Below are 72,089 nucleotides of genomic sequence, written 5' to 3'. Positions count from 1 at the left end.
CTACAAAATTGATGGTAAAATATAACAACAAATCATGCTGTTCTGGGAGCCAATACTGCCAAGAGACTAATTTTACTCTCTGATACTTTAAAAGCACTTTTTAAAGCTCTTCCTAGTGATGTACTCATAAAAGCAAAACAAATATGAGAAAAACAGTTTCAAAGAGCTAGCAGGGAAAGACCTGCCAACAAACTGGGTCCAAAACTAGTCCTGAGTACTTCAGTTTAGAGTCAATCTGTGTCCCCCTCATAACTCAGTATGATAACTCTGATAACTGTGTGTGAGACTGGTTTTATGTAAGCATGCACATCTAGGCAGCACTTTTAAATCTGGTGAGACTGCTGGAATACTGGATCTATGGTCAAAGTATTTGGAACACTTCCATTGCTCTCCAGAATCGTTAGAAATTCTGTGTGATGTTGCCTTTCATCTTGGGCAATTGTTTGCACATCTGCAGGAATTGTGGGTACATAAAGTGTAGCAAAATTATTTGTCAGACAGAATAATGTTTGTGCAAAATAACATGGTAGCTTTTCCTATTTTTGCTAAATCTAGCATTTTCTGATTAATAATTTTAATTTTTATTTAAAAATTATTATCAGTTATACAGAATTTACCCACACATGGGCATAAGTTTTTGTGAGGAAAGATTTTCAGTTTCATTTGAGACTTTGTGGCTCTAAAGGTCCAATATTCTTGAAACATATGCTACAGGTTTTTCATGTTACAATAGTAGTTTCAGATCACAGGTTTTGTTCCATTTTTTATACTTTTTAGATTGTCATTTCTTTAGCAAACCTTCTGAAGTTTGTGGAAATTAAAGATGCAAAAAGTACTGTCAGGATAAGTTACTATTCCAGATAATAGAAAGCAGAATGAGGCAGCCCTACCAAGGCACTGTTCTGATATGGAATATCCACACACAGCAAACTTGAGCAGCTGTTTCATTCTCTACACCAGAATGTTCTTCCTCTTTTTCTATTCTGTTGCATTTTAAACTCTTCAATGACCATCTTAACAAAATCTGCAATGCTGTTTTAACTTGGAAAAACAGCACTTCTACTTAACACTGTCTAAATATACTCAAATAGGTGTATTTAGACCACTTGAATTTTTCAAACTTTTATTTTTAAACATTTTACCAACAGCCTCCTCTCCCCATCAAACAACAAAGTAAACCATGTGTTGGTAGGGCTGCGTTACAAAGGCAAAAATTTCCTTTTCTGAAACAATTGCATATTTCTGCACATCCTAAAAATGTAGCCAGTGTTAGTTAAGTGAGAAGATGGACTAAAGGTGTTTCACAGGAAGGTTATTATTGATTTGGAGAATGGCTGAATGACAACTGCTACATTGCTGCTCACATTCTCCAGCCATTCCCCTTGTTCTACTTGTGCTGTCACCCAACATCCCTGTAAAAAGTCCCTCTCCAGCTCTCTTGTACCCCTTTAGGCACTGGAACATGCTTTAAGCCCTCCCAGAGCCAGCTTTTCTCCAGGCTGAACAACCCCAGCTCGAGTTGTCCTCATAAGATAAGTGCAAGATGACAAACACTACTAATTCTGAGGTGGATTAAAGCAAAAAGGTAGATTTCAGACAATGGTCATTTTACAGGGCTGGACAAAAGTGTGAGGAAGAGGAAGTCTCTTTTATCTTTTTCCTTTTCCTCTTCTTCTCTGCCTCTTTTTTTCTTTTCCAAAAGTTGACATTCTGCAGGGTTGTTGCTCTAGGATGTGTTGTAGGTTTACTTTCAAGTTTGTATGATTTATCAAGGACTAATTCAGAACCCTGAGCATTATTTGAAGTCTAGCATGTCAAGAAAGAAAGAAATGTCCAGCAGCACTGCAACCTGGAGGAAATCCCATTTCCTAATAAGTATTAGTCATCATTTTTAAACTCACCAGGAAGATGAAAGTCTTGTTAGAGAAAAAATGAAAACAAAGGTTAAATAGCACTTGTTCACATTATTCAGCTCAGCAGGCAACAATTTGCAGTGCACTGCAACAAAATATGATCTTTTGAAATGTAGAAAAGGTAAAGTAAAATTATCATGACTTAAAAGATGTATTCAAATTATTTATTTTTCATATCACATAGCATTCTTAGATAAAATACCTGAAATATAACATTATTGTATATAGCAGTCAGTTTTAGAAAAGTCTATGTTAGAAAGCATGGAAGAAGCACACTACAGCAGGAGTGTGGTTATTGTGCTCAAGTCTTTTTGAAAATAAAACAAAACCACTTCTGATGATTCTGAGAAAGGTCTAGATGCTGTACTAATAGATTAGGATTTTGCTAAATCTAGTGGAAATGTAAAATCTTAATGTTTACCTAAAAATTAGCTGGAATTTTGAGGTATGAACCACGGTGTCATCATCATGTGCCAGCACTTATCATTGCACTGGCCTGCAAATTTGAAAAATAAATATTATAGAATTAATAATTTTCCATCTTGACTAATACAATTCCCATTTTTATGATCTTGCTAAATGTTTTTTCTCTCATTTTTAGGGTTTAATAATGCTTCTACCAGACATATAATGTCTGCTCATTTTATTAATTTAAAACTTGTTGCCAATTTTTAAAATCTAATTTAATACTGCCCTCTTTATTTTTCTGTGGCATGACTTCATAACTATGTTTTTGATAACAGCTTGACCTCCTGCTTCTTCCCCTTGACTTTATAGGAAAACCTTTCCCACTGGAGTTTTGGTACATTTGTGGAAACTTTGACATTAAAGCATTCTCTCTTGGTTGTGTGTCTTCAAACATCTTCCCTTCTTTTGCTTGTTATGGTTCCTCTTTTTAAAGAGTTTCCTGTGCCTGCATTGAATGAAGGGTATAAAAATATGCACACATTTGCATAATTGCTGCTGGATGTTTTTCAGGAAGTCCTTACTTTCTTTAAAGCAGCCTGAGGAATATTTTAGGTGGTTGTCACCTCTCCACTATTATAAAGAAACAAAATGCATAGAACTAGAAATAGGATTTACCTTTTCTGCTGGCATATGTAACCAGCTGCAAATGCTTTAGGCTCAGAGGCAAAAGAAAACAGGTGAAAGAGAGAAATGCAAGGAAGTTATTTAATTACTGCCCAGAGGTCATGTTTTGTAGTGGCAATAATATGAATGGAAAAATGGGACTATGATGCAAATATATGAGCTCTGCCCACAGGTAGTTCTGAGGTGAAAGAGCACATGGCACTGCTACCAGCCATAAGAGACCTGCTGTATTATGACTCAATTTTCTAATTCTTATTGAGCTCTTAATTGGGTACTACATTCTTTTAGCCATATCAGAATTTGCCTAGCTCATTGGCTTGATGAGACCTAGGAGGCCAAACCTGCCCCTTCTGTGGCTACTTTGACTTTCTCAGCAGGGAGAAATTGCTTTTATTAATATAACATTAGTGCTGCACACTGAGGGATGCATGTGTGTTGACATAGCATTCAATTTTAAAAAAGATCAGATTTATATATAGAAAATTAGGGTGTATCTTGAGATTATTCCCTCATGGAAATGATTTTTTTTTTAACTCAAGGTTTGTTTTTTGAACCAGAAGTGCTATTTTAGCAGGGTGGGTTTGTACTGCAAATAGGAGCAGTCAGGCTGAGCAGACTCTGTAAACACCCTGCTAATGGAAGAGCACTCTAATCAAGCCAGGATCATTGCTAGTGTAAACAGTTTAAATAGTTAATGAAATTTACTGAGTAAAATGCAAGCTAGTGGATTTACATGAGGACTCCATACAGACAGAGGACTCTGCCCACTACCTGGCTTTTAAACCAGCCAGGTAAGGAGCTGAACTCTGCTGTGCAGCTGAACAAACCCATCTGGCCTCCTGGTACCTAAATATTGGGATAGACTTTCCCTGTTTAGCTATCCAAGATTTAACTCTGCCTAAACTTCCACAAGTGTGCTCTGGCTTCTCATGTAGACTTATCATCAAACAGAGCTGGCTGAAATAAGGAGTTGCAGAACAAGGGAGAAAGTAGTAATTACATTACTTTGCAAAAGAGACATTTAAAAAGCCTGAATAGCTTGATCAGACTTTTGAGTAATCATTCCTAAACTACTTATTTTTGTTCCCTGAGAACAAACCTAATTCAAACTTTATTTTCTCTGCATCCTCTATTACAGAGAAAAATAGTAAAAAAAACCCAATTCAAATAATGGAGAAAATAAATTAAGAGGTCAAAGTGTGTTTAAATTTGTCTTTTGAAAAATATCTTTATACTCACTATAAAATATTCTGTATTTGACTGAAGAATTGATTTTTCATATGGCAATTTCCTGTGCTCTGGAAATGTCTCCAGTCTTGGTTCAAGGTGAATGTCCCAAGGTTGGGTTGGAATGTCAAGGGAATGCCAACAAGGCAAGCAATGCAAGGCCATGAAATGACATCTTCTTTTCAGGTCCAAGGGTGACTGAAAGCTGTTCTACTATTAGATCCTAGAGGAAAGTGCATTTTTAAAAGTAGGAATGAGTCCCTTGGAAAAGAGAGAAAAGGGATAAGTTGATTTAAAAGCCTCTTTTGATATCATTAACATTTTCCCTACTTCAGCAAAACCCTCTTCTCTTTGTCCCAGCGTGATTTTTAACTAGAAGGAAGCAGAAAGGATTTCAGAAAATGAGTAAACAATTTTCAGAGCAAAAGTTGTGATAAGTGCATACTTACATACAAAAATTCACAAAATATAATAATTTGCTAATTTTTTCCAAAACAGCTGAAAGAAATTTGCTTGGAATTTTCAGGATGATTCACATTTTTACATCTATTAATTTTTAACCAAAAAAAGTAGATTAATAGTTTGTATAAAGCTAAATAAAGTTATTTCTAGTTAAATAATTCAATCAATAAAGGGCTGAGATAACACTTGTTTGTATACAAGGCCTTTATAAATTAGTTATGTGCATAATTTGTCTTCCCTGCAGCTGTCTACTGGTGCATTTTCAGTGACAAGCTATTTACATTCCTTCTAATTGTATGAGCAAGATCTCAGATAAACATCACTTATATGGCAACTGAATAATTGTTTGACAGCATTTTGCATCTTTGATGAAACATGAAGAAAAAATCCCATAACAGTGCCACTGCTGCCAGGACCAGTTATCACTCTGCAAAATCCAAACTTCAATGCTATGAAACTGTGATTGGAAAAAACACATATTTTTGTGGATGTATCTATTCTTACTATTGCACTTGATAATTCAGTTCATGGATTGTGGGGAAAGCAGAACAAGATTTAAGCAAGCAATCTTAAATGGGCAGATTAACAGGTAGAAGGAAAGGGATTAGGCTTTTATTTAACATCAACATTGTGTGAGAGAGTATCCACTCTGCTGGGAATAATTAGTTTGTTTAAACCTCCTTAGATTTAAAAGTGTCATTTGTATTAATTAAGTGTTTAGAATTCTGTTCTTACCTTCTCAATCCTGTTTTTCATGGCTCTATACAGCAATAGACATTAAAAATTGATTAAAGGCATGATTCTCAATTTTTTTCCAATGCTTTTATTTCTCATCTCTCAAAGTATAATAAATATATTTGTACATAGCAGAATTCTCAGTTTAAATGGTTATTTGTGCTTCATCAAGCAAGCATTCTAAAACTCAAATGGTACTTGTCTCTTTTAACCACCTTTAGGTGGTTAAAACTGATGACAAATCTGCACATGAGCCCATGACTGCCATAGGAATTTCCATTCTAGTGTTAGTTAAATAGCTTCATTTGGGACACAGTCCATGCAGTAGAGCCAATGAGGCAGCCACACTGGCCAAACCAGCCTTTGATGTACTGAGAAGCTGTAAAAAAAATCAAAGCTTATCCAAAATGCTTAGAAATGTCAACAGCCAACTCAACTTTCTGTATTAAAAGTGTTGCACATGATCCAGTCAATAATAACATGTGCAATAGAAAGCAAACTCTCCCATGACTAATTTTGTATTCTGCTTTTTTTTTAATTATTCTTTCTTCTGCTAGTTTTCAGTAACCTGTTCATACATATGTATAAATAGTCATGCACATACAAACATCTATTTCATAACAACACAGAAAATGTTGGGCTGGAAAGGACCTTAAAGAACATTTATTTCCCACTCACCTGCCATGGGCAGGGATGACACCCACCAGACCAGGCTGCTCAGGGTCCCAACCTGGTCTTCAAATTTATATTTATCTATATTTATGTGTATTTTTACCCATAAGAAATTTATTTTAAATTTCTTTTCCCCATATGCATTTCAGTTATTCTTTCTCTACAAAATTTTGCTAATGTCTGTTTGATATTTTTGGGGGGTTTCAAAAAGTGACATTTTTGCTAAATCCTCTTCTCCACTGATTTTACCACAACCCACATGTCCTTAGAGTTATCACAGGGGTAAAGTTACCCTTTCAGAGGGGTATTTGTATCACCACCCACTAGTCAGTGCTGGATTTAACATCGTGTAACCACAGCAATTACTTTTGTCTTTTTTTTTTTTTTTCTGTGTTTTGGAACTTCTAGGTCAAGATTAGCCTAAGTACCTTCAAAGACTAGCCATGTAGTACAAAATAATTTCATTTTATTCAGTTTCCTCCCATGCTTTCAGATTGATTATTGAAGCCAGAATAGCTGCTCTATGTTCTCCTTCAATTTGAGCATTCAAGAAAAAAAAAAACAAAACACTTATTTCCATATTCATTTTCAGAGAAGAGCTAAAAACAACAATAATAAGCAGATTTCTTTGTGAAAGTTCATTTGTTTAAGAATATCCTTAGAAGCCTGTTTAATGAATGAAGCCTTCAGTGTTCCTCTAGTTGTCTGTATGAAGATCTGAAGTTTATTTGTGACTTATTACAGGATTGATCTTTCCTAAAAAGGAAACCAGAGAACTTTCGAGCCTGAAATAAAAATTAGATTTGCATTGTTTAAAGATGTGGAGCTAATGGCTTCCTATAGGGGAAACACCTGTTACTAGTAGAGCATTAAAACAATATTCCAGATCCCAGGAAAGTGAATAAAGAGCTCAAAGAACCATTCAGACAGAAAGCCTTCAACAAAATTCAGCAAAGACTATCAATCACACTAGAAAGCCTTGATGAAATGTTTTCATTACTCCTAAACAACAAAAGGTGTCTTCCTGGGGAAAAAAAAGAAATCCTTGGGAATATTTCAGCTGATTAATTATACAAATAAATTGCCTCTTTTGTAACAAAGTGGTTGCATTGCAATGTGCCTCTCAAACTTCAGAAAGTAGGCATTTCAATACTGGTAGGAAAATTTAGATTTCAAAGCATGTTCTTTTTCATTTTTAGTAAATGCCTGTATGTTTAGGAGGAAGAAGATAATTGAAGGCAAATCTGAGGGAAAGCTATCACAGAGGCTTTTATTCTCCCATTCCAGCTCCTGTTGGTTGGTATCTTATCTTGAAATTCATCCCATTGACCAAGGGTGATGGTTTACACAGGAAGAGGGCTCAGGGTGAGCACTGCAGCACATTTCAGACCAGAATTCCCTGAAATCAACAGAAATCTGTATGTGCTCCCAATGACTACTGCAAAGGAGGATTCCTCCTAAAGCAGACACAGTGAAATGAAAAATTCCTACACTAAGAACTGGCATAATAGAAATAGCCAGGGTCAATGAGAGTGAGTTCCTTTTTCTTTGTTAAAGTTTCAGTGGTATTGTGATTTTTTCTTTAAACTTTTAAGACCAAGGGCAACCCATATGGTAATTTTCATGGTTCATGGCACAGCTGATAACATGTAATTTTATTAGCTGATTTCAAATCAAGTCCACAACTCCTGGCTGAGCTAGAGGATATTGTTTAATAAGATAGCTAATATTATTTTAAATACTTTATGTAACAGAGAATTGACTGCTTCAACAGTGAAGTTGCTTCAATATCATTATTATTAAATATTATCACCTGATTTCTTGTCTGAATGTATCCACTGTCAGCAGCAAGACACTGCAGTGTCACATTGTACCAGTGTCTGCATCAAAATTCCTTTATTAAAATTCTATTTTCTTGCATATATTCAGAATCCTTTTTTTAATAAATGAACTCATTATTTTTTCTTCAAGTTTCTCACTATAAAACAGATCTCCTAGAGTAAAAAGCATGTCTGTTAGTTTTTCAGCCCTTTAAAAAGTATACTTGCTTTGAAATATGAAAACTATTCATATTTATATTAGATATTAGATGATATTAGATATTAGATGATATTAGATATTAGATATTAGAATGATTATATGATTAACATATAATGTTTATTTGACATATATTGTTAACATCATCAACATATAAAACATAGAAAAGAGCTTTGCCTATGCTCTTATTCAATATTCTCCAACTCCTAATCAAAGAATTGTTTTTGAATTAATGAATTTGGATATTCTGGAGTAATTATTTAAAAGATTGCTTCATAGGACTTATCTACAATATAATGTTTAGTAAAAAATGTAGAAAAATAGAGCAGCAAATTGCTGTAACCCAGTAAAATAAACTTCAATTATGTATGTAAATCTGATGAGTTTTGATATTATTTCTCATAAGCTGCAGTTCAGAATCATTAGTTGTGTATATCTCACTGTAATTTTTTTAGTGTACCTCTTTATTTGAATTTTGTGGGTTTTGGGACACTCCATTTGTGGATATCCACAAGATATCTGCACATTTATTACCATTAACCTCCAGCTGAATGATTTCAGCCTTGATGCCTCTTAAAATAGGTTCTGTGTGTGCTCCAGTAATTTTTCTATATCAGTGAAGAGCAGTCTCACCTACTTTGCCAGCAGTTATTTCTCTGTTAGAGCAGAGGATCCCCAGTTCAATCAAACTCTCCTAAAGGGATTGTTTTTATTCCACCTCCACCATGGAGTGTGATGTGATTTCCCTGATGGATGTGGCTAACTCCAGTGCATCTGAGGAATCAGCCACATCTGTGCTCTGCCTGCATTGCTATAATAATCACAGGAATGCAGAAATCACAAGGATCTCTTCCATATTCTGGCCTGTGTTGAAAAAATAAAGAAACAAAAATATTTGATGCTCTGAACTCTCTTTTAATGCAAATGGTGCATATAAAATATTTTAGTAAGTGTGAGGATAGCTTTTTTCTGTTAATTTTCAGTGATCAAAAATATTTGAAAAGAAGTTGAAATATATCAAAATCTGTAATTTCAAAGCTGCAGAAGATACTGTTTAGTTGGCCTGTGAAAATTACGATACTACAAATTGGAGAACAACAAAAGCTTTTTTTATTTTTTCTAGCTAAGTACCTATTGTACCTGTTCACTTTATTTGATTCTGTTTTTTGGGTTATTTTTCTGAATTATAGAGTCATTCAGATATAATGGATAAGTATCCATTCAGCTAGTCAAATCATGATAAATAGGACCAAAAACTATTATGTCTCCATTTCAGAGGAGATATCCTCTTGAAAAATGTTGGGAAGTTACACTGACATCAGTAATGACAGCATGAATAGCACAGCTGAAGAATATTGAAAATTAATATAGGTGTCTACTGAATATCTGTGAATATTGTACAGCAATAATATATAGAGAACATCTGTGTCTTGCTGGATGAGACCTAATAGTTGTGTGAACTCAGTGTTCATAATCTGTGAAAACTCCAAATTTTTCACTGGAAAAATCATTTTGCTTGTCACAGATTTTCTAATCACAGACCCCAGATTCTACAAATTAAGGACAAATTCCTTAAGGTGCAACAATGAAACAATTTAAGATATTCGGATACCATTAAGGTTTTGAATGTTGGTACTCCATAGAATGAAAACCAAAAGAAAATCCTCACTGCATTAATATTCCTTTGACAAATGAGTTCAAAGCACCCATTTTTGAAACGGGCAGCCCAAGAGATGTAGGTGTGTTATAGAGTAGGTGTTATACAGTGCACTCTATCATTTGTTTTATAAATCTTCCTTGATATTTTATAGCCCTTTTATACTACAATATTGTAATTACAACCTGTGAATTATAGATGTAATTATGCTGCAATTACTGTAATGAGGACAGCTATGGCAGTACAGAACCAGTTTAAGACAACTTGATAAATGCAAGTGAAAAACAAAAGAAACAGAAAAAGAATATCATTTCATGCCAACAGTCTAACCATAGTAATATATTGTCTTTTCAAGCTGAAAGAAAAAAAAAATTCAGCATTTAGAAGTCTATAGAGATAAGCAAATCTAAAAAAAACTGGGACTGGAAATCATCCTGAAAACTCATAGGTGATTTTTAAATATCAGAGTGTTGTGTGAGGCTGAAGACTGGGATTCAGGGAATCAATACATTTTCAGGTTTTTTCACCAATTCTTTTTTGTGCCTCTATCATTTATTTTTTCTTTTGATCACTGAAGAGTTTATTATATGTTCTGATCTGCTGGTAATGTTTGCTGCTGCCATGCCCAAATTAACTTTGAATTCTTTTATGTTATTATACTATTGATGACAAATGGCTAATTTTTGGGGAGCTGCACTCCTTGCAGCTGTGTCCTGGTTGCCAAGGCAAGGTTTATGGAGACCTATTCACCACAATCCCGTGCATGAAGGCTGCAGACAAGCTGTGGCAGGTCAGTAATGAGTTTATTGTGAGTTGTGTGCCTGTGCCCTTCTCTGAATCCCCACCTTGTGTCATGTTGGTGATTGCAGTGCTGGGGATGCCTTCAGGTTTGAAGTGGTTTCATGCACCACTTTAGCAGTCACTGTCCAAATCTGCAGGACAGTGACTGTCTCACAGAGAACAAGCAGAACAGCCCCAAATTCTTGCCTTGTTTCAGCTGATTTAATCCTTCCAGCTCTGAGGAAGCTTTCTCATACCATATGCCTTTATTTGTTGACCAGGGATTTAAAGCCCTCAGCTCATCTGAGCTGTTGTGAGGCTGCAGCCAGGCTGGGAGGGGCTCTCTCCTGGAATGAAACACGATTAGATGGGATGTATGAACTCTCATGGTTCCCTGATCCACTGTCTCAGTGTCACTGTCAAGCTGTGAAGTTCATCTCTGGGGTGATGTGCCTGGGAGTTGTGATTCCCACACCTTGTCAAGCTGCAACAGCTGGACTTGCCTGGGAGTGGAGAATCTGTCCTCAGCTTTCTCCCTCACAACACAGTTCAGGGACCTAATTGCACTTAATGAGGAATGCCAGGGAAACTTCAGTTAATTAGGGCTCCTCTGTCCACTTACTTTAGAGTTTGAAGCACAGTTTTGTCATAACACTGTCCTCACCAAGGTGCTTCCTACTTTCATTTCTCAGGAATAACTCACAGATTTTGATATATTAATCTTCATGTGTTCAGCAGTAACCACTCTGTTGATTTATAACATCAAGGCAGACTACTGGCCTGCTTTATTTTTTTTTTCTTTCCCCTGCTATGACAGCCTGGAATGCCATCTGCTGCTGGGATTCTTATCCCTTAAACTAAGTGTGTAATTCAAGTACACAATACAGTATTGTACTTCTGGTTTTTTTTAAACTGCACAGCTGTTGGGTACAAAAGATAAACTCCAACAGTGTTGTTTTAAGTCTGTTATCTATTAAATATCAATGAAGCCACGCATTGTTTAGCACCATTATCAAAAATGAGGTTTTTCTCTAAATAATCAAATAAGCAATCTGCAGCACCAAACCAAGGTGGGGAATTTCATTAGGCTGTTGGGTATATCTAATGTTCTCATTTATCAAACCTTACAGAACAAAGATGTTCATTCACTTGAAATGGCACAGTTCTGTACTTAAAATAGAAATGCTAAGGAAAAATATAGTGATTCATACTAAAGAGGGAAGTAGGAAATACTGCAATATAAAGTATTGAATAAATTAAATAAGCAACAAGTAAAGAATATATTCCATCTTAAGTTGTTGTAATTAACTCTTGAGAGAGATTCTTAGTTGGCTGGAGGATTTGAGGAAATCTAATGCTCATAATTTGTACTTAAAGGAAACGTTTTAAATGAGAATTACTTCTGAAACTACAGATGTTTTGGTATTGGCTAAAAAAATATATCAAAATATCAAGTCAAACAACAACAAAAAAAGCTCTTTCTTTTTGCTTGACATGTGCTAGTCACTTTTAACCTGGACAGGATTTGAAGATTTTCAGTACAAGAGGAACCTAGTGGAAACATGTCACCATAGACTGTGCCATAAGTGACACGTGGGCATATCTCCTGCCTTGTCAGCACATCAGGAGCTGGGCTACAGAGAGAATATCTGAATAATTCTGTAACAGAGTGTTAACCATAGAGAGCTGCATATTAATCTTCCCTACAAACAAATCTGACTCACTGGAAGCAGCTGTACCCATGGCAGGGAGAAGAATGGGAGGTATCTGGGAGAGGCAGCTCTGTTTAGCAGCACCAATGGTGAGCTCACAAATTATTTCACCAGAAAATAAAGCTGGGAGCTGCTCCTTTGCAACACCCAAAAACTTGAAGGGCTACTTAAATACTGGATATACAAAATAATGTATACTGGATATACAAAATAATGTATACTGGATATACACAATACTGTTGTAATGCAGAATAATTAAGTATCTTTTCTCTGGAGGCAAGATTAGAAGCAGAAGTATGTTGTCTAATCATTTATTCTCTGATTCTCTAATCAATGCAATCAAGAATTTTGCTTTGCCTCTGGGGCAAATTACCAGATTTTTTTTAAAAATTAAAATTTGTGAACTAAAGGCTTTTCCTTCCCCATGTCTCCCTTACATAGGGGAGCTGTAGGATCCTCCTGAGATGCAGATTTGATCTCTTTCAGGCTGAATCTGAATTTCATCAACTCTCTTTGGCATGCTGGCACCTGAGCTACCATTTTAAAACTAGGGCATTTCTACAGCTTCCTCCTTCAGATGTATTCTTGTATGTAAATAACCCATGACTGCTTTTTCTGATGTAATTCACTCCTGACTGTTAAGTAACTCTGAGAGGGCAGGAACATTTCTCCTTTTAGAAAATAACCACAAATATTTTCCTTCTTTAACTGCATGGAGACAATTCTGAATGCAGATGGGAACAAACATTTGCTGCTCAAGAACAAATTCTTAAATGAAAGCAGACAGGCATCAATAGACACCAACTTAAATGGGTTTTGCAGGGTTTTGGGAATTGGATTGCTGGAGTTAATTTTCCCAATTCTACCTCCTTGTTAGGGACCTTAATTCCTATGGGAATTTGCAAGTTTAGAGTCCAGTTCTTCCAAAGCATTTACTCACCTGTTTCAATGAAGGTTAGGCACTGAGGAACCCTTAAAGATATGAGCCTAAATGTCTCTTTGGTACAGTACAGAAACCATCTGTAGGGCAGGAAATCGAGTTCCCTGGGGCTGCTGCTGTAACTGCACCATCTTCCCTCTCATTCTCCCTGGGCAGCTCTGAGATTAAAAAAAACAAAACAAAAAACAAACCAATCAAAATATGGCACTTCTGGATGCTATTCATTGTTCCTTGAATTGAAAAAACACAGGAGAAAAACTGGTGTGTGACTCTGAGTTTATGTCACAATTTTTAAGTCCTCTTATTGGGTTAGGCACTTATCTTTGAATTTCAATGAGATTTTTACACCTAGCATGAACCTTTAAGTATATTGAAAATCCTCTTTTCAAAATCTTAAATTGTAGCATCTGAGAGTAAAACCTGATGCAGGTCTGGGAGGTGGTACTGGGATGTTTTTGTACTATAGCTGAGACTAATCTATTACAAATATTTAGAAAATCACGATTATGAATTTCATTTTAAAATGCTTGTGAACCCTTGAACGTGCAGCTGTGGCTGACCTGTTGTTTGCAGTGCTATGGTGTCCCAGTCCCATGCCATGACAGGTAGTGGGAACTTTTTTGATTTAGATGACAGAAGACTGAAAAATCCCCTTGTGAAGATGAATATATCTGTCTTATGAGAGTCAGGAGCAGTGGCATTAACTCTTTGATGCTCTCTTTATTTCGATTTTAGCACATCCAAATGAGAACAGCATTGCTCCAGTGGTAGGAACCCAAAAGAAGAATGGTTTTGCATATGCTTCAGAGTAAATGTTACTCTAGAAAAACCCTTTTTTTGTTCTGTTTTGGTTAGGGTTTTTTTTATCTTGTTGTTGTTGATTTTATGTTTTGTTTTTGGATTTTTGTTTTGGGGGAGGGGTTTATTTTGTGGGGTTTTTGTTGGTTTTTTTTAATTAGTTTTGTTTGTTGGTGGTTTTTTTTCTTTTTTTGTATTTGGGTGTATTTTTGGTTGGTTGCTTGCTTGGTCAGTTAAATAACCTCTCCCTGCTCCTGGCAGGCAGCTCCCCAGTAAAGCCAGACACCAGAGCCATTTATAAAGCACAGGGTCCATTCCTGACCCCAAGCCCTGCTCGCTGTTTGCTTCCTGGAGTGAATTTTGTGTTGATGACAGGTGAAGGTTGTTAATGGAAGTTCCATTTGTCCTCTCATTCCTGCTCTTTGGCTGCAGCTCTCCATCAGGGTGGGCAGCCCTGGCTCTGCACCCGGGATGTGCTGTTTGCTTTCCTGTTCCACAGGTGCTCCTGTGCTCCAGAGGTGCTGATGGAAGCAGGGTGGGAGCGAATTTTGGGGTCTGGAGCCTGGTTTTGGGAGGGAGATGAGTCCCTGCTGAAGCTGTGAGGCTGCTCCAGGCAGGGAGGTGGGTGGAGATAACCCGGGGGTTTCTGACTTTAACAGCAGGTCAGGAATTAGGTGATTTACTGGAGAATGTCATTAGAGAGCACCCGGGCAGTCTGGGTATAATAAACAACAAAGCCTTAAGTCCAGAGGACCCCATTAACACTCAAAGTGTCTTTGAAAGTATTAAAGCCTGACAACACCACAGACTACTTTGTGTTTGAGCTGTAAGGTGCTCAGGAGCATTAGGTGTAAAGCCTGCATGAGAATCTGCCATGTGCTAAAGTTTATCTGATAACACTCAACCACTCCTTCCTGGCCTGTTTGCCCTCAGATCTATCTCCCATATTGCAGGGGCTAACCTTAGAGCAAATAAAATAATCATGGCTGGGAAGGCATGACAAGCTCTTGGAGTTCAGTTTCTTTATCAAAGGAAGGAAAAAATTAACAATATATAGTCTGCATGAGACAAAATAATACATAACTATTGACTGAAACATCTTAATTCTCTAAGTTTAATAGCTTTTTCTGGAAAACTTACCTAATGCTTTAAAAGTTGAAAATATCAATTCTGAAAGAAAATTAAAATGGAAAGCATTTGGTTCCCAGAATGATGAAATGAGATATTTTGACATTTATAGAAATTGCTTACACTTATAAAATGAAGTTCCTGTAAAGCTTACTTGATTTGTGTAATGCTAACTTTCCAGAGACATGAGTAGTCTGTCAGCATGTTCCATTGAAATGTCAGGCATTCATATTAAAAGCAGTAAATAACATATTTACAAATACAAGCATCTGAAACAAAGCACAAATAATATAATAATAGATGGCACCTAATGGTAGATTTTTAGACATTATGCAAACTTACAGTCAGGCATTGTTTACTGCTCTGTGAATTTTTGCCATTAGGTAAAAAAATCAGTTCCATGAGCATCACAATAAACTTTTGTAAGGAAGTTAAACTTTTTAATAACTGGTTGTAACTGCCACAAGGAGCTCATTTGTCACAATCTAAACTGTACTGTTCATCTTCACAGTCATTACAGTTTGGCTAGTCACAGGGTAGTCATTTAAATATAATGAGTCCTATTTAGGAAAGAAGCCGAGAAGAAAATAATTTTGTATTATGGACTGGAAGAATACAATAAAAACAGTAAAAATCAGCTTTTCTTGCTAAATGAAGTTTCCAGATTTGCAGTGTGACTACTGTAGATTTTAAAACTCGGCAGCACAAAGCCTAGGGGTAGTTTGGGTAGTCTTTGGTGTCAAGGCAGGTGGACACCCCTTGTCTTGGGGCACTCCAATGCTGCTGACCTCATTTCTCAGCTCTGTTCTGATGTGTGCCGTGCTGGTGAGTGATGTCAGGGGTGTGAGATGGTGACAGGTCACCCCAGGGGGTGTGAGATGGTGACAGGTCACCCCATTGGGGTCTGGGGTGTGTAAATGCAGCACAAGCCAGGCAAGCTGCCAGCAGGGTGCTCAGTAAGCACAGAGCCCCCCTGATCCCCCAGCAGCAGGAATCCTGCACCCTCTCCAGGTAACATTTTCACACAAGGACCCCAGAAACGTGGGCACTCTCTCCTGTGTGGTAGAAAAGACACTCAGAGCTTTTCTGCCTTTGCAAAGCCCTGGCAGTGACTTGTGCCTTCTGTGGAATGCTGTTTGCAGCTCCTTGTGGCAGCTCACTTGATAATAATTTGAAGAAATAGTCAAAATAATTTGAAATGATGGTACAAGGCAGTTTTCCAGAGCAGAGAGGGTTGTAAGCAATCAAAAACATGTTTAGTGAGAAGTTACCACTTCACTGAGCCTGTTTTGTTTAATTCCAAACAGCTTTATGTACTTTCCTTCATCTGCAGCAGCATTCCTGGAGAGCTTTCCTGGAGTTTCTGAGGAATATTCTGGGTATTTCTGTGCCTGTATCTTACAGAAGTTTTCTGCAGAAAAATGAAAAAAAATAATAATCTGTGAGACAGAGCTGTGTTGTTTGCACAGCCTTTGGATGGCTATGGTCCATAAACAAGCCAGAAAGAGGGAAGACAAGGCAGGAGCATTTATACATGGCTCTCTTCTATTCCAGATGTATGCTTGTAAGAGATAAAGCACCACAGAGCACTGGCCTTTTTCCATCTGCCCGTGTTCAGCCACATCCCAGCTAGGAGAGAGCAGGTCAGGGAGGTGGTTTGGCTGGAAGCATCCCATCTCAGCTGCCCTGCACCTCGTGCCTCTGGCACTCAGAACAGCTCTGGGGCCAGGCTGTGGGTGCCTCCATCTCTGGGGAGCACAGCAGGTGCCAAGGTAACAGCATCACTTCTGTCTGCCCCCTCCTTCCTATTCTTTGTGCTGGGAACAGGCACGAGGCACTCAGGAATAGGAATATTTAGTACACATTCATACAGAGCTGTGTTTCTGGCTAATGCTCCTGCAAGTGACAAAGAACTGTAGGAATTTTTTCTTTTTTAATAGTGGCTGCTAATGTTTTGGCAACCATCTGAAAGGGATTAAGGGAGCTGCATTGTACCACCCCCTAAAATACACCAGTTCAGCATTTATTATTTTATCATCATCATCATCATCATCATCATCATCATCATCATCATCATCATCATCATCATCATCATTATTATTATCATTATTATCATTATTATCATTATTATCATTATTATTATTTTAAAAATAAAATAACAAAAAGCTTTCCTAATCCATTCCTGGTTGCAGCATTACCCATTCAGAGGCTGCTGGGATTATCCATCTTTCAACTTAACTGTGTCAGAATTCAAGGCCTCCATTTGGGGCGTCCTATTTAATTAAAAGCATGGCTGTGGTGATCCCTGGCACTGTGAATTAGTCCTCCTGCCTGGGATAAAGGGAAGCACGCTAATTGTAAGCTGATTTAGTGGTTGTTTTGGGGCAACTGGATGGCACTGCTATTTACACTAAATGCAGTCAAGTATGTCTTAATGCAGACATGGATTACACACATTAAGCACAAGACAACATAATCTGAAAGCACACTGAAATGTAACAGAAATCCTGACAAAATCTAAACCAGCTGTTGTGCAGCTACAAATTACTCCTGCAGCCCCTCCTAAGAGTTTTAGCGAAATAAATGGAGTGATAAAGAGCAAGGAAAAAAGAGAAAAACACCCAACAATACAAATGCTTAGAATAATGACAGAGGAAAATTATCATATTTTAAACTGTGACAGAAAGGATTTTCTGTATGAGTATTTCTTGCTAAATAAAAAGTATTTTTACAAAGCTTAATATGAGCATAAATGCACACACACATTGTTTGCTGTGACCCAAAACCTTAAAAGTTTTTTTCTGCTTGGATCCTCAAACTTTTTCATGAAACCAAATCATGCAAATTTCATGCACAGGGTGAAAATATTTTCATAGAGATATTTTTTTAAATTTTCTCTTACTGCCTGTGAGACATTGATGGGTGTAATCACTCATGCTCGTTCTGATTTTCCATCTCTGTTGCTGATTGTAAGAAAGTCTGACATCAATGTGGAGACTAATTTAATTACCTCTGGCAGGTAGAGGAACTTTAGGATTCAGGAAAGCTGGTCTTAATTCTGGTGTGTTTTCACTTGAGTTTTATTCATATTCTGAAAAAAAAAAAAAAAAAAAAAAAAAAAAAAGCAAGTGTCATATATTGAACAGTTTGAGGATTTAGAAAGTATATATCAAAAAAACTTTGCTAAAGATGGTCATGCTTAAAATGATGAATATTTACGATCTGATTTTGATCTCATTCTGATTTAAATATTGTTAATGGGTGTGAGGCATTTTGGGGGTTTTTACATAAAACATGCTATTTTTGTTATTTGGTGTTTGTTTTTGTCTCTCCTGTAGATTTGGTGGTGTCAGCTAGTTCAAAATACCTCCATGTGATGAACTGTGGGAGGGTTGTGCAATAAAAACCTTCTGTGACCAGACCCTCAGCCAAGAAAGAAAGGTTCTATCCTACACTTGGCAGTGTTTTAATGAACTTAGTAATGACTCTGTCTAGGTACAAAGATTTACATCTTCAGAAATCAAGCTGTGGGTGCATCATGCATAATGAAGTTATTGGGAGCAAGGAGGAGCCAGGAAACTGGATCACCAGGGACTTTATTTTTTTTTTGCAGTCAAGTAAGACATGGGGCTTAAAATTTAAAATAACTTAAAATTAAACAACCCAAAATGTAAAAATGTGCACCCATGTTTTTTCTAAGAGGCAAAAATGGAAATAAAAAATCTCACACATAAGTTAGCTCTAAGTTGTCTGTTTTTACTGAAATAAAAAAAAAGATGGGAAATGAAGGTACCCTTCTATTATTAATTTCCAATATTCCTAACTAATTGGTGTTACTAATTACATTTATCATTTTTTGCTTGTTTTTCTCTGGTTTTTATAAGTGGGTTTTTTGTTTTTCCTTATGAAAACAGTATAAAAGTATTTTTCCCCTTGCAGAAATGGAAAAATGTATTTTGAGGTAACAGGACCTTATTACTGACAACAAATTTAAATGAAGGGATAGGTGCACTTCAGATAAAGGAGAAAAGATGAAAACAAATGTTCTTGTTTTATATGAGACCTAAAAATAATGTTTCAAAGACATTGTGGTGAGCCTATTGCCCTGTATCCCTCAGTCACTCCTGGGCTGACAGAGCAACTGTGACTTTTTTACTGATATGATCTGAAAAAACACCTTAAATCATATTTGTGTGAGACAACTTGATTTATCTTCTGAAGACTTTATTGTAATTAGTAGATTTTGTCTTATTCTTAACTGCTTTCTCTTTCCACTCTAAACAGAAAAGTGCTGAGTGAAGGATACATGCAATATTATACTTGGTTTAGAGAGAGCTGCCACAGTCCTTCAATTCATTTAGTTCTACTAAAAGAATGGATTCTGGCCAGCAGGATAAAAAACAAAAAAAAAAGAAACACAAAAATAAAAAATCAAACCAAACCAAACCAAACCAACAACAACAACAACAACAAAAAAAAAAAAAAAAAAAAAAAAAAAAAAAAAAAAAAAAACCAAACCAAGAAATGTGTTTGCCTTTTTTCCCCCAGAAATGCTGTTTTTGACTTCATCAAGCCCTGAAATCACAGCATCATTAAGGTTGGAAAAGATCTCTAAGATCATCAAGTCCCATCATAAAACTCCTACATATTGTCTCAGAAGAGTTGTTTAGGTGGTGATTACTACCTCTATTAAAAAGTAACTTATTAAGGCCTTGAGAATCACATTAAAAGTAAAATAAAATAAAACAAAATAAAAAAAAAAAAGTGTCACATTAAGAGGATTGTAAAATAAAATAAAACAAAATAAAATAAAACAAAATAAAATAAAACAAAATAAAAAATGTGTCACATGAAGAGGATTGTAAATGTGTCGAGTTTAAAAAGGTCACCTGGATTTCAGATATTTTTGCACTACCTGAGAGGCATCAATGTCTTTGTCCTTTTTTGTTTTTTTTCTTAAAACAGAGCTTTCCCCTCTTCTCCCTCTGGCTTCAGGTGGGCAGCACCTGTTCCATTTTTATGCCATTGATCTATTTGTCCATGCTTCAGATGTTTTAAGCAGTTAAAAAAAAAAATAAAAAAAAATTAACAAATCAATCCAAAAACCAATAATCATGGCATGGACTGTAGGAATTAGAGAATTTCACAGTTCTAACCTTATAATGGAAAATATTTCATTTTTTTGTACTTTTGTCCAGGAATTCTGGCAATTATTTTATTTAGCCTATTAAATATAAGAAAAAATGTCTCTTCAATATAGAGCATTCTTTTCTATGACTCAGCTATTATTAATCCTACTGATTAAATACTTTAATCTCTTTACACAAAACTGAACTTTACTAAGGAAAACTGTTCATTGCATCACCATGCAGCACAGCATTTATGCAAAAGCTACTTGACATTTGATATTCTAGATTAAAAAAAAAAAGTCCATTTCCTTTCTATTACATTGTTTTCAAAAGTATTTGCAAACAAAGTGTCAGGATATTGTGAATGAAATTAATGAAATTCAAGTTGATGGAATGTTTGCCATTTTTGAGGAGTTAATGTGCTCTTACCTGTACATAACTCAGGTGTAGCTTCAGGACATGTCACCAGCACAAAAAGGAACTGGTGAACCATGAGAGGGGGTTCTCACTAGGGAGTGGATGATGTAGCACCTAGTGAAGGAGAAATTAGCATGGTTTTATTTAAGAATAAATGAGAAAAAACAAATCCTGCCTTGTAATAAGTGGTAAGTGTATGGAAAAACACACCATGGCAGAGCTCCCGTGGAGATTAGGGATATGTGATTTTTTGTATGGGCCAGCTGTAGCATTAGATACCTCAGAAGGATGTGCTGTGTACAGAATTTCTGTACAGGTGTTCCCTATCAAGCACTCTGTAGGTATTTTCCTGTCCCTGGCTTTCTGAGATGCAGAAGATGAAATCTTATTATCCTGCACTCAAAGCCTCAGGGAGAGATTCCATTTGGAAAGAACCAACTCCTTCTAGTAACTCAATTTCCAACAAGATCCGTACAAAAGATAAATTGTCAGATAATCAGAGATGCTCCTTTTGTGGAATTCCACAAGAATGGTGGGCAAATAACCCACTGGAAGATAAAACACCTATTACCAGCACAAAGTGTAAGTCCCCCTAAGCAAGGTTTTGCCTGTGTGAATGACTGATACCATCTGGAAGCAGAAGATTGACAGGCTGGAAGGCAGTTAAAGATAATAACAGGGCACCTGAGAATCACTGGGGGAATTTATCACTGTCACAGTGTGTGCTGAGCAGCACACAGCAAGGGCTTGCTGCTTTCTTCCCTCACACAATTTAAGCCTCTGAACTGGTTTCACATGCAGCTGAAACAAGGGAGCACAATGGGTATTTTCCTCATAATGCTGTCCCACTGATTTCAAATACATCTCATTAGGGCAGTTTCATTTTAAATAGCTCCACAAATACTGCTCACAAAAATTGCTGTAATTACTATTGTCTGAGCCACATAAAGTAGAGATTACCATTTAAAATTTACAGGCTCTTTGCAGTCAAACTTAATTCTGATGCATTCCTGCTCTCTTCCAATGCAGGCAGCATATTTTATTTCTAGTTGCTATTCATTTTCTCTAAAGTAACTGCATTATTCCTATTTTCTGTGTGCTAACATGCATTAAAATTTACATAGAGGAGGCAACAGAATGAAGAAGCATGGTCATCCTCTCTTTATGTGAAAAATATACAAAATATGAAGTTCTGCAGGTGAAATCCACCCATATACAAAAAACCCACAAAAAAAACCCTACAAACCTGATTCATGATCTGTGTGTTCATTTAATCCCACCTCAGCTCTCAAAATAGAGTGTGGTGGGAGTTGTGATACATGAAGTGGCAGATTGAAGCTATGGCTGTGAACAAATTCTGAACTCTGTGCTGCCTGGAGAATCCTGTTTTGTTTCAGGTTGTTTCTTCTGTATTCTCGTCTCAAGTTTAAGTATTGCCTTTATAACAGACTATTAATATATTTTGTTGATTAAATTGTATCCTATTTAGTAAAAGGACTTGATACTTAGTGAAAAATGTGTCTGAGAATGCAAGATAAAGTACTGAAGAGTCATAAATGTTAAGGCATTCCCCCTGTGGGCTACTTCTTTTGTATGATTAGGTTCATTGATGGGAAGAGTTTCTCGTGTTCTGAAACATAGCTAGACAAAAAAATCAATAAATATGCATTTCAGCCAAATATGGAAACCAGCTGTCTTGAAACCTAATTTTCAAGGAAGGATATGCTTCCAATTTGTCTTTTTAAAATTTTTTTTTCCTCCCCCAAAGACAGTGACTGTTTACCCTGATCACTGCAAACCTTACAGCTGGGGCAATAAAAAGACTCTTGAGAAAAGATTGTGCTATCAAAATCCTTCCCTGGTTCCTCTTCTGAAGGTATGTGCTTCTAGTAGTGCATTTTAACTAAGAAGGTTTTTTTGGATTAGTGACTCTTTGCTTGGAAAATTTGGGGCTGCCATGAGCATTCCTGATATCCATGAGGTTTGCATGGTGCTTAAACTGCAAGGGATGCACATCTCCCATCCTTCACCATCATCTCCAACGTGTTTCCATTCTTCCCTCTGCCCTAATCTCCCATCCTGTGTCTCTTCCCTCTATTTGTTCATAGCCCTTTTTTCCTGGAGGTCTCTTTGTGTGCTCACCACAGGCAGATATTTAATATAATTTAGCTGTTATACTTCACTATGTTATAGCTGAGCAGATTTTAAAACAGAAGCTTTATGATTTGCCCTTCTTTGAAGCAGCAGAAGGCATTCCTCACTCTGAAAACCCCTCAGCCTGGGTGTGTCATCCAAATTGCCTTTGCAGCCTTAAATCTGTGACACACCTAATTGAAATTTGAAATTAACCTGCTTGTTACTACTTGGGGCGTGCTGATTTCAGCCTCATGCTCAGAACGAGCTGCCTGCATTGCTTTAATTTAACCTGTTTCTCCTCACCCCTCACCTTGAAAACCCTCAATTGCTAGAAAGTTTCAGTCTGAAGGTTTGTCCAACTAGTTAAAATAAATGCAAGAGGATCTAAAAGACAGCCAGAAGTAGTGCCTACGTGCTGGATTTTCACAGTATGGTAGCATTGCCTGTATTTTGGGATTCATTTCCTTGCCCTAAATAAATTAATTCCAGCCATAGTCTCTTGAAGTGCCTTACCAAGCAAGATCCCATACTGTTAAAGTCCTTTGGTCAGTTCTGTGTTATATATACAGCCTGATAGTTCTTGTTATTTGAAGATTTATGGGATAATTAGATCAGTTTTCTTCTTGACCTTGCCTGCCTTGTGGAGCTGCTTTTCAAGTTTGGAAGCAAAGGCCTCAACTAGACAAGAGAAAAGTGGGTATTACTACTTTCCTGTGAGCTCCATATGGTTTTCAATTAAGGGGAATATATAGGCAATGGCTGCCAATTGTATCAATTTGTGCAGAATTCCTGAGAAATGACAGCAGAACACAAGGCATCCCCTACAATGAAATGTAAGAGAGAGAATGGGAGAGATGAAAATGAAGGGAGACAGAAAGTCCAGAAAATACTGAAAGCACCACCCTGGCCACAAAGAAATAGAGTTCAGAAACCCAAACTGCTCTGAGTGGGGAGCACAGGCACTGGGACAGAAATGTATTAGGAACAAGGGCATTCCTAAAATCTTCCTCTAACTAAAAATCAAGTTATCCTGATCTATGGCTTTGATTATTTTAATTTGCTCCAAGGAAGAAAAAGAACCATTCCAAAAGCTATTTTAAATCATCTTTCACCTCTGCATCCAGATCTCTTAGCCATCCAATATATTTTCTTAGAGAAATTTATTAACTTTTTAATAAATTTTTTAAATTATTATGAAATTAAGAAAAAATCAGCTTTATATCCTCTGGCCCAGGAAGAAGAATCACTACATCTGATCAGAGGGAATTTAGCAGCATTCTCTTGAAATGTGAGTGTGATATGAATTTTCTTTGTCAAGCCCATCATAAGAGGATGCAGAGAGAAGTGGCACAACATTTATAACCAGCAAGTGCCTGCAATCCACGAGCAGCTCCCAAAGCATCCGTGACACATCGGGCGGCAGATCCAGCTCCGTAGGAGTCTGCACCTCTCTGCCTGTCTCATCCTGGAGTTAAGCCTGAAATTCTGAGATGGCTGGTTGTTTGTGGCACCACCAGGGTGAGCATGGTGGCAGGAGAAAGCTGATGGTCTGTCTGGGAGCTGTCTGGGGAATGAGAGATCCCTGGAGAGAACGGGATGAAAACGGGGAATCCCTTGCTGGAGGTGACCAGGAAACAGGACTGTTTCCTTGAGACAGGTTCCTGGAGGAAAAACCCACAAAAGGCTGTTTGAAAGAGTTGCTTGGACCCAACCCCCAGCTGAGGAGCTCCAAGAGAGGGACACAGGAGTGGGAAATTGGCACCAAGCAGGGATGCCTTGGGCAGCTGAGAGAGGAGCAGCAGTGTGCTCTGTGCTCTGTCCATGAGCCACACCTGACCATGGGGAGCCTGGGCTCCCTCCCCACATGGAGGCTTCTGGCCATGCAGCTTGCTCACAAGGTGGAAATGAAAAAATAATAAAAAAGTTGTTTCTTCCTTTTTGTCTCCCTATTGATCCTGTGCCTGCCGCACGCAAAGTGGATTTACGTCCTTTAGTGTATGGTTTAAAATATTCTTCTTACTTGCTCAAATTGCAGGTTTTTACCCATTTCTGTGCTTTGGTGTCAGCCCTGCTTGGCTTGAAGAATGCAAATGAGCAAAAAGTGGCTGTCAAGGTTATCAGTGTCTTCTTCAGGCAAAGCAAGATCTTGGTGGTTTAAAAACACTTTATTCGCTCCCAAACTTTATTTGTCCCAAGGAGAGATGTGCTAGATGTATCCCTTACACTTATCTTGTTTTATTTCTCTCAGTCATATTGATGGTTGTCACATATTACAAAAAAAGAGTCTATTTATATGTTTATATAAAAGCCATCCTGAATCTATTTATATGTTTATATAAAAGCCATCCTTTTGTTTGTGTGCACAGTAATTACTTTGTTAAGGGTAGTTTGAGTTCACTAGGAAACAGTTAAGGAAGTATGTGCTGCTACTCTTCAATGGAAAAAACATGTATGTGAGTAATAACTGTGCAGTACGAAGAGACTTACACAGCCTTGAAGCCCATAAATTAATGAAAAGTGTGAGTAAAACTCACTGCAAACATTATTAGAAAAAGTTATCCAGCCAGCTCTATAAGCTACCAAGTAAAAAATGAAAGTATAAAGGCAGGGTGATTATGGTAATTTATCACTTTAGCTATCATTTAAATATGAAACTAGTATAACTCCTAAGATTTACAGATCAAAGGTTTCCCCCTGCATTTTTAAGGAAGGGCTGCCTCCAATTTTTTGGTGAAAGATTTCCACTTATTTCACTAATCAATAATCACTAAATATTGTGAATGTAGATGCAATCTATTGGTAGCCTGGTACTCTCACATTTTAGAATATTGGATACACTGTAGTCTAAAAAGCCAAATACTACTTGAGTTCAAGAAATGTGCATAATTCACTGTATCAGGCTATGGTTTGAAGTGCAGACAAAGGGTATACCTTTCAAATATTATCCCCTAGAAATGCAATGTGATGGCTTTTTATGCTAGGCTACTAATTTTGAATGACTTAGTAATGATTCAGAAAATGAACAGCTACCTGAAACTCACACAAGAATAATCTATATGACTTCTTGTCATGATAAATTTTCTCTCTGCTGTTAAATCATTTGTCCCCTGCTATAATTCATTTCAATCCACAATCTGCTTTTGTTTATTAGTCAGAAGTCAAATAAACTTGTAGTACCAAAATGTATATCTCCCTAGATGGATATAAATCTTGGTTTTTCTTCTTAGCTACAAAGGGCCAAGTTGAGAGTAATTCCAGTTGTGACACACGTAAAACTGACGTAATTGTGAGAGGAATTAAATCTGTAATGCATTTCTGAGACACCAAGTGCTGGAGAGCTATGGATGCAGGCATAATAATGATACATTCATGACATATTGTGATTATTGATTAAACTATGAAGAGCTGAAACTGCTTTACTCTGTGCTTGGCTCTTTCACCATGTCACTCTGTGAACTTGGACAAGATGTTTGTCTCTCTCTGTCTAGCCAGATGTGAAATCTTCCAGCCACTGCAGGGGAGCTTCTGGGAGGTTTGGATGTAATATTGAGAGGGGTCTGACAGGTGAGGCCATCACCCTCTGTCCCTGCCATGGGGGCAGCCACACAACCACATCCCACACAGGGTGTGGGGGTATGCCTGTCCCTCAGACAGAAATTGTCCTGGTTTAAGGACAGATGTCTGCCAATAAAGGCAGGAGCTTCTCTTTGAAATGGAGAATGTAAACCCCTTCCCTCCAAATTATTATAATTTTGAAATTAACGGGCTGTCAGGCAAAGATATGGGAATTAAGAATAAAAGTTCTTTACTAGGAAAATTAAAATATAAACACAATATTACAAGGAACAATCCCAAAACACTGACAGAGTCAGAATCCAAGCTGACACCCGTCAGTCAGTCAGGGTGTTGGCACAGTCCCATTCAATGGTGGCTGCATCCTCCTGCAGTGGCAGATGTGGTTCAGCTGGAGCAGTGCTCCTGGAGAAGGTGCAGTTTCCTCTGAAGGTCCAGGGTTGATTTGGTTGATTTTTCCGGTGTTCCTCTGGAATCCAGTGGGAAGACGGACAACTTGCTCTTCAAAATCTCAGTTTTTTATCTAAGTAGGAGAGGCTTGACTGGAGCATCTCCCAGTGGGATGATGTAATTTTATCAGTCACACAGTGGGACTTAACGGGCCAGCAGCAGATGATATCTTCCTGGAGGGAGGATGGGCTGTGGAAAAGATAAAGATGATTGCTTCACCTTGTCTTAAAGATGGCCCATTGGCAGATAGTATGTGCCAGGAGATAAGGAAATCACTGCCCCACCCGGCTCCAACAGTTGGTGACAGAATACACATTTCTGGCCACATCCTGCATTGCAACCAAGGCAAACCTCTAAACCCTTCACAGATTTCCAACACGCTGTTCTCATTTTCCATGGGGATAGCAGTGGAGAAACGCTGCCAAACAAATACATAACACCACAGAGCAGCCCAGCACTCAGCCCAGGGTGATCCATAACACGTGGCACGTCTTCAGAGGGCCCAAGGAAATGGTGCAGTCTGTTTTCTAGTTTTCATTTTATGTAATGAATTCCATTTGCAGCTCTGGCTTCCCCAAGATTCATTAGCTGGAGTGGAGCTGCTTTGTTAGGCAAGTATTTACAAGCCTGCAGCTGCAGTGTGGCTGGCCCTGTTTGCATTCTTGAGAACAGTGTCATGAAGCCAAGGAAGCCCACGTAAATTATTAAGCTAATGCATTCTTGTAGATAAAAAATAAATTGAATTGTTCCTTCCACTGAATTAAAAAATCTTTCATACAAAGAATGCTATGAAGAAATGCCTGCTGCTAAGAAAACATAAAACTCAGCCATAAGAAGGTGGTAAATGCAATCTTAATCACTCTGCTTATTGCAGTTCAGATTAGAAAAGAGACTTTGTAGAGGAGACCAAGAGAAATATTGCTCTTTCTGGCCTTGCTGCTAGTAAAATCATAGAAACAAAGAATTTATAAGGTTGGAAAATACCTTTAAGATCATTAAATCTATCAACCTTGCACTGCTAATATGTTCACCATTAAACTACATCTTTAAGTGCCATATCCATAAGTTTTTTGAACACTTCCAGGGATAGTGACTCTAGACATCCCTAGGCAGCATTTTTGCATATTTTAAAACTCTTTCTGTGTAAAAAAAAAAAAAAATAAAAAAAAATTAAAAAATCTTAAACTTCCCCTGGTGCAACTTGATGCTATTTTCTCTTGCACTGTCATTTGTTAACTGGAAGGACTCTTCACAGGCAAGGCTGGAAATATGAGTGTTGATGGCAGATGCCACCACTTGGCTTCTAAGTGGAGTGGTGGAGTCCCCATCCCTGGAAGAGTTCAAAAAATGGGTGGATGTGGCACTTTGTGAGGTGGCTTGGTGGGCATGGTGGTGCTTGGCTGAGGGTTGGCCTTGATGTTCTTTTCCAGCACCACTAATGATCTCATGGCTCTAAAATGAGGCCATGAAATCACGAATCCTGGGACTGAGGAGACTACAAGTACAGCAAAAATCCCCCTTCCAGCAGAGCTCTTCACCCCAGAGTCTGATGAGTCAGGGTTTGGTATGGTTTTCTAAGAAACACATCCTGCTGGTGATGGTTTGCAGAGACAAGGGCTGCCAGCACTCCTCAAAAGCACCAGAGAAAAAGGAGAGTGAATACACTCCTGCACACAAGGAAGATTTGCTTTTAAGGAAAACCCAGCATTAAAATAAAACAAAATAAATTAAGAACTGGGCATTGTAGGAGAAAACACTAAATTGCCCAGGAATGCAGAATGAAAGGTAAATAGTCAGTCTCAGCATACAGAGAGAGATTTTTGCTGTGGGAATCTGACCTACCATGATCAGCAAAATTTTCTTTCTCAGAAGAAATAATGGAGCAATGAAAAGGAAAGAGAAAGAGAAGACTTTAAAAGATAACAGTATGGTAATGCATGGAAAGAACTTATTGTTTTAATAAATACTAATGATGTTTAAAAAAACAAAATGATATCACATTTAAAATATAAACATAAAAAATTCTATAGATATCAATCCTAGAGAGATAATAAAAAAGAAATAATCAGAAATAAGTTGTCTGATAAAGTTAAAATTAGGCTAGGGTTGTTCTGAGAAAATCAACACAAGTAACAAAAATTAAGCAGAAGCATAATTAAATAATTTGTGGGTTAACACTCTAAATGCCATCTGGATATAAAGTGAAGTTGCCCACCCAGGCATTAGCCTCTCGTGTTCAGTTACATTAAAGATTAATTTTTATTATTTCACATTCCATCTCTTGCCTGAAGCCATTTGATTTTATTTATATTAAGCAGAATCATGGGAACTACAAGCCAAGGTTAGTTCATAGGTCACATTTGACATAGAGATGTTGATATGCACAAATACTTGAAAATTTTGTCTTTTCACCCCAAGGCTAGAATACTTTCCCTCCACACTAATTTTTGTCTCCATTTATAGTCCATTTAAATAAAAGGGACATGTCAAAAATTTGAGACCCAAAATTCTGGATCACAACATTAGTCCATATGCAAAATCTACAACACAAAAAGGTTTCAGACCTTTGAGATATATTCCACACAAATTTGACCTCAACATTATGAATTTATGGTTTATGTTTTTGTTTCTTTCCCAGTTTAAAACTAGGTCCTATTGCATTCTATGTCAGATATGCTGTAAAAGAAATAAAGAAGACATATTAACAAGCATGTTCATTCTGAATAATTAAAACAATCTGAAAATAATAGTTTTCAGCCTCAACATTCAGTAGCAGTATGAAATCTGATGGCTCAGTTTATGCATTTTGCCAATAGGTGGTGCTACTATTTTTGTATTTAATGCCATCTGCAGAACACAGGCTGTCTGCTCTGACCATCACAGAACAGAACAGTTTGCCTTTTCCAGTAGTGTTTCTCAGAGTGAAATGATGAGTGGGTTTGTGATTACTTCAGTGGCAGCAAATAAGAGCAGACATAACAGCTTAGAAAACATTATCTTTTTCATTGTTAGCTAGAAAGTTTTGAGAAGTAGTTATGTAGAAAAATAAAGAAAAAAAAATACCTTTGCATAATTTTGCTTGCATATATCCCACCTGTGTTTTAACTGTGAATTTTTGTCCTTTAGACAACTTTGTGTCAGTGAAGGCCTGATTCAACACAGATGAAAGGCAGTGGGAGAAAGGAGAGCAAGTATAATTTGAGATGAATTTATTTCATTTTTGCTCTGTTACCCAGCAGAGTATGGCACAAAGCTGCTAATTTTACATATTTGAAAAGCAGATACGTGGCTGAGCACTTTGTAACGTGAGAACAGACAGATGTTCAGCTCAGTGGCTTAATAAATAAAACTTTCTTATTGAGGCTTCTATTACTGAGCTATTCACTGGGTATTTCTTCAAAATGCAGAATATAATGTTTACATGTGGTGGCACATGTGACTCAGGGCACTAAAAATCAGAAGGAGGTTTCAGATTTTGCACTCAAACCTGCTGCTCCCCTGCACTGGTTTTCTGCTGCATGGCCCTCTAAATTTTTGGAAGTCTGGTGAAATGTTCTCTAATGAAGTTTGGTGGAGAGAGATGTGTCTTAGGCACAGACATGCATTCTGTGAAGTCTGCTTTTCAAGCATAGTGGGGCTCTGAGATTGTGCTCATAACATCACAAAAGATGGATTGACAGCTCTTGACACCACAGACCTTTATTTATCTTCAAAATAGACATAGCACAAGGGCCAGGCAGAATTATTTATTATCTCTTCTCAGAAATCTATTGTGTATTTATTTCCTCCCTGTTGGAAGATCATTTCTTAACAGCCATCTGGAGAACTGCTGCTGGGATGGGAAGGGAATTTATTCTGAGTGTTCAATGAAGCCATCAGGGGAACTTCAGCTGTGGTGCAGACACCTCTCAGTCTGAGCTGTGCTTTTGGATTGAGATCTCAAACTCTGTTACTCACTGTGAGAGAAATCAAGCAGCAGCTCTCACATGGCAACTGTTTTCTACCCAGACTGGGATTTAAACAACTGCATGACAGTGAAAAGTACCCTAATAATTCTGAGAATGAAAAGAAAAGAGGGAAAAAATAAGGAGAGAAAAAAAGAGAAAAATAAAAGAGGGGAAAAAAAAACAAAGAAAAGAAAAAGAAACATTCCTTAGTTTTTAGCATGCTGTTTCTTGCCTGTTTTACTTATGGTAGGCAATTTATCAAGACAATAGCTCATCTCTCTAGACTAAGGAAAAATGTAGAAACACCAAAAAGAAAGCAAAGGAAGGGTGAAGTAGATACCCATGAGCACATATTTGCTTTCTCTCTCCTCTGTAATTACATATATGCAAATATATGCAACAAAAATATACAACATCAACTAAACAGTTCTTGCAAATATTGCTCACAAGTATATCCACAAAATAGAATAAATTTTTTTTAATAAGTAGATCTTTTTTTTTTTTTCATCTTCATATTGATTGAAAAGTATGCAACAGCCCAAGTCATGTAACTAATACAGAGATTTCTTATGTTCATCTGAATTTAGGATGATCCAGGTGCTGAGGACAAGGGATAGAAAAGGAAATGAGGACTGTTTTCATTCTCTCTTTCTTAGAACAAGATAAAAATGAGATTCAATAAAGGCAGGTAATTGGTGAGGTAAAGAAGTGATAGCAAAGCATGTCCAGTTGACAATAGAAGTCAAGAGTGTAAAATTAATATTCTGTCTTGGCCTATTTTTACTCTCTGGCACTACTTTTAGATTATTTAAAACAATTTTTATCTTTAAATAATAGCTCCATGCAGAATTGCAAAAGCCTTGTCCTGCACACTGATATTCCTGATAGAAGCACAATTAAACAAATTATTTTTAAACTTTATGTCTGTGTCCTTATCATACTTGAGTGAAAAAGGGATCAATGAAAAAGTATTTCTGCAAGTCCAAATGATATTTCCTGAAGAGCTAATAGCATGAGATGATTTCAGGTGACTTCAGCATGCAGCAGGAACATCTTTACTACAAAAACTTGAGCACTGTTCAAAAGTCTTGCAAAATTTTGGTATGACTTGCTGCTTTGTATGGGCTGCAAAACTTTATTTTTCACTATACAAGAAGCTGAGTTCTGAAATTATATTTGTTTTCTTGGAAGACTGGTAATTTAATGTGCCAATTAATTATAGGTGAAACCAGTGTGGAAGTTTGGAGATAATGTTTTGAGAATCTATTTTTTGTCACCTGGCTTGAGTGGATATATTTTTGCCTTCAAGAAGCACTTGGATTAGACACCATGTCAGAAAGCAAAGAGTCTAATTGGCTCCCAAACTCCCAGGGGCAGAGAACTGGTAAACAAACTTCATTTGCTGCAGGAAAACCTGAAATACTGGTGAGGAAAAGTGTGGAGCAGTGGGTTTGCTGCATGTGCTGCTACAGAAAGTGTGAGTGAAGCCAAGGGATAACCCAGGGCTCCAAATGGGAGAAGAGGTTCCTGCTTTCTCTTCCTTGACTTCCCTAGTGGTGCAACACCAAAATGTGACACTGTGAAATGCAGAACAAACTGTGCTGAAGAGGAGGATGTTCAGAGAGCAGGCTTGCTGTAATTTTGCTTATGCCCACAATGATGGCTGGTCAAAAAGAACAATTTGTGGTGTGTCTCCTGCCCTCTGGAGCACTGAGCAAAAGGCTGAAAGTTATTCCTGACTGTCCTTCCCCACAAGACCCCTTGAAGGACATAATGTAAATGTCACTGGCTCCTTTTAAATCAACTCAGCTTCTTGTCTGCACTCAAGTCAAGCTGATTTACACCAGCTGATAATTTGGCTGATTCTCAGCAGCAGGAGCTGTGAGATCTGATGCTGGGTGGACTCAGCCCAGTGCTGTCAGAAATTAGCATTGACTTTATTGGGCAGCAGCCTGGTGAGTTATTACCCAGTGTTTGTCTTGCTGTGTGCTGGACAGCAATCAATAATGCTCCAGACACAGACAGAAATCTTGCTGTTACCATAAGGATTTACCATTTTCTTCTGTCTTACAGAGCTTCAGCTGGGTGGTGCCTTTTTACACCTGTAAATCACCTGCCTGCTTGGAAGCAAGACAAGATCACTCATCTCTGTGCTGGTGATTGCTTCAAAAATACTGTAGGCCCACACTTAAAATATGTAATATATTTTATTTTAAAGGATATTATTGTATATGCACACTTATATAGATATATGCTAGGTAAACATTCCTTTTATCTACTTGAGAGGATATAATTATTACCAGATGAGAATTATACCATACTTTTTTTCATTATTTACATTTCAAATAGTGTAGCACCAATTTAATGTTCTAAGATATCTTTCTGTTCTTTGACTCTTCCCAGGCTGACAGTACAAAGTAAAATCACTTCTTAAACCTTAAAGCCTTGTGAATCTTAATTTTAACTGTCTTCCACTGTTCTGAGAGGGAATGAGGATTTCATTTTACTGAGGTGTTATTGTTGGCTCTTAAAACACAAGATAAAAGCTTGCTACAGTTTTACCCAGATGTACTTAGCTTTGACTTGTGAATTCAAACCCAGGACATTTTATAATAAAATATAAATATAAATATAAATATAAATATAAATATAAATATAAATATAAATATAAATATAAATCAATATTAATATAAATAATATAAATAATATAAATAAAGTGCATCTTTCATTTTGGTTTGTTTTTCCTTTCATGTTTTTATTACTTTGTTCATTATATGTTTTAAGACATGAATTCTGGATCTCTACACAAACGAGGGTAATGTTGGGAGAGATTCCTTAAAAATAGGTAGAAAAGTCTTCTGGTTTGTTTTGTTTCTAAATTTTTTTAAGAGAACACAAAAAGCATTGACTGTATGAAGTTATTAGTTCCTCTAAAGACTACTGTTCTGAAAAAGCTGAAGAGCCAGAATCATTATTTTATTCATGAGAAATAATCACTGTGTCATAGAGATAAGTTGGATTTTTAGAAAAATCTCCGTGACCATAATGAAACTTTTCAAACTGAAAAAAAAAAAAAAGAAGTATAGAAGTACAGTTCTAGTAGCTTCTTCAGCTCTATTTGCAGCTCATGTGCCTAGGAACTCAAAGAAAGTTATTAAGAAAGTTAAAATACATGCATACATAGAGCTATGCATAAGCAATTTCCAAAGACTCTACAGCATTCAATTTTCTCCTTGGTGCCTTCCTTTAATTTCCCTTTCTGCTCTCTGCAAGAATCTTCCTTTTCTCTCACCTGCCTTGATGATACCCTTCACTAAATTCTCAAGGTTTGGATACCCTTTATGACCAGTGCCTAGGAAAAAAATACTTCCCTCCTGTCCTCACCTTCCCCCAAAAAGTTTCTGCAAACACATTTAGTTTCCTTCAGCAGTGTAACTCTTGTCCTCCCAAAAGAGCTGGATTTATTGATTTTTTTTTTTTTATTTTTTAAATCTCAGCTGTAAGCAAAACACATCTGGAGAGGAGTTTCTGTACATAAACATGAATACAAAATAACTAGTTTGCTTTACACATTTAGCTATAGACATCTAAAACATAGCTATAGGGAAAAGACAAGAGAGAACCACACCATTTATTTCCTTGTCCTTTCTCTGGTAATGCTGGAGAGGTAAATATACCATTAATCTGGTTATTCTCCCTCTATCACTTACAGCACTCATCCAAGCATGATGATCCTTATTCTTAGAAATACAGATGCCAACAAAGGGCCATTCCAGGGGAAAAATGCAAACTCAACTAACTTTAAACCCACCTAATTAATTAATGATTTGATAATGAATCTAATCTGTCTCCCCCTGTGGGCTCAGCTCAGTGGAGACACAGTCACACATCTTTCCAGAAGATGGTTTATGTGATTTCAGCACAGTTCCACTTGGATGGTTTGCCATCCCAGAGCCTGATGAAAGATCAACAACTCCCTGAAGTTAGAAATGGGAACTGAAGGAAAAATATAAGGCTGTAGGAAAGTGCATTCAGTATTATTTAGTATTATTTAGTATTATTTAGTATTATTTAGTATTATTTAGTATTATTTAGTATTATTTAGTGATGTGCTGTTCCACTGCTGCCGATTTCCCTGGAATGCATGTGAAATCCATGATGCTAATTGCATGTCAGCATGTGCACACACACACACAAATTGCTGATAATAATTAAATTATTATCATGATATTATTATGATGATAATTAACTGATAGAATCATGGGATTGTTTGGGTTGAAGGGGACCATTCCAAGTCCCTGCTGTGGGCAGGGACCTTTCATAAACCAGGTTGCTCAGAGCCCCATCCAGCCTGGCCTTGAACACTTCCAAGGATGGAGCATTCTCAGCTTCACTGCACAACATGTTCCAGCCTCATAGAAAATAATTTCTTCCTATTATCTAATCTGAACCTTCCCTCTTTCAGTTTAAAGCTGTTCCCCCTTGCCCTGTCTAAGACAAGAAAACCTGGAGCACATATGCTTGGTCTTACTGCTGCTGGCTGTTAATGTTCCCTGAGCCCACACCTTATGTAAGAAAACACTGATATTTTAGTTATTCAGTGTAATCTTTTGATCCTCCATTTTTCTGATATTTTAAATGTTTCTTCTGAATTTCATGTCCATAAGAGATGGTAAAATTTAAATGATTAGTGGGAATCTTCAGTTAAGGATCTGAGTTCTTTAGGAAAACATCAGCTCTCCCTCCTTGTGTACTGCTGGAAGAGTTCAGTAGCTCCCAGGGGAATTTTTGATGCTTGATTGACACTGTTTTGATTTTTGATCCTTACCAATTTAGTTCTTGCTGTCTTTATTGATATTGCCACGCTTTTCCAGTGTTGCTCACATTTATCAAATCACCCCAGTGATACCACAACATTCAGAGTGGATTTCTGGTCAGTCAGCAGAGACCAGTGGCATGTGATGGGATTGACCCCAGCCAGACCCAAACAGCTGAGACCAAAGTGAGATTATCAGAATCCTGTTGCTGAATCCCCCAGCTCTCCCCTCTTGTATTTGATGCATTTAAAAAGAAATAAATGCAATCCCTGGTAAGCGTTTTTGAGGTTGGGAAATGTCTGAGCTATTTACCAACTGCCTTTCTTGGCTGGCCTGGGGATCCTGATCTTCAGTCTGGACAGAGATTAGCTTTGTGTGTGCTGCTGGGGTTTTGGCTTTGTTTCTTTAGGGGGGTTATTTGGATTTTTTTTTTGTTGTTTTTTTTTTATTTTGTTTGTTTTTTCTTGTTTTTTTGGGGGGCGTGTTGTGAGTTTGTGGGTTTTTCTGTTAGTGGTCTTGGTGGGTTTTTTTTGTTTCTGTGTTTGTTTTTTTTTTTTAATATAATTTTTTTGTGTTTTTTTTTTTTGTTGTTGTTGTTGTTTTTGTTTTTTGTTTCTTTGCCTTGCTAAGTGTGGATTTCTCTAATTCCAGCTGGGGGCTGCTGCCTCAGCCTGCAGTGCCCTCTGGTGGGAAATGAGCCGGGTGCTGTGACCCGGGGGATGCTCCTCATCCCTCCTCATCCCTGCAGGTCCCTGTGCCTGCTCTGGGCAATGCACAGAGAGGACAGGCTCAGCTCACTCAGCTCAAAGAGAAGTTGATCAAACAACTGGGAAATAGAATGGAATTTCCCTCTGAGCCCTAAATACCAAAAGGCATGATCAAAGTGACAGGCTCTGCAGCAAAAGTCCACAGAAGACACATTAAGAAATTTTTGTTGACACAGTCTTTTCATTCTCTCCTAGTGTATTTTAATTACTGTCGTGATTAACTAATGACCTCCATAAATGACATTCCAAAGTGACAATTTTCAGTCTCAGCAGATGCATGCCAGTGCACCTTAGCCTCCAGGACCTCCTCACACACTGAAAAGTGAAGCATTATATTCCCCAGTGCATGGTTTACAAGCCATGAGTTGCTCAGAATAATCTCAGAGATTGTTGCTCTCAAAGAGGAGCCCTGTGTCCTCAGTAGCAATAACACCTGCAAGCCACAACTGCTTGTCAGTCATCCCTGCTCTCAGCCCTGCACAACTTCTTGTTTGTATTCTGCTTTGTGATTTTAAGCTTTAGCAATTGCTTTTTGTTTTCCCACATCTGTATCACATTAATCCATACTGCAGGAGGAAATTCCCTCAAGGACATTTTTTTTTTCTGAAAGTTCTCTAATACAGAGCACAAGGAGATTCCAAGTACTCTAATGTTTATGTGTCTCTTTTTGTTGTTTGGGTTTTCTCAAGGCTTCTTGTGCAGGAATATTTATTCTTGCTTGAAACAGTAAGCATTTCCCTCCCCCAAATATTTAATTAAAACCTCTGTTAATTGATTTTTTAACGGAGAAGCACAAATACTACAAAAATGAGTACTGATTGTTTTATTTATTTCAGCTACATGAGCTTCAGAACAGTTCAGAACCTTTCTGATTTATAAAACATAGGTGGAAATACTTCTCTGTCAATACTGAACATTTTATAAATAGTATGAATAAGGATTTCACTGGGGGAGACTTTCTTGCTGCTGAAGAGAAAAGTCTTTGAGTTCTTTTTGTTTGTATTACTGTTGCATTTATTATATACAACCTTTTTGGAGTGGCTGTTGTTCACACAGAATGAAAGGGAGCAGGCACTGAAGCTGGAATCACCACTAATGATTTTGGAGGCAGAAAGGTGTTTCTTCCACTAGGGTTTTTTTTCTGTGAAAAAATACAAAGGCAAAAGCTTCATCCACATACAGGAAAGGAGTATTTTGTATTGTTATATTGTTTGGCAACCTCAACTTTTTCCCTGCATTAATGCTGGGAAGGGGAGGATTGTTTATCTTTTGGCAGTCAGTAGCCTATCAAAAGCATGAAATTGCTATTTTGAAATTGCATTTAAAAAAAAGCTTTTCATCTTGATACATCCTTTAAAACATTCTTCTTTTAAAGTCTCCTTTTTAGACATGGATTATCTGTCTGTGCTTTAGCACCGAGACTTCTCCATCCTGGACTTTGGGAGACAAAATGAAACATGTTTGAATAAAAGCAGCAGCAGTTTCCCCTGGAAAAGTTTTATCACTGCAAGCCACTGGCAGACATTAAGGTGTCAGGCATTCCAGAATAAATCTGAGGAAGATGTTAGCAGGCAGAGGAAGAGGCCACAGGTAGATGATAAAGCAAAGGTGGCAGGCTGAGCAGTGGAAAACATCCCTGACCAGCTGCTTGGGCATTGCCTCCTCCTCTGTGCTCCACCCAAGTGGGAGTGGTGTGTGTGTGTCTCTAGAAAATAATTTACTTTATAAATAAAATGATTGATTTAATGATACAGCTACAAATTCAAAGCTATTCTAATTGTTATTAAAACAACTTTTGTATTTTCCGTGATATTAGGAGATTATCACCTAGAATATCATTAGAAATAATGGAACATATTTTTCTTCTCATTCTTTACTTGTCACTTATATTAAAGTTAATTTTCACAAAATTTGGCGGGTCTTTGAGCAGGTCTTCCCTTGTCTTTGTGTGGCAAGGTTTTGGGATCAGAGTGGGGGCTGCAAGGGGAGTTTCTGTGAGATACTGCCAGAAGCTTCCCTCATCTCCAAATGAGTTAAGAGGAGTAAGTAGAAAATTTGGGAGTAAAGCAAAGCCCAGGAAGAAGGGAGGGGTGGGAGAAAACTGGTTTAAGGTTCAATTTTCTCACTATCCTACTCTGATTTGATTGGTAATAAATTAAATTATTTTCCCCCTAGTTTTGAGTTTGTTTTTCCCATGATGGGAATTGGTGATGGAGCTCTGCCTATCCTTATCTGAACCCATGAGCCTGTTAAGTTTTCTTTCTGCTGTGCAGCTGAGGAGAGGAGTGAGAGAGTGGATTTGGTGATACTCAGCATCCTGACAGGGTCACCCCTGTACACATCTCTACTGCTGCATTATCATCCCCACAGATATTGCATTTATTTACTCTTAATAGGAAATGCTTTGTTATTAATTTAAATCTGGAAGACTGTTCAGGTCAGCTCACAAAATGTGCCAGGATCACTAAAAAAAACCTCATCATCCTTAATCATATTGACTCTCTTTTTAAAAAAAATTTCTTTTTCTTTCTTCTGTGAAAAAATGCTTTTGGACACTAATGTTAGAGCTGCCACTGGACCAAATGAGAAGTCTGATCATTTGCTTTCTCTCCAAAGCTTTTGAGAGCTCTCTGTGACACCAAAAAAAAAAAAAAAAAAAAAAAGGGGAGAAATCATCTCATCTCCACTTCCAAGAGCTGCTAATTACATACAGCATATTAAATCAAGTCCACTTGGGAAAGACTTCCCTAATTAATTAATTTAATTAGCAATAAGGCAGCAGAGGGAGATATGATTATCAAGAGATATGATTATCATACCTTTGGGACACAGGATTGCAAAGCTTTGCTTCATCCTTTTCATGGCTGTGGTTCACCACTTGCATGTGGTTTTGGTAAACAACCTGTAGATTCTACTGAGCAGCATTACACTTGGTGGTGAGCTTACCCTGAAAACTTCCCTTAGAACACAGCAACTGTAATCAGAAATTAAACAAATGATTTGTAGACTGCTTGAGTGGAATAACTGGGGGAAATCATGTAATGGAATGTGGCCTCTTATGAGTTGTACTGCAGAACAGACACAGATGGATACCAGGAAAAAAAATTGAGAAAATACCCTTCTGTTTTTGGCATTTTTCCTGACACATTACTTTTACTGGCAACATGCAAAACAAATGACTTCAAATTAATTATTTAAGTAAATAGTTTCTGACAGCTTTTCTATTAGATGACCACATTTCTTACAAGTTTGAAACACAAAGGAAATCTTTGCTCAGCAGTGCTCTGTTCCTGTGGGGTTTGAAATTTTTTTGTGCTGTATCTTTTCCAGAATCTGCGTGGGCTGAGGAAAAGCCAGGATGCTGATATGCCTCTGCACAAATCCCAGGTTTGCATCAGGTTATTCTGCAGTGTGATATATCCATCTACTGAAGAGACACAGCAATAAAAAAAAAGAGTCCCTTCAAAACTTCAGCATGATTCTTCCATAGGAGGGTTGCATTTTTTAGATTAGGTGCCCAAGAATTATCAAATCTAGGGAAATCTTGGCATGGAAAAGCACATCTCTTAAGGAAGCCTTGAGGTAACTGAGCATCAGATATCCCTACCCATGACAGGGTGTTTGGAATGAGATGATATTCAGGGTCTCTTCCATCCCAAACCATTCTTTGATTTAACATGCACAAAGGAAGCAATATAGCTGGCTGTGCTTAAAATCAGTCAGTTTTGACTTACTTTTGGTTTTTTTTTTTTGCTTTTCTGAAAGTCATTTCCTTTATAGGTTGAATAATCTACGAGCTAAAGTAAATTCTTTTGTTCGGCATTTAAATATTTTATATTCACCAAAATCAGGTCGAATTTCTCAAGAATTATTACAGAGCAGGGGGAGCTTTCTCACCCACCTCATTCAGCACTCCCCCTGAACCAAACCTGTTTCCCTGCTCTCTTTCTATGCTGTCTGATGTGACAGAAGTCTCACCCTGCACTGAAGCAATTGTGCCACCTGCACCCAGGGTGGCACAGACGGTGGAACTCTCCTCTCTCTGCTGCCACAACCCAAACCCACAGTGTCACTTGCTTCCTCCCTGTCTGGCCCACCTGCTTTCCTCTCCCCCTGCTTTTTGCACTGGCAAAGCCCCTTCTTTCTTCCATGCCAGTGACCCCATTGTCATAACAACCAGAGAGATTATGTCTGCTGGAGAGGAGACCCGACCCCCTCTGCCCCAGCAGTTTGTGTGTGAGCCAGCTCCAGCACAGCAAGAGCTGTGCAAGAAGGGTGGGACACCTAAACTAATGCATTCTGCCTCTTATCCTTCCTGCTCCTCTCCCTGCTTCAGTTTTCTTTGTGTTTGTAAGTCTTGCAGGCTCTGTGATTTTCAAGACCCTATGCTAACACTTGATCTCTTTGTTATGCTTCTGGAGAAATGCAACTTCTTCAAGTCCCAGCTGCTTTCTGAGAGGTTGAAAAATACAGATCTCACCTCAGTCTCACCTCCATCCTTCTCTACTTGCCAAGTGAAGGTGTAAAGGAGTGCTGCAAGCCTTTAACAAACCATTTATTCAGGGATAGTCATGTTGGTGTCAATTCCTGACCTCTTTAGCACAAGGAGCATGAGGAAAAGGAAGTGAAAAACAGTCATAAAGCAGGGAAAAAGCAAACAAATGAACTATAACTCATTGCCTGTATTTACAGAGGTCAACTAAATCAACAAGATGTCAGCAGAGTAATTCTCCTTGTGTGCTTTAATTAAATCAAATGATCCTCAAAAGTGACATCACCACAACAAAAAGTGAGATTTACTGCTGATCATTTAATACTTCAGCTCTCAAATTGTCAGTTAAAGGATTTAGGAGTCATCCACATCCTGCCTTTGGATCTTATGAGCTGGGTCTGCTCTGTCCTATTTGCCCTGCTGTCTTAAACAGAGAGGAGGCAACATGAGGCAAATCAGCTTCTAACTTTGAGATCTACTTTTTTTCCTAGACTATAATATTCTCTCATTATTGAGTCTCAAGTGAGATTCAGTAATGTACAGCTCACAGGAAGAGATCAGAATCCTGAAGGTTTCTGACTTCAGCAGGAACAATGCTAAAATATTACAGTAATTTTGAAAACTGTCATGACTTCTTGCTCCAAATAAAACTTTCACGTGTCTCTCCTTTACTCCTACTTTTATTTCAAGTGCCCCAGCTGATAGCTGAAAGTGTGCCTGCAGTACTGCAGGGGCAGAAGGTTCTGAAAGTGACATCCAGGCACCATGAAATTACTGTCTTCAGAGCCTATCAGCAAGAAGATAATTACATATAATTTCTCACTCTAGTTACAGTTTTGGTGATGCCAAAGAGATGTCAGACTTGGCACATTACATTTTGTGATTTATGCTATTTTGCTGTAGTTCTTTGACCTTTTTAATATGCTGCATTTTGGTAGGATGGACATTGCAGCCTTCCTGCTAAGAGTAAATTATCAAGGAACTCAAGTGGCAAAGAAGGAGTTGCACAGCAAAGTCACCAAATGGGTATTTTTATGTGTGAATATGGGGTTGGGAAGAGAGAGAAAGGTGAAAACTCAGCAGAACTTGGTTCAACTCTACTTGTTCCCTCACACTGCTGGCTATCTCCTCATAAATGGTGTAATCAGCTACAGGCTCTTGCTGGTTTATGGGCAGGGGCTGCCCTTCCCTGGCACAGCACAGACAATGCTCCACACCCACCCCTGGAGCCCCAGCCCAGCTCCTGAGGGGCCAAATGACCCAAAATCCCACCTGGGGGAAGGGGCCAGGAAGGTCAAGGGGTGTTAAAGCAGAACATGGGCAGGCACATGTTTTCACCCCACCTCCTCTTGGAATTCTATCAGCTGAACACTGCTGGAAAGCAGGAGCTGGTAGCTGTATGTCTGCTTTTCTGTATCTTTTCTGTCTCTCTTTCTCTTCTAATTCCCTCTTCTTGGCATTTTAGACTTACTGAAAATCGAACAGGCTCAGAGTTAGCAGAGTTAAATAGGTTGAATTAATGCTTTGGGAAGTTTCATGTTGGTTGAATGGTGCTCTAAAGCTGACCTGAACTAGCCAAAGGGATACTCCACACCATGCCCAGTACACGAAACAGGCAGGTTGTCAGAAATCCAGGGCTGGGCTGAGCATCCATCAGAGGGTGGTGAGCAATTGTATTGTGCATCACTTGTCTGTCCTGGGTTTTATTCCTCTCTTTTATCCTCCCCCTTCAAAAAAAAAAAAAAAAAAAAAAAAAAAAAAAAAAAAAAAAAAAAAAAAAGAAATTAACAATAATATTAGTAATAGTGATAATAATAATGACAATATTAGATAATAGTAATGACAATACTATTAATAAAGACAATGAAACAATGCTGTTTTATTTTATTTCTCAAGCTGTTCTTATCTCATTCAATGAGTTTTACCTTTTTCTTATTCTCCTCTCCACTCCATGGGGGGACTGAGTGAACAGCTGGGTGGTGCTTAGCTGCTGGCTGGCTTTAAACCACAACAGAAAGATTTGATGGCTGCAGAAGGGGGATGTTTCAAGGCAGCACTCATTAGGGACAGACACATTTCATCCAGCCTATTTGCCAGATTTTCACTGCCCATCAAAGACACCTGTTCAGATCCCCAGCTCATCTGCTGAAGCCCCATCCAGCTGAGTTTGGATGGACATGTGCCTGCTGAGAATAGAGCTCTGTAGCTGTGCTCCACCAGGAATGCAGCTGGAGTGCTGTGCACACACTCTGGTCTGGGGAGAGCAGCAGGCAGGATGTGCACAGCAGCTCACATGTGCTGATTGCACCACAGCTATTAGTGGGTAACTGCTGGCAAGCTCTTACAACCTGCTGTGGGGCTGTGCCTGCCTGAAAATAGCATTTTCATGCACCTAGATCAGGTACAGTCCATGCTGGTCCAACAGGTTGTGGGAGCTCCTCTAAGGACACACACATTGCTGTGCAGGTCTCATGCCTGTGAAATGGAAATACCAACATCAGTCTGAAACCTGTATAGCACAGTACATTCTGTTCAACAGAGCAGGTAAAGCAAGTTTGCTGGTTATTTTTACAGTTGTGGCTTAAGGCAGCTTTAATTTCTTTAAAGGGAATGGAAATTTGTCACAGGCGCATCACAATTTTTTAAATTAGCTATTGAATTTTTCTTAGTCTGTTTTTCCCAGTTTTGGTTCTAGTTCTGGTTTTTCAGTTTTCTTGTAAATAACTCCTTAGAAAATATTCCAAAATAAAAAGTACTAAAAACTTCACTGGTGAACTCTTTCTTGGTGAGAGGTGGATGGTAGGGGAAGTTTGGATTTTCACTGTTGCATATTTATGCTGTTCATGTTTCTTAACTATCTACTTGAATATGAATTCATGTTCCAGAATTAACACATTAAAGGTCTGCATCAATCATACTAAAAAAAAGCTAGCAAAAATGAAATGCAACATCTTAAACTGGGTTTTCATGGCCAAGCTTTGATAGTGGGGTGTACAGGGGTGGCTTCTGTGAGGAGCTGCTGGAAACATCCTGCATGTCTGTCGTTCATTTCTCTCATCAGAGCCTGCTTTGCCCATGACAGTGTTTGTTGAGTGATCTTTCCCAGTCTTTAACTCATGAATCCTTTGTTATATTTTCTCTCTCCTGCCCAGGTGCAGAGGGGAGTGAGACAATGGCTTTGGTGGGTGCCTGGAATCCAGCCACTGTCACCATATACACGTGCACTTTATCCCAGTTTATAAAGAATAATCTTCCAAGAAGAAACAGATTACATTTTTTACAAACAAAAGTCCAGGCTTAAGTAATTTACAAAGGTATTTGAGACACTGTCAGAAAATTTCAGACACTTAATGAATGCCTTGTAGCACAATCTCTCAAATGCCTTTCATTGCAGCTATCTGAACATATTTCATAGTTTTTTCAACTCACTTGTAGGAAATTTATTATCCACCTGTGATTTAATACTAGCTTGAAAAAGAAGCAATGCAGCAAGAAAAAGTTTAAGACATTAATTTCCCTTATCACCTTTAATTTTCTCTGGAAATTATTATGAGCTCTTTTATCTGAAGTGAAATCTTCAGCCAAGATTTTTGAACCTGTTACAAAAAGCAATTTAGGTCAGCTCCTTTTGGTTCATTAAATGATATTCCTATCATTTTATCAACCAGAGACTATTTAAGTTTGTGTTTTCTGGGCAGAAAACAAGTTACTGGATGGAGACCACAAATCTGTGTAGAATGATGATTTTGAATCATGTGATATTTTCATGTGGATATAGAGCACAAGGCAGGAGAAGTTGCAGATTTGTGTGTGTGTGTTTTGAATAGGTCTTTGAGTTTAATTTTTGCCCATGCACTCAGTGCACCTTCTGGCATATGAAATACCTGACAGGATGGTATTAATTTGGAATTATGCAGGTGCTTGGAGATCCTGGGAGTCATATCTTAAATATGGTATCATTATTTGAAGTTTCATAAAGCTGGAATGGAAATAAATTTATTAACCTTTCAGGTCTCTATGAATGTTTTAGATTTGCTGTTATGGAATTTTGTACAAAGGGGTTTATTTCAGGTTAGTTCCATCCTTGGCATGCCTCACAGATATAAAACTCAAGCCCCAGAGGATGATGCTGCCAGTTTCCTTCCAGCCTCTGAATCAGCCACTGGATTGTTTTAAGCTTCAGTTTAAAAGAGAGGAGATTGAAATCCAGAGTTTCCATCTTGAATCCAGGGCTGGTAAGTAGGTGATACAGCAGTGCAGGGCCCAGCCTTGACAGAATTTTTACATTCTAGTTCTTAGGTTTACATTTCTCATGTTGTGTTTTCTGAAGAATGCTCTGAAGTTTTTGTTCAGGGCTTTGGACAGAGACCAAGTATTTCATTCAGGTCTCTGCATTCTGCTTTGGGAGGACAGATTCATCTTTGACTGGTTTCATAAAACTCTTTCTCACACTGTCCAAGAATCTTTGTCACATTAACTCTTTGGTTACTTGCACCCAAAATGTAGATGGTGTTCAGAGTATTTATTTACTCATTTCAACTGTGGCACAAAAACTTAAAAGGCTCTGAATCTCTATATTTTTTCAAGAGCTTGATGAGATAAACACACTGCAAAGCTCCAATATTTAACTCTCCAATTTTCTGTACCTTTCAATTATCTCTAAGAGTGGATGGACACTAGAAACTGGGTTTAGTATGTTTTTTTGTGGGGAGCATGATCTTGCATAACAACCTCCAAGTGTTGCTTAAGAGCATAAAGAGAAATTCCATGTCTTGGAATGCATGTAAACATTCTGCTCTGCAGAAGATTTCTTCTGAATGATGCAAATCACACAGTTGGTGTTCGATTTCTCCCAAGAAAGTTCTGCAACAGCAAAGAGCTGCCAGCCTGGTTGACTTGTGCTGGCTTGTTTGTCATTCCTTTTTAGTGGCTTTCTAAAAGTCAAGTGAGTCAAAAGACTGCTTGCTGGAAGAGACTGGAGTGACTGGAAAAGAATTCCAAGTTGCATAGAGAATATGGAAAACTTTCTAGCTTTAAGAATTTCAAATGCTCCACATTCAGCAGCTTTAATTCACTCAACAACTGCAGTAATTGAGCAAGGCAACCATGTTTACTCCATGCTAAAAACAAAATTTCCTTTATTGTGAGAAAATCTGTGAACTTTGAATGGCTACTCTGATTGCACCTTTCTTGAGTCTCACCGCTTTCCAAAACTTTTATTGCCGTCTAGAAGCCACTACATTTAAGGGGAATTGCTTCAGAGAATTTTTTGAATGCAAGCTGACAATTGCATATTTTGAACACCTGAATTTAAAAAGTAAATTTTTTTCTTGTGGTTTCTTCAGGAATCTTTAATAAGGTACTTCAGTTTACTGAGTTCTTGCAGAAGTCTCCACCTTTCAGGAAAGGCTTTCTTGTTCTCATTAGTAAATATTTTGAGCAAAGCCAGCATGCCTGCCATAGATGTCTGTGTGTGTGATTTATGTGTCTGTTTTCAGGAAGATGTAAGCAACTCAAAACTGAGTTAAAATGAAAACATGTAATTTTTCATATAAATTAAATTTCTGATTCAGTGTAAAATATAGCCCTGATTCTGCCTCCACATGTTGATGTCAGCAGAATTAGAACATAAACCTCATAAATGGGTCTAAAAGGAAGGCAAAATGACTAGTTATCTACTTGAAATTCTTTTAGATTTTAAACTTTGGAGCTGTCTTAGTGGTTGTTTTCCCACTGTGGAAATACATCTATGGACCCATATGAAAGATAAGGGTAAGTGTGATTTGCTGTTCTTTTCAGTATTTTGCACCACCTGTTTCTTCCTATTAAAAAAAAAAAAAAAAAAAAAAAAAAAAAAAAAGAGAAAAAAAAGGTAGGTTTATCTGTAATTTGCTTTATTTTATGCTAATAAGAGAGGCTGTCACTAATTACCATTTTAATCACTATAGATATTTCTGGTAATGGCATGTTTTCTTTGCTGTCATATACTCTCAGAGGAAAAATACTAATTCATAAATACTCAGTCTTCTGAATTCATTTCCATCATAAAAGCATCAGTGCTTTAGTTATTTACAGTGCTGGTAATGGAATCACAGATCCTACTCCTAAAAAATAATATTCAGAAATATTTATTTTTAGCAGAGTGCTTGTGCCGTCATAGTCATACTTTGGATCTGTGAAGAAACACTCGAGATGAGAAAGCTGTGAACTAAAACCAGAAGAAATTATGCAGGAAATGGAGGAGGTCGAAATAGTAGGCTTCAGTTTCCACTAGAAATAGACATAAATTGGGCAAAACATCCTAAATCTCTGGAAATGCCATCCCTGTGAGGATTCAATCTGTTGAACTGCGCCCTCGTGCTCCAAGGATGATTGTGAAAGTCGTTCCCACTCTGCATGCTAAAACCTGCCTCAAGGGGCTCTCAGCATAATCTAACCTCTTCTCTTTCATTTTTGCAGAAAGATCAAGTGTGTCACAGATATACTAGATGCTTCCTACCAATTCAACAAACGACCCAAGGCTGCCTGAGAATCTCAAAAAGGTCTTTCTGTCCAACAAATTACACCGGAGCCCTTCGATGCACAGCCTCTGAAATTCAATATTCAAGCAGTTATGCAATTTTTACTCTAAGAAAAATCACATACCTGACCTTGGATGAGGTTAAATCCTAGCAGCATGAGAAGGAAGTTCTGGAGGTCAGGAGTGGCTGGAGTGAAATGGGGACACAGCTCCCTGTGGCAGATTTGTTGTCTAGTACCACTGAAAGCACTCCACTGCCTGGTTCAGTGCAGTGCTTCAGAGACAGTAGTTACATATAAAATACATGAGCTCTTGCCCATAAGAAATGATCACCTGTGTAGAAAGATGCCTTGCCAAGAAGCAGAGGGGCATTGCCTCAGGTATTCCTGCCTGGAGAAGATGCATCCATCCCTATCCCACACCCCTGTTGCTTACAGAGGTCCCCCCGTGCTGCTGAGTCACTCAAGGGAATCAAACCAGGGAAAATTTGAGGTCTTGCAATGACTGTATCCAGCAGAGGGGTGACTCTTGTTGTCTTCCTCTTGTTCTGAGTTTGAATCCAAGCACATACAAAGGCTCTGGCTTGCAGTGGCATCCCTTTTTATTTCTCATCTCTGTGTATAAGTGAGCACCTGCACCCACAGAGCCAAGCCAGGGTGAAAGAACTGAAGGAAATCTGTGCATGCTCAAAAGTTGTAGGAACATTTTCTCCAAGGTTTTAATTATAATACCAAGTGGGTTTGCAGTAGTGATAAAAAGGGGCCTCATCTTAAAGAGCAGAGTTCACACCTCAAGCTTTTAAATCACAGGGGAATGACTGCTGAGTCAAAGCAGCTAATTATTAAACATTCATCCCACCTCCTCCCCACAAAGAGAATATTTGATGGCTTGGTTTGCTGGTTAATGCACAGTGACAAGGGCATCAGCTTCCACGTCTGCCTGCTTGTTTCTTGAAAACCTTGGTCTTGAAACCAAGGTGAATGCTTCAGGAGGTCAGGAGGCAGTGTGAGATTTGGGAGGTGGCATGGATGGCTGGGCACGAGGGCCAGCTTGGATGGCAGCTAGCAGCAAAGGGTGGAGACCCAGGCAGGAGGGAAATGCAAGGCAAGGAGTAAGACAGAGCCAGTGTTCCACAAACCTGCTCATTGCATCCCAAAATTGATGTTGCCATCCATCTAAATCTGGTGATTCACTCACTAATGACCAAGTGGATTAAGAGCTGGTTTACAAAGAAGTTATTAATAGTGTTAAGACATTACTGATGCCATAATAATTTAGGTGAAGATGAATATTTAGAATCTTCAGTTTGGTTTTTTTTTTCCTATAAAACTATTTTTTTATGCAGAACAAACAAAATTTTTCATATTTAAACTTCATGAGAATTTGTCTTTTTTCTTGAAATATTAGATTGGATTAACACATACATTCATTGAACAAATATTATATACTTATGTCTGTTTTCAACTGGGCAGTCCAGAAAAATGCTAAAGACAGAAAAAAACATAATGAATAAATATTTGCTGAAAGTTTGGATGTTTTTTACCTTATGAAGAAAAAATATAGACTCCTCTGAAAAATCAGAGGGCAGTCAGCAAGCTGACAATTGTTAAATCTTCTTTTTGTGATGTTACTCTCCACTATGAAAGTGTGAAAGTTTGGATGTGGCTGCTCAGAGTTTCCAAAATGATGTGTAAGACTGATACAGCTCCTGTGCTAGTGATAGATTAGCTGTGCTTGACTTTATAGGCTGACACTATCAATGAAGAAATTTGGAGGATGTCTCTGAAGGAACAAACAAGACGTGGATTTAAATTCAGAAGGGGAATTATGCAGAGAAGTGATGGAGATAGGAGCTGAAAGTAAAAGATTTGCAAAGACAGTCCTAAGATATCTCCTCTTTCCTGCCTGCTCTATAAATTTATGAAATTTAATGCAAATTTATGAGACTATTGTACAGCTTAACCTAGGTGGTCATCCTCCCATGGAATATGCTGCTTGTCACAGCTCATGTCAGGCTCCTGGCCACAGCTTTATTAATATTACCTGTTTCTTTAGGAAGAATACAAATATCTATTTTGTCACAATCAATAAATATATAAATAAACTGTTTTCTTCAGTTCAGTATAAAAATAGACTTTAAATTAACCTTTCACAAGTCAAATGCTCTCCATTATTGTAGGTAACAACTTGTCTGAACTGTCCAGAATGACTAATGAATGAGATAACAGAAATGCCTATCAATCCTTCATTGTGCTCAGCACAAAAGTTTTTTTTTTGTCCCTTAAGTCCCACAATAGCACCATATTTGATTTGAATATTAATGTTTAACTCTGAAATTATTAATTTAAAAAGAAGTTTTCTTCATTTGCTATTGTTAGAAAATTCACATAGAAAGACACAGGAGTATAAAATATAATGAACAGCAACAGCCTAATAAATTATGTAGTAAGACATCAGAAAGAGTAAATACATTTACTTTTCTTTTTATTTTCATGCCACATTTAGCAATGTGAGACTGAAAATAGCTTTATTACATGCTGGTCTTATTTATATATAATTTATGAAATTATCAATATGCTACTTCATTCTTAAACCTCTTGTCTGAATATAACAGGACCATTCTGCCAATGTCCCTGCTGTAATTTACTTATTTATTTGTGCACCAATCATGCACAAGTGCTATGGAGAGCAAGGAAGGCTGCAGGACACCAAGAATTCTAGTGGACAACTGGAATTGGTAAAAAGGAAGCTGAGAAGTTGATGACCATGAGTTTTGAGAGTGAATCTGGCAATCTAGAGGTGAGTTCCTTAAGAGGCAGTATGTAGTAGTTGTTTCTAAACAGTTGTTTGCACTTTATTTTTGTGAACTCATAGGGGATGTGTTACTCATATTTCAAATGTGCTTATTTTTATGGTATTTTCTGCTTTCAAACCTGTATCACAAAAAAATTTTAATACCATTTTTTCCATATTGCTTCAGATTTCCTTAAGAAAGGCACCAAAGAATCCAACCAGATTTGATTTACAAAGAAATAATCTGTTATAGTTTCAGAGTATTGTCATAAAAGAACACTAAATTAAAATTCCAAAGAGTTGATTATCCAGAAGGTATCAGGATTTTAGAAATGTTAACAAAAAAAAAAAAAAAAAAAAGAAAAAAAAAAAAAAAAAGGAACTCTTCCATGTGCCTTTTAAGAAAATTGATATGTGATGATTTTCCTGAGGATGTGTGGTGGGAAGAGATGTGGAGTTCTCCCAGATGTTAAATTTGTGAGTGCAAGACACACTGTTTAATGGGCAGCTGAGGACTGGAAGATTAGAGTAAGAAAAGCTGAGTGTAAAATGATCCCTCTAAAGTGGTGATTCACACAGTAATTTTTTTCATTTAAAAGCTGGCTCTGCACCTCAGATAAACGGCAGCAGTCATTTCTCAGTCCTGCTGGCCCTCTTAACCTTATTATTGAATTTGAAGGATAACAGTAAGTGCCTATCAGACCAAAACTGATTAGCAGGACAAGCCCACATTTATCACAGGCTCCACATGAAAAAGCAGTCTCTGGTCTTTATTAGACACAGAAGTTCATACCATATTTGTGTAAAGACATTTTAGCCATTTTGTCATTCCATTACCTAGACCTAAGCTCTTAGATTAGGGTTCTAAATCTGGATGTGTGCAGGGCTGAGACTCTGCTCTCAAGAATTCCTCCTGAGGATGGAGGGAGAGCTTGTGACCATTTTCATTCCATCATGAGATGCTGCTCCAGCAATATTTCTAGGTTCAAAAAATTCCAAATACTCCTCATGTCATCGACTGTGTTAATTGACTACAGGTAAAAACAGTGTCTAAAAAAATTTGCATTAATTACATGTAGAAATATGAGGTGTAGTAATTTTTTTCTAGTACTGTTTTATTTATTAAAATGAATGACTACCTGACTTCCTGGAATTTTCACAAACTTTGAGGGCTAAGCATCAATGAATATAAAAAGCAAACAAACCCACAGTTAATAATAATTTCCATAAGACTGCTAGAAAATAGCAAGCCATGTATTAATGTGCTGAAAAATGATTTAGGACAGAGCATAAATGCATCTGTTTCACCTCTTTTGCAAAGAGAACTTTGCAAAATGAACAAATTTATCTAAGTTGATGGATAATATTTCATAAAACCAGCAATTCTCCTTGCCAGAGGATACAAGCCAAATCTTTTCAACTGAAATATTGTGCAATAATAAAACTGTAGAAAGAAATTAGTGCTATGTTACTATATGGTGGAAAAAGCTAAAGTAGAGAAAATACTTAGGGACATGCTAGGAATAAAAACCACACAGAATGAAAAACAAGAAATCTCCTGCATGATGAACTATTTTTCTTTCCAGGCCAGCTGAAATGGGAAATTCAGCTGAAGACATACTGCACGTTCAAACTGTAGTAGCTGCCAAAGCTCAGATTCTTTTTTAATTATATTAGACTATTTAAAAATACAGTCCAACTCAAATTAACACCACTAAGGAGGATATAGGCTCACATGTAAACTCTTCTGCAGTATGGCTGGTATTTTAGGCAGCTCAGATTTAATATGAAGTCATCTTTTGGTCTTGATTTATAGTTTTCTTTCCCTTTTTTGATGTTCTGATTGTTTTAAGGCCTATCACATCCTGTGTAACAAGGTGTTTCATTCTAAGGTGAGCATAAAAAAGGTAGGACTCCTTTTCTTTCAATACTTTGGGTTTTTTGCTAATGTGCAAATGACAAAGGTTGCCATGATGTGTTAGGCTGTAGAAATGACATTTGTTCAAAGCCAAGGGGAAGGATAATCTACTGAGGCATCTGTTCAGTTGCCTGCTTTGATAGAAGGGCTCTAATATTATATTTAAGTAGTGACTGTGACCCTAAAGAACTTCAACAAAACTCTTGTCAGGCCTCCTTATTTTGGAAATGAGATAATAAATGGGAAATAATTGTTACTGGCCCATTATAATGTATCATAAATTTCACCATATATATGTCCATGAAAATGTGAATTACATCATTTTATTTATGAATTGTAAATTTTATGACTCATCCTTTGGTGCTTTCCATCTCGAAGAAACTGAGATAGAAAATTCTCAATATGTTTCTGTTTTCTAAAGTTATATTTATTTGAATGATAAAGAATATTCTCCTTTCAAGTGAAAGCTCTGACTTTTCATGAAAACTGTTACATGATTAGTCAAGGCAAAAAGTCTTAATTAGGACTTATCTAATTTCAACCTAATGAGAAAGGCAAGGATTTAAAACAACACTATACAGAGCTTCCAAAAATAGCCATCTGCCACAAGTCTTTTTAGAATTCAGAATTTTCTTTTAAGGATTTCCCTTTGTCTTTAATGTTTTCCAAGAATAAAACCTGAAAAAGAAAATGATCTGCTTTTTTTCCACTGCTTTCCTGGATACATTAAATCCTAGACAATAATTTAGAGATTTTTAATTTTTGTTGTTTTGTGTTACACATTGATAGTAACTTGCTTTACTCTTTCTTAAATCTATTTCTCTTAATAAACTTGCTAGCCAGTCATTGTAACAAGCAAAGTTTTCCCCTGTTCCCTTGTTTCTTTTTGAAGATTCCTAGTTATTTCCTTCCTTGGTTATAATTAAAATACTATAGTTTTATCAGGTAGTTTTACTCCAAGATGGATTAGTGATTGTCTTCTTCTGGAAAAAATGTCTTTTGTGGTGTCTCACACTGCAAGTTTACATTGGATAAATGAGAATATGCACAGTGATTCTTGTTTATAGAGAGTCTCACTGAAACATTTTTTGGAAAAATTTCCATGTGTGAAATTTTGATCCAGACTTAAAAATTTCCTGATTTTCTGAATTGCCTCATTTTTGGAAGCTGTCTCCATAGCTCTCACCTTGGTTACATTGGAGAGGAGTTATTTTTCACCATTTAACTACAAAACTAGGAGCTAAAAACTTCTTGCTAGTGAGATGGAGAGCTACACAATGAAGAAAATGGCTTTATTAAAACTCTAGACTCTTGCACAAAGGAAATGTAAACAGAGGGACAAAAATTAAACTCTAACTGGAACAATCTAGAAGAACTTTCTATGGTTTTACAGTCTATAAATTTTATAGTTCCTTTTCCCTTTGCAAGCCATTTAGATTTTTTAAAGTACTTACTGTTAGTATAATGCTAACTTTTGAAAATCAAAATTATTTGTGTGCCAGAGCTACAAGCTTTCTAATGATTTCTGAATCAATTCCAACACTTAATCCTAACTTTAATATTTTTAATTAATTAATTTTTCCTATAGCAGTAGTGACCTTGAAAGGATGAGATTACTATGGAGTTCATCTGCATGCAAGCAAATCCATTTTTATGTCAGAAACTTTTTAAAACTGGTGCCTAAAAGTTACTAATACTTTAAATTGTGTCTAAATAGAAATTTTCCTAAAAAGATCCATTAATTCTCTAAGTAAATTTAAAGCCCAAACCACTCTCAAGAGAAAGAAATACCTCAGAACACTCACCTTTTTTACCAAAGCCAGCTTCAGGTCATGTTTTGTCAGTTAATTCAGAGAACTTTGAGTCAAAGCAGAGTGTGTGGGGAATGCAAAACGCAGCAGAGCTCTGCTAACCCCAAAGGCTCCTGTTTTCCTCTCTGTGCTGCAGCAGTAAATAATGCACTGGCAGGGTTAATCCATAGAGGGACAGGCTGCCTTTGGATGCAAAGCAGCCAGGGAGAGTTCAGTTGTCAATTCTTGCTCTCACAGCTTTGAAACCTTGTGGACTCCCCAGCTCTGGTTTGGTATCCAGAGCATTTCACAAGGATGCTTGGGGGAATGCCAGGCAAGCCAGCACATAGTAGAAAAAAACCACAATTTTGCCAAATTCCTGCAAGCTGTATTCTTTGGATATGTATAGTCAGTTTGCCCAAGCTCAGCCAAGATCAACTGTACAAGTTCAAAATTTGTGTGAACTTTTTACCGTGTGAATGCTGCTATTCAATAAATAGCATCAGTTTTAAATTAACGCCTTGCTATAAATTTCTGGATGTTTTTTCAGTCAAATTTTCAAAATGCAAAGATTTTCTTTAGGAAGTATTCTTATTTTGAAGAGAAGCTAAAGTAAACTATAAAATGCCAAGGGCCCATAATAATAAAATTTACATGGCTTCACTATGTGCCTGTAGGACTAGAAAAGAGACGCAGGTATGCTTTAAAATAGTGGGAAAATCAAAATGCAAAAGTTTGTCAATGGCATTAGCATTTGCTCTAAAACTGTTAAAATTATTTATTTAAAAATACATAAAATGCAAGCAATTCTTTTGAACTACATCAGACCACTGGAAGAATTGTATTATAAAGATATTTAAACATAATTTACAGTGCAATGCAATCAATTGAATCTGGTTTGTGGCTTTAGATGATGTTGGATAGAGTATTTTCTCAATGAAGCTGAAGAAATTTGTCATGACTGCAAAGAGCCAAAATAGCAAATCATTAGAATAAAACCATTTAAAAGAAAAAAAAAGTAATTGCTGATTTGTTCAGATTCTTCATGAGTAACTGAAATTTTCTTCAGTGAGTATCTGATAAATGTATAAAACCATTAAGCTAATAAAAATCCTACATAATAAATGCAGAATAATAATTACAGCCAGAAGCATTAAATTAATTTATTAAATTGATTAAATCTCTTCTGAATCAATATATGTTATAATGACTATAGTCATGTGATTAGGGTCTCTTAAAACAATATTTTATCAGGCCATCTGCAGTAGAGCCAGGCAAATGTTTCATCTTTAATTTATTCTGAAAAGTTATGACAAAGAGAAATTTTTTCACATGGCTCATTTGTTTTCTGTGCTTCGAGTCAGATCTTCAGTGCCTTTTATACTCCACACTTTCCCAAGTACCTCCTGTCCTAGAGAGCCTGAATGCAGAGTGGAGATGAGAGATCCTGTGGGTACTGAGGATAATGTGTCATGTCACTGAGGGATTTCAGGCATGACAAACCTTTACAATATTTTAGAGGACATGCTGGTCCAAAAGAATCTAGTGGCAAAATCCTCCTGGATTCCAACAGGGCCAAAAAACAACTCTAGCAATTTTTTCCTGCCAGCTAGGAATTTTTCACATCACCCATGACTGACAGCAAAGGAACTCAGTTTTGGCTGAGTCCAGCCTTGTATTTTATTAATGGAGTAACACTTTTAGGAAATACATTGTTTTATTAGTTAATATTTTCTTGAATCTTTTTTTCAATAAGGGAATTATAGGATGGGTACATAGACAGGCATATAGGAAATTCTTTAGAAGTGTGATATCAGTAAACTTTCTTTGTCTAGGATTTTTTTAGTTCAATAATATCTATTTGAAATTTTTCTTCTAAAGTCATCCAGAGCCTTGATTTCTCTCTTCCAGTTCCTGAGGAATGTTTGTTTCTCTCATGAATAAATGCTTAGGTACATCACAGAGTGCACCCACGCACATTTATAAAGGAATATGTCAGGAAGTTTATTAAAAAAAATCTCCCTTTAGCCAAGGTAAAGAAGGCAAAGTATGTGAGGAGATCAAATTCATATAGAAGAATACAGTCTAAACTGATGAGTTGATGAGTTACCTCCTCAGGAAAAGTGCAAGGTCAACATTACTATGAACCATTTACAGCACAGAAATACTGACCATTTGCTGCAGCAAATGCCTCCTTTTTTTCTAGTTAACAGGAATGCAGGATGCTCCAAATAATTCAGTCCCATCCACCACCAAGTTCTCCCCATATTCCTTCCTTCTTATTTTGTGTGTCCCCACATCCTTGTGTGAAGATGTTTTGCTTATAAGCCAATTTCTAAATTATAGACCAGTCTAGACTTCTGATGTGCACAGACCCAGGGAAATATCTCCTCCCCTCCAAGCATGTCCTTGCTGCCAGAGATCCCTGCACATGGAATTTGCACTGCCAGCCACATGGTCTCTGTTGTGGCAGCAACCAGTTGCAGTATATTTCCTGAAGGTGTGATTTAATCATTGCACTTGGTCAATATTTGCTCCAGAACCCACTTTTTGCTGGGAGATGTTCAACAACATCAAAGTTGAGGTTTCAGTCTCGTGTTAAACGTATTGAACACTCTCCCTTCAGGGGATCTTCAAGGGATTCTTAGAGGTGTAAGATCAAGGCAAATTTCTAAGCAAGGGGTTTTTTTTCCAAAATTGTCCATAGGTATGTCAATATGTACTTAGATTATATTGGCTGGAAGAAGTGCACTCAATGGTCTTTTTGCAGACTCCCAGAAGAAAGGGAGTTTTATTTAGCAAAAGCTCTAGAAGTGCTTAGCTGAGCCCTGCTTGCCAAGCTGTTTTATCCACTCAAGTAGAGCAATTGAGCACAAATAGAAATTCTGAGGCTCTTGCAAGAGAACAGGGAGCAGAGGCAAAAAGAGATCGTTTTTGGAGAGCTGATGTACTATCCTTTAATATAGGTAAGAGCCAGGCACGACTGTTCTGGGAGACCTTTCTGCAAATCTCTTGTTTGTTTGTCATGAAGGGAAAAGAAATGCCAAATAACATCCACAGCAGGTAGGAGCAAATGTGATAATGAGAAATGCCAATATAAAAATTGCATGGCTTCTGCTGAATTTCTACTGCACATGATATTAAAAGTAATTTACTCACATTTTTCATTGCATAATGATAATGATTTTATTTGTAGACCATAATTAATACATGATGGGAAGGTTCCTGTGGTTAAAATGCATTATGAGCTATCAGAGATGGAAACATACACAGCATGAGTTTTATTTCTTGGGATTTTTTTAGTTGTTTTTTCTATGCTCAAGTAGAGATTCTGCTTTTTAGCTACACTTTCTCAGTAAAATTAACATATCTGGTAGTACTGCAATGAGAAGCAGCATTTTTCATAAACACAAAGCATATGATTCCAATGAGAGGGTAAACATTGCATCTTGCATTTATGGAGCCAGTCTTTTGAAACAAGGTATTGTAAACAGAGGGATATGCAAGCAGAAACGTAAGGTACTTTATAAAAACATAATTAGAATAAACTGCCATTCTTCATGTGCTAACAGATATGCTGTATTAAGTAAGTGTCATCTTTCACTGTCACTTCTTGAAGAAGCTGTGTGCACACTGGCTCCTAAGGTAATTCTTTTATTTGCTGCCAGCTCTTGATTCATTTGACACATCTGACCAGCTGGTTGTTTGATAATAGCATTTTAAGCTACTTTCCTTTGCTCCACACTTGGTAGAAGCACCTTGGCTGGCTGTTCCAGGCAGGTTACCTTTAGCTGCTCTTCATGTCTTCGTGCTGCACATCGATTTCTGCCAGCGTGTTTGCTTCCTGCCTTACTGACTGTCACAAATAATCAGCTCACTGCCTCCCATCTATTCAGGTGCAAACAGAAGCTGCACTTTGTCATATGAATACCAAGGGATGAAGCTGAAAGTCTTAGACCTTCTAAGTAGCATAAACAGAGCAGGATGCACACAGGTGTATAAGCACCATAAGGTGTATAAGGTGTATTGTGCTCAATAATAAATTCTGAATAAATTCTGCTTCACCAGTTCCCAATTTTGGCAGACATTCCTCTAAGTATTCAGAAGAAGATCCCATAGACATACTTGGTTTTGTTATCAAGTGAGTGAAAACTACACAAATTCATAAAACAATTATTAAACTTTTAGTAACACGCATATGGTGTTGTAAAATTATTCTAGAGATATAAAAACCCAGTCCATGCTCTCACATATTGTTTTGAATAAGGGATGTACACTGCATGTCAACTGTTTGCAGATTTCTTTATAATTGCCTAACACCAAAGGGAACCTGCTCCCTGCTAATGTAAACACTGAATTCAGGACATTTATTAGTTCTGAGATGTTTTCATTCTGAGAATGTCACAGAGCCAGAGAGAATTAGCTTCCCTGTCTTACTGACAGCAGAATGATAAAGAGAGAAAAAGGCTTCAGTCCTGCACCTCTGCTTGGCACTGTCATCAGGCCAGAAAGTTTCTTGGTTGAGCAACAAAGTCCTCCAGTAAATTGTCTTGCTTATGTACCTTCTCAAGGTCATTCTTATGTAGCTAACATAAAAATATAGTGGAGGCCAATTGCTTTCATTACTGTTAGCTAAAAACAGAAGTATAGTGGCATTAGTAAGGAAAAATGGCCATAAGTAATACTAAACTACTAAGGATTAAACCAACCCAATTGTAAAAACAAATCAGAATTTAAATTGAATCAGTATTTTAATAAAAGAATGGTTCTTTGAATTCAATCCTACTTTTCCTTCTAGGTCAGCTTTCTATCTATTAGGATTTCATATGCACATGTCTTCTTGTGTTCAAGACTCTCTGTTCAAGAAACTGGATAATCTTTCTCTTTTTTTCTTGCAGAAGGAATCACTGCAACTCTGGTGTTGAATTTCTGGAATGAATGATGCAAAGGTTATGTGGATAGGTTTGAGTATGGCTTAGTATGTGCTAGCAGTCTAAGGCTGAATATATTCAATAAAATGTTGTGATGGTTCTGTTAGCAAACAAAAATATCTGTGAGCTACTTGAAAAAAACCCAGAAATCTAACTAGACAATGACTTTACTTATATAGAACTTAAAATGTGTCACAGAGTTCTGCATCTATTTTCTTCTGGTGGTCTCCCTCTTTTCCTCTATCCTGTCATTCTTATACCCAATATTTCTGATCCCTGCTGCCAAGAATGCCTTTCCTACAACCTAAGAGGTTTTTTGACCTCTCCTGGTTTTGCTGGCAGAAGATTTAGAGTGATTCAGTACCTCCTCTCAGGGGGAGAAAAGGTTAAAAGAAGGTAAGTGGTACTAAAACTGAGCACATTTCTGACTGAAATTTTGTGCTTTATAATGAATAGAGAAGGAAAAATTCCCTAACTTTTCTTCAGCACAGTTCTGAAGACTGTACAGATATAAAAAAATTACTCTTGCTTTACATTCTTTCACAAATTTGATTCCATCAATTAGGAAATTAAAAATTGATTCACTCCTCCTCTTCTCTCTCTGTGAAGACCTAAAGTGCAGTTGTTTTGACATGGTTTGAGACTATTCATTATCCTCATCATCAGGGTAAAGCAAGATGTAGATTTTAAGAGCTATAAAAGTGCTTTAAGCACTGAAAGCCTTTTATAAAGGAATTGTGTCTATAGCTTTTTTGTGAAAATGATAACAGCAGCATTAGCCAAAACTGACCACTATGTAGTTATTTTTCCTTCTCTCTGGGTTGTGAAACTGTTTGCTATATTCTAGATTTAGCACAACACACCAGCACACCTGGATCAGTATTGTCAGCACTTTCTCTGGATGCTTCAGCATATATCAGAGCTGTTGGACAAGTCCAGGTTCATTCCTTCAGTCAAATTTTTATTGCTAAGTTGGTATTTAAATATCTACTTGCTGTGTTTAAATGCCACAAAATAATTTCTTGTGTAATAATGGCATATTACTATGACATCAGACAAATTTAAATAATTTATTTTTTTAATTAATCAGACTCATATATTTCAGAAAAGCTATGGGCAAAATTAAAATCTGCCAAATTAAATATTTTCACTGTGGTACCAGGATAGTGTTCGGGTTTGTTTGTTTGGTTTTTTTTTTTGGTTTGTTTTTGTTTTTGTTTTTGTTTTTGGTTTGGTTTGGTTTGTTTGTTTGTTTGTTTTTTTCTTTTTTTTGTTTTTTTTTTTTTTTTTCCTTTTTTTTTTTTTTTTCTCCATGTACTTACACACACAGCTAAGAAGTGGCTTCCCAGGTGACTTGCCAATGATGAAGAAAAATCTCTGAGACAGAAACCATCAACAGATAATCTTCCCAGGCCAGTTTGTCTGAGAGTTCCACTGATGTCTTTCAGAACTTCAGGAATGGCAGCTGGAGAGATAGCATTGTGCAGCAGATAAGGAAGATTAGGAGCTCAGATAAATGCACCCTGAGATTTTGAAATCTCTCTTGTCCCCAGTGCCACAGCCCACCCAGGGCATAAGGCTAATGAAATAGATTATCTGTCATAATAGGTTATCTCTCATACTAGATTATCTATCATTGTTTGCAATATTATTTTTTCAGCTATTATCTTCTGACTAATATTTTAAATTTACCATGCTACTTCTTTAATAGTGATTTCCTTTTTGACCTGTAAAATATGCAAGACAATCAAAATGTTACCCTGAATATTGACTTTTGTACCAGGCTACTTAAAATCTCAAATCAGCTGCTTAAAAAAACCTTTTCTCACCAATACCTACAATTTTGAACATTTCTTTATCACATGAGATCCTTTGGGAAAAGAATGACTTTCAAGAAACAGATTGTTACATTCATTATTAGCACTGGAATAATGGTGGGACAGGTGCAGGAGAAAAAGCTTTGAAGACTGAGTTTTGAAGTTGCAGGAGTACATTTTCAGAATCAAATCAAGTAATTTATTAATTTTGTTTCTTTGTTTGTTAGAATTTTATCCTCTATTGTGCTTTTACCAAAATAATTTTGAACAGGACAAATCAGCATTTCTCAACTTGACCATGATCTTATTCAAAGTCTCCCAAGCATCACTTGCTAGAAAAGGGCCATTGTAAGTGTGAGAAAAACTGAGCAGAGATGTAAAGAGGCAGATTCAGATCAACAAACTGGCCCCATGGCTCATCAATAATTATTGTTTGTTTCATTGTTAAGTGAAGAAAATAATAGATTAGGGGAAGAGAAAGATATTTGTATCTGGTTTAAGATAAAAATAAAGAAAGGGTTGACCCTCTAAAGAAACAGAACACATTGAGGATGTGGTCATCACTACACTGGCTATGATACAGGCAAGTTTGGAGGATTTTCTACATGAAAAGAAATCTCATAATATATTTGGTACCCCCTCATTTGCAGAGGCATTAAACTATCATTTTTAGTTTTTGTTATCTTTTGAATTGTGTGTGCAGCTGACAGGATTAAAGCTGAATCACCTAAACCTTTCTGTCTGCTCCTCACAAAGTGGAAAGATTTTTGCCTAAGTCACACAGTCCATCAAATTCTGCAGACATCCTGAAGGTGGAGCCTGTGTGACTCCAAAACTCACACTTGCCCCAGGATAATTGGGACCTCATTAATGATCCTGAGGAGACCAACTTTCATTCTGGAAACATTCCAAAAACCCAGGATACCTAATTAATAGCAGTCAGCAATAGCTGCCTTGTAAGAATGCCATAAGTCAGGTTCTGAGAATATCCCTCTTTCCATCCTAAATCCACAGAGACTTTTCTGGAACAGATCACATAAGCATAATAAATTTTGGCCTTAAATGGAAAGGTAGTGCACTTAAAGTTCCTTCAAATTACTTTCATTACATTCTTTTGAGTATATAATTTTATTTTTATGCTGTTATCCAATTCACATTAAAAATCCATAGTAATAACACACTTTAGTAATGCTTTAAAGCTTTTATTTAAACAGAACAGAAGAGACACAAAAGTGTGGATGCCCTATTCCTGGAAGTATTCAAGGCCAGGCTGAACAGAGCCCTTGACAAACCTGGTTTAGTAGAAGGTGTCATGGAAGTATGGGAATTTCTTCAGCATTTTTACCAGTACCTTTTGTGTGATGTGATGATACAGAAATCTCCATTACCAGTTTTGAAAAGGGTTGTCAGCTTCACTCATGAAGAGATTTGATGTTATTGTATCTGATTTTGCAAATGGGGAGAGCATGCAACAATTGAAAGGGTGGTAGGCTGGAAAGGAAAGGAAATGCCTGCCATGACAACATTTTACCATTTGAAAAAAAAATTACATTTATGTGAGAAAATAGTGTCCAAAAAAATAAGAATGTGGTAAGTAGTCTGCATTTTTCTCCTGCAGTTCCCAAGGAGATATGGGTTTTCCTTCTTTAACTGCTCTGTTTACCATGGGCTGATGGCTGGCTCACAGACCAACATCAGGTGGAGATGACAATAAATCTGAAGTGGTGGACAATTTTTTAGGATGCCACTTGCACAGGTGAGGGATTTATTGTTATAGATGTTAATGATGCTGGAGACCTGATAAGACTGAAATCTTTGTGGTGAATTCACTCTTCAACTGCAGTTCAATATACTAAAGACAACTCAAGACAACATTAATGATAACTTTTTCCTTTATTACATTGTTCATAATTTAGGCTGGTTAGGACAAAGCTTTCATGTACAGTCTTAGATACTGATTAGAGTAACAGCCTGGAGGGAAAATTAGCATGTAAACAATAAACCACATTGAAAGGAAACATGGCCACAACTGCTCTTTATGGAAAAAACTAATTTTGGGATGATTGGCAGCACGATGGCAATGTAAAATAAATTGCAATGAGTGATTTAACAAGAAAAATCAAATTTAATAGCATACATAATAACAGAGAACATAATTTAGGAGAGTTGATGTGTTTCAGAGGGTCACAAACAGCTGCATTTTATTATTTATGCAAGAGTTATTGCTACACGCAATGCTAATTAATAAACACTTGAAGTAATAGGATTAAAACTTGACAAAAATCAAGCCAAGTGAGTTTTAAGCCATATTAGTAGTGACATTTCCCCCTCAGATTTCTGACTAATGAGGCAGAAGGGCAGCATGGATTTGTAATAGTTTCTATGCATATGTAATTATATCTGAACTCTTGGAGAGAGGGAGGGGACAGCTCATTCCAAAAAAGGGGAAAATATAAAAAAGAAGCAAACAGGTCAGTGAATATCAGCAGTGCCTCTTGACCTTGTGTTTAAGTGCTATTACTGACTTCATTGAGAGTGAGAGAAACTATCATTAAGCCATGATCCATGAAATCTCTTAGGCATATGTATAGCTTTAATGAGCAATACCTTAAATGCTTTAGGCATATGTGTCCAATTTAAACATCTGTCGAGCTCAATCCAATTGTGTGCAATCTGTTTCAGCAAAATTTGAAATTATAGTGGAAAAAAAAGTTAAACACAATAAAAATAGGGGTTGTTTTTATAACAAGGTAAAAATAATAAAGTATATACTTGAAAGAATTGTGTTCAGGGTCATGAAAAATGAAAGATTATTGTTTAACTGTGTTGACTTATTTTCAAGTTTTTCAAAACAAAAATAAAGAATAGAGGAAAAAATGAAAGAGGGATTCTATTAAAATGGGTTTTGAGATAGATTAAAAAATCTAGAAAGAAGCAGTGAAAACAAATTTCCACCTACACCCATGTATGTACAGTTGAGTTGGAAACTTTGGCTTTCAAAGATTTTAGGTTTAACTGTTGTGTGAAATATTTTAAGGTAATTTTTTTCCTTTTTCTGTAACAGCAGTTTTTGATAGAATTGGAGCAATAGTCAGACTGATGGAGGTATAAGTAGTGAATGTGTTCCCAGCAATTCTGTATTTCTGTCAGGGTTTCATGTGCATGTGGCTGAGGTCGATGGTCAGTGCTTTGTCACGGTGATGAAGCAGAGGAGCAGCACCACAAAAATGGGTCTGGAATGAGAAGCTGAGCAGTGGATCAGAATCTAAGACTTTTACACACAGCCTCTGCTCAGGCACAGCTTCTACATGCACCAAGAGAGCCCTACCAGCCTCTCTGCCTGCTATGATCTCCCTCTCTAAACATCCAGATCCTCTTTCACTTTTCTGACCTCTCAGCTCTGTTGTTTATTGATTCTTTACACAGCTTTTGCAAAAATATGTTTTCAATACAGAAATTAAACCCAAAATTTGTGCTAGGAGAGAATGAAATTATTCAGATTATGGTAGGAAAAATTATTCAGACAAGTGGTATTTAGTAGGAGACTATGCTGGGATGAAAGTTTAGAAGGATCAATTTAAATATTTTTCCCTAAATTCAAAATGGTTACATGTAGGTCAAAATCACCCAGAATGTACTTTAAATAGTTACTCTAGAATTAGAAGGGGGTTGTGGGAAAAGCATACAAAAGACTGTTGGAGGAAAAAAAAAAAAAACTAAAATATTTTCCTTAATCACCAGACAAAATTTTTGGCCAAAGTCCTGCAATTCCTTTTGTGATACATCTGATTTTGATTGCTGCCTTTTTACAGAAGGACCTGAGTTAGACACACCTGGTGTTTAGAACAGAGAGTTACTGTTAAAAAGAGTGTCAGAGCCAATGCATGAGAGAAATGTTAGAATGGGGAAATTTATTTCAGATTGCTCTAGATGGAGCAATGACTAGAGATGATTTTCAGCAGAAGCACTGAGGAAATATTTATGTGATGTGGTTTGTGAGGAATATGTTCAAAAGAAGGTAGAAATTACATATGCTTAACCAATGAATGTCAAAATTATATTTAAAAATAATTGCTTTGAAAACTGCAATCATATTTGGAGAATAAATCATTAGAACATCTTGAATGTATCTTCCTTTGCACTGTCATTTACTTGGAAATTTCATCCTGAATATTTCATTTTAAAAGTGTGCATCTTCTTCACAGCAAAATAAAAGCTCATCACTTGTTCCTATGGGGTTTTTGTCACCATTCTCCACCTAATTTTTGTGACGTTATCTTTCCAATATAGCATTGTTTTTAAAGTCATGATTAAGTATATCCCTTTTAAGAAAACAAGAGTTTGTGACTCTCCATGTGGACTCTGATGCAAATAGAACAAACTAGTCAGGTCATGTCTTACAAAATGAAATTTGTGTGAAGTTGTTGTCAGAATTATAAAATAAAGGTGATAACTTTTTTTTTTTTTTTTTTTTTTTTTTTTTTTCCATGTGTATCCATATAATTTTGGGTAATTCTGGTAAAAGCATTTGGGAACTTGAAAGTCTAGAGACATGTTGATCTTCCTCTTGTTTAATATTTACAATTCTTTTCCTCTGTAAGATAAGGGAGACACTTCTCTATCTAGCTGAGAAAATAGAAATAATACACCTTCACTAAAATATTAGAGAGAAATTTGACTTGGTGAGTCTTAATTTGTGTGAATATTTAACACTGCTTTAGGAGACATGACTAGGACTCATCAAAAGAAACTAGGAGAGAACATATTCAGTACAAGGAAATAGTGCTCCATGTAATGATCAATTAGGCTGTAGAAGTTTTTGTGCAGAATGCTCTGAGTGCTAAATGCCAATATAGGTTTGAAACCAACCTAACAACTTCATAAAAGGAAAAACCCAGTCGAGGATCATTAAAAATAATAGAAGTACTTTAAACTGTCTCAGGAACACCCCTTGAACTGTAGTTTGTCAGGGGATAGGAGAATAAATGGTGGCTGTGTTGCCACTTCTTCTCCTCATATATGTCCCTAGGTAGCCTTGAGTAACAACTGCCAGTGAGAACAAAATATCTTGATTTATTTTCAACAAAATGAAATGCTTTTTCTCCTAGTTTCCTAAGAAAAGCAAATTTGTGTCTCATAATAGAATTAAAATAGTATCTCTGCTGAAATTCAAGCAGAACACTGTTCTGTGGTTGAAAATAAAAGTTTAATTCATGCTTTAGATGAAAGCAATCATTTGCTGATTAAGTTAATATCCAAAAGTTGAACAATATTCTCTAGAATAATTTCTACATTAGCTTTAGTTTACTAGGTTATTTTATTTTCTAGATTAAAAAGTATGTAGAATCTAAACTTAAATCCACATTCTATCTTACTCCATTAGATTGATAATATAAGTCAATGGTATATATATTTTTTCTTCTCTGATTTATGTCTGGATTGATGCCACCAAGTGTATCAGTAGCAAATAGTCACAGGAATTTTAAAATCCATTTCTCAGAAATGGAACTTTTGGAATTCACTTGTTATGAAAACTAAGGTTAACGAGTATTTTTGATAATGGGAAAGATCCTATCTAAAATGAATCCTTTCAATTTAGCAAATGATGTAGCAATTAGTTAAAATAGAAAGTTCCTATAAGGATACTGGAAGCCATAAAACAGTTGTTCTACTAAATTGATCTGGCTCATTAAATTGATGAATCTCTTAGAAATTCATTTTAATCCAGTGCTAGCACTGTGGGAGCATTTCTGATTATTATTTCATAATATGCCATGGGGTATCATTACTTTGTAAGTCTTGCAAAGTCTGTTTTCTTGTATTTTTGCAAGGAGAAAACTCACAAGGAAAGTCCATTAAAAATACCTGATTTTGTTTGGCATGGCTTGAACTCTTTTTGAATTGTTTGAGGTTGTACTCCATGATTTTGGAGGTTTTTCCAACTTTAACAGTTCCATGATTCTACACTTAACTGTATATTTGAACAAGTCTTAGCTCTTCACTATTAAAACAATTCATGTGACTACAATCTTATAAAAGGTCTTAAAAGAAGAATTAACAATTTTTTTCCCCAGCAACAAAATGGTCATATCCAGTGGGATATGTTCTTCCTAAGTATGTTAAAAGTCTCTGCCAGATGCTTTATTCCTTTAACATTTGCAAAGTTTTTGTTCCTGTTCTCATGAGTCCCGCTGTTATGTTTAAAGCTGAAAAGGATAAACGTTGATGCAAACTCATTTCCATCAAAAATACCAAGCTGATTGCAAAGTAATCTATAAGCAAGTACCCCAGGCTCCAGAACACATATTCTGTAATATTCTGTAATATTCTGTGATATTCTGTTTTATTTGTGCCAAATGGCAACCCAAACTGTATTCAGAATCCAGAAGGTTTCAGCTGCTCACAGAAAAGAGACAAAGCTTGCTCCAGAGAAGATTTGAAGGCAGTAGAATGGTATATAATTAAAAAGACAGAACATTATATTTATTTACTTAGGACCAGATTTCAAACAGAATGTCAAAGCAGAGAGTCAGATGTTTATTATCATTATCTTCATTAACTTCAATGGGGGTTAAGTTCTTTTCAAAATTAAATTTTCTTAAGTGCTTGTTTGCATCACCTTATTATAGAAAGAAAAAAAAAAAAAAAAAAAAAAAAAAAAAAAATTAAATTAAAAAAAAAAAAAAAAAAGGGAAACCCAGGTTAGACTTTATGTCAAATCAAAAATCAAATCCCAAAAGTGATCTCCTCACAGCAATTCCTGTGGGACATCCTCTTAGCAAGACTTGGCTGGAAGTGACTCAGTCCAGCTTGTGTAAGATGTGTATTGGTGAGGGGATACGTGTTTTCTTTCTTAATGTATAAGAAGTTTTTTAAATTGTTTTAATATTCTAATTTGTTACTCTGAGTGTATTGTAAGGAATTTTTTTCTGCACCATATTCACTTATTCAAATTCTTCTTTACTAAATTACTATAACAGACTTACAAGAAGTTTACTGCTTTTCCATCTTTTACATAATTTTATCTGTAAACACATCCTGTTTAATTATTTCTCTGTTAAGTTATAAAATTATTTTAGAGATTTGGACCTCTTTGTTTAGTTTATGCAGGGACTTGGAGTATAAAGCAATGAAAACAATCAGTAAACTGTGCCCAGTGATGCAATATTTATTGTTTATACATCTCTTATTTTGTAATATTAAAAACTGATCTTTAGTCAATTTTTTCTAAAGATAATAATGGAAATTAAGCACAAAAAGATGACAAGATTGTCTGGAATGAAGGGCACTCTAAGTCCTGAATGAACTTAAGCATGGGTAGAAACAAAGGTTTCTGATTTGGGATAGTCTACAACATGAATTTAGATAACTCGCTTCCTATTTTAGACAACTCTCAGCATCCTGGCCAAAGGTTATATTTAAGCAAATGAATTAAATAATTTTCTTTGGATGCTTGATTCATTTATTAAGACAAATGTGTGGGGTCTCTGGTATGTGTGCTTAAGGTACTGCATCATTCTGAACCCTTGAGTTCTTACCAGGCTTATTAAATGCCATGGCTGGCACTGGTGGTGAAATGGAATTGTGGTGAAACAACGTCAAGAGTCTCCTTTAGAAAGGTGTGGTACTGGAGAAGAGTTTGTCCATTAAATCCTTTCCTCAAAATGAGCAGCTGCCCCAGGATTTCAGAGTCATGTTTTGTCCTCAGAAAGTAGGATACAGCCTGAGCCAGAGAATATTTCACTGAACATTTAGTTTTCATGGCTCATTTCTGAAACCTGTAATGGAGATATCTTCTTTGTTACTTAGGATTTTGGCAGAAATATGTTTTATTATGCTCTCATTTTTAAAGACTGAGAAATGAGATTTTCTCATGTGCTTCTAAACTCAATTTTTGATTGCTATCTTGTTCCATAATGTTGTTCACTAAAACCTTTGAGGTAACAATATCTTCATGTTCTGGTGCTTGAACATCTGCTGCTGCAATCTCTCCTACTGAGCATCCTTTATTACAATGGGTTTCTCTAGGAATCTTGATTGATTGACTCAATTGGCTGTATGGAAGCCTTGGATATCAAGGCCAGTAGTCATGGTCACTCATGTTATTCAGTTTATTTTTCTGTTCCTCTTGGGCTAGAAGATATTGAATTTTACTACTGAATAGAGTTTGCATGTACCTAGAAAGCTGTGAAAATAATTCTATTTCAGTGTTGGAAAAACCTTTCTATTTCTGTAATTACAAGACTATTGGATACAGATTTATTATACCATTTAACTATGACTCTTATGTTGGCAAAGCAGAACAGAAATGTGGAAAGTTATGTTGATTCAGGAGGATGCTAAAGCACAATTGTGATTCACATCATAAAAATGACCTCCTCTGAGCCATTTCAGAAAGAGCTTGAATAAAAGCCATTTTATTTTATTTTGCCAACTGCTCACCTGCTGCAGGTTTAGCTTCCCACTCATCATGCCCTAAGCAAAAACCAGTGTATTCTTTGGGTAAGTGTGAGGGTGTTCAGCTCCTGCATCACTCCTAACCACTCCTACATAAGAAGAATTAAAAAGAAATCAAAAAAGAATACCACATTGTAATTAAAAACCAATTAAAGTTTAAGAGTATGTTTCATTTATTAACTTCTCAGCAATCTTTTGTTACCCATTCATTTTGTGAAAATGCCATGGTACCTGCAAAAGGGTAACACCTTCCCTAGAAGGATGATTCTTAAGTCCACAAAAGACATTAAAGACTGATTAGTTTTATAGCTAGTAACTTGTTTTTATATTGATATTCACTTGATGTGAATTCTTTCTGTCAAGTCTGTCACAAAACAAATTTTGTTAACCTGATTACTCATAAGAAATGAATAAAAGAGTTTAGAGATTGCATTGAAGTGGATACATTGCTTTTATTTAAATGAGTAGCTATAAATAAATTTTTATGTTATTTACCATCTTGCAATTCCTAGAACTCATAAATAAACTTTATAATCTGCAGTAGCTGTTATGTGAGTGTGAATGATTGAAATGCTATAATGTTTTGTAAATGTAATTTCAGCAAGCACAATCGATCATTACTCAAAGTAAAACTTGATTTTCTGCAATGTTAGTTATTTGTCTGAAGCCTAGCTGGAATTTCCAGACTATAATTTTCCTCTCAAATGATTTGTTTGTGCTTGGCATTAACAGGTTATTAGGGTCCCTGTCAGCTTCCACAATGAGTTAAAACACAAACATGAAATTTGGCAGTTGTGTTCCAGACTGCTAACATGTGTGTTTGTGCTCACATTGCTGGATGTGTTTGAGTGCAGTGATGTCCCCTTGTGGGCAAGGCTGTGGTATTTCCTCCCTGCACAGAACTTATAGAGGAGATAAATATTTGCCTTGAGTCTTCTTCTCTAGAATTTGCACTGGTGCATACTTGTATGTAAATGGCTCTGCAGTGGGAACTTGGGTGGATGTCAAATACTTGTCTCAAAGGGCAGAAACAACCCAGTCCATGTCATTGCCATCTTAATTTTGAGTATCTGGAGTCTTTAAAATTAAGCTAAAGCCCATGACATGTGTCTTGACTGTAACTGTAATTTAAATCTTGATTCCTCCTCTCAATTTCATCCCTCAAAGACATGACTGCTATCTTGGCATTTGTATTTTCCATTTGCCTGGCAAGGTCTCATGGTTAGAGAACACTGTAGACCCCTTAATTAGAGGGGCATCTGCCACCATTCCTCATGTGCAAGGTGAGGGAAAACAGCCTGAGAAAATACATCCATGAAAGATAATAAGGTAGATTTTGTGCTGCCTGAGCTGCTGAGTCCCCTAAGGATGCTCAAAGTGTGGGTGTAACACTTGCTGGAATCCAAGATATTGGGCTTTAAAAGGCTTTGGCAGATCCTTAACCCTTTAAAGAGCAGTGATTATGTGGGATGGACATAAAAAATATAATAGTAAAAGTCCTCCTGATCAACATCTTTTAGTACTGAAGCTTTCTACTTGGTCAGCTAATGCAATATCAGTGACATCCTGAAATAATTGTTTTATTAGCCAAGCAGTCTGCTATTAAAATAATTTAATAGCAGTCTGCTATTAAAAATATTTATAAAATTAATTTGAAGGGTACTGGGACCTATTAGTGTCTTCACTTCTGACATATTATCAATATACAGTTCTACAATCTAATGTTATCTAGCAAAAAAATATCACCTAGCACCGAGACTGAGAACTACTTCTTAACAGGATTTGAGAAACATTTTTAGTTGAGTTAGCTTTGGAGAATAACAAAAGGACTGCTTATCCTAAAAATGTATAGATCTTTTTATTCTCTGTACAAATTAACATGTTTTATATAGGAAAAAATCTACTAAATGGAGCAAGAAGGAGCCAATAAAAGCATTAATTGTATTGGTAGGATGACCAGAAACATTTTGAAAAGTGATAGAAATTTATGTGTATTTATTGAGCTTTACTTCCCCAAATTTTCATGGTATTATGCTCCCCTGCTATATAAAATTATTCACCTATTATTCCCTCCCTTTGTTTTGCTGTTTTCTGCCACATCCTCAGATGACTCCACAGAGATGTCCCTTTCCAGAGCACTAAATCAGCACAAAATGTGTCACTTTTTGTCATCCCTGTGTTGGGGCAGCTTTCTGCAGTGCATGGGCACCAAATTATCCTGGGACAGGGCAAAGGATGCAGGCAAGGAGCTCACAGTGATCAGGGGGAGGTGTCAGCAGGGAAAGCTGCATCCCTGGCCCATAAACCAGGGGGAAATCTGAACACTTCCCTAGAGACTTCTTAATCAGGGCTGAAATGTCACAGAGATTATGCCAGAGGTAAAGTACCTTCTGGAATGATTTTGGGCTTCATTTTGCTGCCACTGTTAATGCAGACTGTCTTTTCCCAGGAGGGGAATATTTCACTTCAGCAGGATTATCAGTTTGAAGGAGTGTTGCTTCACACAAGTGGTCCTGTTTCAATAAACCTTGTTTGACAGTGAAGGCTGCAGTGCTCTCCTGTGCTTCCTGAGCCTGCACAAGGATAGATGTGTCTGGGCTTTTTACAGTTCTTCCTGTCAGATTAATTTCAAGGAGTCAAGAGCATTAACAACTCCTTCACTTAAAGAGGACTGGTAAGGATTTCTGTCTCCCTGTCTTCCATGCCTCTAATAATTGCCTAGCTCCCAGCAGAGCAGTGTAGACCACTAGTGCTGCACTGAGGCACCAGACTGATGGTGTCCCTGAAGCATCTGTGCAAGAGAGAGCAAGGGACAAGCCACACTGGGGGAGGGAGCTCCCATCTTCTCTACACCTCAGAGGGAAGGGATGGATATTTTCATCTGGGCTAGGGGCTGGATGGTGTTAGGAGAGAGCAAGGGAAGGAGGCAGCAAAGCTCTGCATCACAGACTTCGTGCTGAGTGGGGCATGAAGCTCACACAC

This window comes from Oenanthe melanoleuca, chromosome 4, assembly GCF_029582105.1.
Source record: "Oenanthe melanoleuca isolate GR-GAL-2019-014 chromosome 4, OMel1.0, whole genome shotgun sequence".
NCBI lineage: Eukaryota > Metazoa > Chordata > Aves > Passeriformes > Muscicapidae > Oenanthe > Oenanthe melanoleuca.
This window is presented reverse-complemented; position numbering follows the sequence as displayed.